Source organism: Hirundo rustica, chromosome 6 (genome assembly GCF_015227805.2).
Source record: "Hirundo rustica isolate bHirRus1 chromosome 6, bHirRus1.pri.v3, whole genome shotgun sequence".
Lineage (NCBI taxonomy): Eukaryota > Metazoa > Chordata > Aves > Passeriformes > Hirundinidae > Hirundo > Hirundo rustica.
This window is the reverse complement of record NC_053455.1, coordinates 43,152,435-43,224,523: the sequence shown is the minus strand read 5'-3', so window position 1 is coordinate 43,224,523 and position 72,089 is coordinate 43,152,435.

Here is a 72,089-nt window from a genome sequence, read left to right as displayed (position 1 = left end):
GCTCCCAAACAAAGTAAATATTCATTAGTAATGGTCCTTAACTGCCAAAAAAAAAAAAAAAAAAAAAAAAAAAGGCATACATAATAAAATTAATATGGGCTTATAATTTAGGGAATGGCACCTAAAATTATCATGGTCAATTATTTTTATACAAGAATTGTAGGCACTTAAAGTCCTTTTAAAATACAGCCTGGCAGAGACAGCACATAGTTAGCCATTAAATGGCACTCTGTAGGGCTGTATAGGATACTGGGAGACTGGTCATCCCAAAATAGTATTCAGTGCCAGTGACTCCTTCCCATCTCTCTCCTGAAGGACCAAGTTTTGGAAGGGCTGAACACCAGGGGGTATTGTCTTTCAGAGAGACAAACTACCACAGAATATTAGCAGGAGAAACTTGTCTCTTTGAAAGGCAGCATTTCTTAAATCTAATTGTGTTTCTGTTGTCATACACAAACCCTGTAATCTGGAAAAGACAAAAGTCCATCTGGTAAGATCTCTATGAAAGGTTTTCAACTCCTGTACTAAGCTAGACACACAGAGAAAATCTTACACACTTAATAACCACTGGACTTTTTTTTTTTTTTTTTAACCACACTATAACATTTATTTTAACAGCAAGAACTGTAATAATTTCGGGTCTACCTCTCATGCAGATTTTTTTTCTGCAGTATTATCTCCAAATATGCCTTAACTGAGTCATATAACAGTGCAATTGAGTGAATTATAACCACCTTGCTATTTCTAAAGTGTTTTCAACATATTAGGGCACTGGATTAATGTATCCTGTATTCCCATCTTCTGCTTATACATACCTACATATGTATTTTAATGGCAGAAAACAAATTTGGTTGTTACATTTTAAATAGTAGGAAAGGGATATATTGGACTAATGAAAATATTTCATTTGTGACTGTGGTTCTTTTGTATCAGTGCTCGTGGTCACAGGGTATATTTTTCCACCACCACCACCTTCTTTTTTTCTGTTGATAATTTTATAATTCTTTCATCATTCTACTCACCTTTTTCTGTGTAATCCACTTCACTGATGTGGTCTGTGATATTCCACGTAACAGAAATTCCTCTTCTTTAACATATTGAATATTCAGTGCATACAGTCTTTTCTTGAACACCTCCAGGGATGATGACACTCCCAGCCACCTGGACAGCGAATCCCAATGCTTAATGACACTTTTCCTGAAGGAACTCTTCCTGATGTCCAATCTAAACTCCTCCTGGTTGCCTGGGAGAAGAGGCCAGCCTGCACCTTGCTACAACCTCCTTTCAGATGGTTTTGAAGGGTGATAAGGAATCCTGAGCCACCTTCTTTCCAGGCTAAACACTCCCATCTCCCTCAGACATCCCTCATATGATTTATTATCTAGATCCTGCAGAAGGTAGGCTCTTATCAAAAATTTGATATTAATTTCTGAGTCTACATATGCCTAGGAAATGTAGCTCCTTAGTTCTACATGTTACTACTTTTTTACATGCATTTGATTATTTCTACTTCCAGACTTCTAAAACTAAAACTAGGACTAAAAGGCTAACCAGCTGCTATGTTTTCCCTTTGTCAATGGAAAATAAAACATATCTGAATATAGAAGATAAGAGAGGGAGATAAGAGAGCGCCTACAGAAGTGCTTCAAACAATGAAGGTCATACTTTGAACAGAATAAATAAAGGGACCAAAATATGTCTGTCTCCTTAATGATATCTTTCCATTTTGCAGAGCATGCCTGCTCAGCTCTCTTGCTCTTTTGAGATGACAAAATCCAGTATGTTTGGTACTTATTTTTCTGAAGAGACTGGAAGCACTTATATTCTTAAACCTTGTTATGAATCCACAGTGATTCGCTGCTCAGGCCTCAGTTCCAATAGATACAAGCTAAAATTATCATTTGCATTGTACGAGAAATTTCACCCTGGAGGACTGTTTCCTGAAATACACAGCCTAGAATTCAATGACTGCTCAATTCAGTGATAATTTAAATACAGTATCAATAATTCTAAAAGCCCATCCTACATATCTGTGTGTGTCTTAATAATAACATACACAGTTGTGCTATTGAAGCAATGTTCTGAACTCCAGTTAAAAATAATGGCAAATGACATGGATATTTGCTTTGAAATATGCATGCATTATCATGTGTTTTTCTGTGATAGCTTCATCTGTATCTAATATAGCTACTATTTTAATATCAGCATTTTCTTTACATAGTTCTGGAGGTGCAACAAGAAGATGTTATAGTATATTCAAACACGTGCACATACCTGACACTCTGGAAAAATTTCATATTAAAAAGCATTTGAAGTGCTAAAATAAAAGTTAAATGTAGATCTCCCACTTCACTGTGGAAATTTTGATTTGTCTTGACTAAGGCCACTTTTATCTTCCTCCAGGTTAAAATTCCTAGGTGTTAATCTCCTTATGTACCTTAATATGCATACCTAATAGCAACTTTAATTTAAATGGATGCATTTTGTGGAGATTAATGTCCCCAACAGCCCAATAACTTCCTAGTGTAAGCCGCTGTTTCTGCAAATAAAGGCTTAAGTCCTACTCAGCACTATGATAAATAACTCATAAAAAGTAGTAGCTTGAAGAGACAACCCACTGATTGCACTTTTTCCTCACTCTTTTGTGGATGACTGCTCATTCTCTTTCAGGGCAAGACATGATTATTCTGACCAAACATTTTTAGGTCTTGGCTTTATGCTGACAAGCTTTCCCAAGCTTCATTAAAGAGTAGCCAAAAGCTTATTAAAGCACGTGGATAACAACAATTAACTTCAATGTGGTTTCAGGCAAGGTTTGAACTGGATTTCAGTTGAAAAGCCATCAAAGCAGCTGAACTGGGAGTTACCTATAATGCACATCAGAAATGTAAATGTGCTTCACAGAGTTCTATGAAATAGCCATATTATTTGTCACATTTAATGCATTTTAAGGTCATAGAAAAATATAGCAGCAATAAAAAGTCATAAAGTGGTGAGATACAGTGCACTCTATATTGCACAGTATACTGTTCAGAACGACTCCAAGAGGCTAGCAATAAGTCATAAGGAGGAATAAGCTAAATGACCCAGAGAAATTAAGTTAGTGGTACCCATCAGCTCAAGTACTTCATTCTCAGAAACAAATGTTAAATCTTCCCAGAAGTCACTCTAAACCAAACTTTTCAAAAAGAATAAATACCAAGTTAATGTATCATCTTTTTTTCTCCCTATCGTCTGAGGTATAATCTTTATTCTGTGATATGATGAGTGCTATGCCATACTCTGAGCTGACAAAATTGAGGTTTTTTTCATGTGTTCCCTGTTCAGATTGATGTCCTTTGGCATTTAATATTCAGAAGGTGGATCTTGAAAGTAAGGATGTCACATTGCAGTAGTTTACGTTCATATTAGTTTAGTAGCCTTTAAATTGCATAACTTATTAAAGAATGAAGAAGAATTAAAGAATGAAAACTTACCTGTATGGTAAGTTTTAAAATAAACTTTTCAATTAAAAAAATAATTAAAGAACCACAGCCTTATAATCGAAATTCCAATCCATGTTATATTTTGCAAAGCATCTAGAAGGAAAAAAAAAAACAAAAAAACCCCTATATTCTGGCAATCATCCATAGTATATTTAGGGTTTTTTAAATCCATCTTCATTTCTTTAACAACCAGAAGATACACTGTTCAGTGACTAAGACAGGGTCAGGTTGCAGCCAGACTGCAGAATCCCTGGGGGCTGGGAGCAGTGGGGGCTCCCCAGGGCAGCTGCACCTTCCAGCACCTGTCCCACTGTCATTCTATAGAGAACAAGGCTCTCCTAGCATAAGAATTCCAATGTGGAATATATATGCCTATAATAAGAATTCAGTATAGCAGACTTGTTGTTAATATTTTAGAGTAATAACGGTGAATTTATTAATCTATTAACTTGTCCTTGATGTTATTTGCAGTTTATGGCAGAATTCTTTGCTGTTATTACCATGAGTACTCCTTTTATTAGCTGTAGTTAGAGGAATTATTTTTAAAATTAATATTAAGAAAACGACAAGCAGAATGGCGTTTTAATTATTTATAATTAATAGCTTGTGTAGTTAATAGTTTATATAGATAATACTTATTAGTTAATTGTTAATAGTTTAGAGTTGGCCACACGGAAAGCGGCAGCCTCAGCAAGGCTGCTGACGCACAAAAGCTGTGTGGTGCGCTCGACACAGTGGAGGGAGGAGATGCCACCTGTGAGGACCTTGGCCAGCTTGAGAAGTGGGCTTGTGCAAAACTCATGGAGTTTATCGAAAACTTTGTAGAGACTAAATACATTTCTGCAATTAACCTAATGACGCTTTATTAAATTTTATTTTCAGGTGCATTTCAGAATTGGGTTTCCATCTCAAAACGGGAGCAATGCGTGTCCTGTGATATTGTGCAGCTCATCACTGATGACTAAATGGCAAGTTACTGAAAATAGCCATCGTTGTACTCCCTTTATATCAAGCCTTTGCTTTGAATACCATCTAACATTCTTAACAGTCACATCCTGTATGTGTTTTGATGTCAGATAGCAGAGCTCAATTGTGCCAAATGACCTTTCGAAAATAATGATTTGCTGCTTATTCATGGTGCGTGTTGCTCTTAAAACTACTGGTAATATTTGTATTGCTATCTCTGAGCCTCCAATATTGCACTGATAAGTGTTCAGAGCTGTACTGAGAAAATTTTTTCCCCGAACTCTGGGGCACCCCAAAATAACAGCATATTATGTAGCAGAGTTAGAAATAATAAAGAGAATGTCAGAATATCACCTTTCTCTTTTCACTTACCTGCCACAACCAAACTTTACATTCCTCTTTTTCCTGAATCAGCTGCCCTTGCACTCAGTTGGAAGATACTTTTCAGAAGAAATAAAAAATTCAATCTCTTTAAAGAAAGCCAAGGAAGAGAGTCATGATATAAATTATCTCAGACAACAGGATGTTTTGGGAAAAAAATAAAGCAAACACTACTAAAGGCCGTTCCCAGTGCATGCAAGTCTGTATTCAAGAAAAAATTGGTCATTGTAACTGAAATGCAACTCCTGATGCCCATCATGCATGTCAGCACTTGTCAAAGATGCAAATTTCTCAATGCAATGATTTTGAAACAAAATATTTGGTTGTTTTTTGTTGTAATTTTCATTCCTATTTATGACATTTTTCTGTTCTTTTTCTTCAGTAGGAAGAATTACATGATTCATTATGCAGATGGTAGGGGGAAGTAGTGCATTAGATTTGTTTGGGATAGGAATGATTCTATTCATTCCCATTTGCATAAAACATTTACCCCAAATACAGGCTTTTTCTTCCCTGGTCAACATTGAAGAGTTGTTTTCTCTTTAAATATGATTATATGCACAAGAAATAAAAACTTACTACATCATGCACATGTTTTGAATGGTTCCATTTACTATGAAGACTTTGAATCTACTGATATGAAGAATAATAATCTACTATGCTATATAATATTATTATTTCTTTATTACCCCAAGAAATTTTGTTATTTATGCCTTTGAATTGGCTGTTGTACAGTATCATACTGCCACTTGTTAAGCTTTTACATAAGACAATATCTAGTAGATACTTCTTGACATGGTGACTACACAAAGCAGCAATAAATTAAACCAAAATTTATATCCAGAACTTTGGGGTTACCTACGTATAAGTTATTGGGTGAAAATCTCTAAAATAACCCCCCCGAAACTAATTATTTCCACTGAATCAGTATTTCATTTTGAGTCTGTCCAGATGAAAAAAGTATTATATAAAGAAAGAAATACATTCAAAAATATCTTGCAATTTGGGTGAATTCTGTGGCCTAATATCCAAATTCATTGCTATTTATTGGGTGATGAATGGCTCTTTGCTTAAATCATCTTTGAGACTCAAGACTAAATTTAAATTGCCGTAAGAAACTACTCACTTTCTATCAATGGGTAATAAAATTTACAAATTTTAAACCTTGATCCAGAAATTTCCCTAAGCGTTCTCTGCTGAATAAGACAATTTACATTACATAAATTTAGGGACAATTTTTACTGTGTGTTGAGAAATACACAGAAAACAAGTTCAAAATAGAAATGTTTTAACCAAGCAATGTTGCTCTTCTGCTGGCTGTAATACTTTAATGTCCCAGCTAAAGGAAGAAAATATGCTTCACCCCAAATTTAGGCCTTTATGAGGTAACAGCACATCTTCCAGAAGCAGACAATAAATTGCAGGTGTTTGCACAGAAGTTTTTGGTCTCTGCAAGATTTCTGGGCACCTTGCCTGGTATACAGGGTCTCCTGGGAACCCTATGAGTATTACAGCTGATAAGGCTAAAAGTAAAGTAATGGTAGCCCCAGCAGCTCCTAATGAGCTCTGTCAGCTGTCCTGGATCAAAGATTTGTTCCAGCTAACCCTGGAAGCATCAAGGACTCATATCCTCTATCAGCGCCAGGCAGTGATCACCTAGTGATTGTCATTTGATTCAGTGTTTGTAAACATGATTCTTCAAAGTTTACTGGAGAAATTAATTGCCAAGCTTTTAACTTTCTTATTGGAGAGATATTTACCCAAAGGCATATTTTAAAGAAGTCAAATTATACACAAAATTTATTTCTACAGAATTTGTCATATTTATGTGATTCATAGCTATAATGTGTCATTAAGGTGGTTTATACTGAAGTTTTGGAATACTGTTAAAACAGAGGGCGCTAGATATTGTGCAGACAGCAAGAAAATTGACATCAAAAATTATGCACACTGTTGATTGATGTATTTTTTAAATGTTTAATTTTAAATGTTTAATTTTGTCTATAGTGTGCTTGTCTGCTTAGGGACTGTTTAGGTCCTGCTTAGGGTCTGTTTAGGTCCTTCTAATATATATTTTTAAGACCCCTTTTTGTCTTCATTTTTGTACAGTCATATATCAAAACTTGATTTCATGTGAAATATAAGTTAAACACCACATATTTCAAGAATGGAGATGGCTGTTTCTTGAAGCATTACCTTATGCCAATAAGAAATTAGAACTTGGGCTTTTGTCTTAAAATTTGGTTTCTCATGTAAATTAAGTACACTTTAACAGAGGTTCTTATTCTCTTTCGATGATCAATGAGACATGCCAACATAGCACATATCCACTCAGGTACTGCCAATATTTTATTCGTGACTCTACAGGTTAGGGAATTGCATCATTTACTGAGTTTACTAGTAACTTAATTATGATTCTGTTTATTTAGTTAGGTGCATAAATGTAGCCCATCTAAGCATGCTTCACCAAGACTAAACCAGAATTTTATTTTTTGTGGACTCCCTACCTCTTGAGCTGCTCAAGACCAGGTTGGATGGGGCTCTGAGCCACCTTGTCTAGAGAAAGGAATCTGTGCACAACAGGGGAGCTGGAACTAGATGATCTTTAAGGTCCCTTCCAGCACAAATCATTGATTCTCTGGTTCTCTGATTTCACATGCTCTTCTGCATGTTAAAATTACATCCGGAATAAAAAGTTAACACAATGCTCCGTAGAGAACAATGGTTCAACTTTCATTTCAAAGTTAAATGTTTCCTCCAGCCTTCTCTCCGTGTTGCACCCAATGATTTGCTGAAAGGTGCCAGCAGAGGTTGTCAGTGCCCTGAAAGCAGGAGAGGAAAATCAGATGGCAGGGCAGAAAGGAAAAGAGGTGTTGTAAATTCTTTTCTTCAAAGACAGTTGACAGAGAACTTTGATCTAGTTTATACATAAATGGAGCTTTGAAGAGCTTAGATATTCCCTACCTAATTGGGTGCCAAAGTTCATTATCATTCTCACAGTCCCTGACTATTCCAAAATTAGATTTTTTTTTTTTTTTTCCTAACATTGATTTTTATCTAAAAAGTGCAACAATGACTTTCCCAGAGGCAAGTTCCACCTTCTGGAGTACAAAGCATTTTTTTATTATTATTTTTTAAAGTTGTAAAATACAGTATGCATTTTCTCTTTGTCATTGTAAGCTTTGGGTTTGTTGTTTTTTAGTTTTTGCATTTTTTTTCTCTAGTGAGATATAATTTGAATTTATGTTTTAAGTCTGAATTGCTAGGGGAACTACTGCAATATGATTGTGTTTGTAATGTGTTTTCCAGCTGAGAAAGTGAAGTGTGGTGGCAAGTTTTAGTTCACAGAGTCTACTGTGCAACTTGGATTTCTGCTCAGCTATAATTGTATTAAATTGGAAATAAAAAAAAGGATAGCTTGTAGTTTTAGGTGTCTCTCATCTGGGGCCTGCAGGGAAATAAAATCTCTGTGTCCTCTTTCACAGGCTGCAGGAGAACCTCTTCCCCCTCCCACTCCTTTGCTGACCTTGGTGTTCACACTGTTTTCTTCTGTTGTTATTTTTTCCTCTCCACTTGGCTTTCTGACATTTTTGCATCTTCTTAAATATGTTCATACAGACAGGCTTTTTCCTCAGCTCCTCTGGGAGTTACTTTTTATTTTTCAGTCTTACAACTACAATTATGTTCCTTGTCTTTGTTATTTCCTGAGGTTGCTTTTTTTTTGTTTTTTGTTTTTTTTTTTTACATCACTCTCTTCTTTACTTATTCTTTGAGCTCCACAATACTGTCCCATCCTGTCCATCAGAATTATTTTTCCCAATCAGTTCTGGCTTTTTCCTCTTTCTTTTGGCCTCATCATTTAAAATCCAAAATATTCACCTTTGGAATCAACCTAACTCCAAGATTATCTGTGCATTTTATTCCATCAGAAATAATGTCTTCCTTTCAAATGTGTTCTCTCTTATCTGTCTGCAAGGGAGAATTTTCTCTGAAATACGCTACTTGCTAAGTCACGTTTAGTGTGTTGTTTCTACATGACACCGTAAAAAAATGGAATGTGCTCCCAGACTGAACGTATGGAGACAGAAGAGGAAGACAGCCTCCAAAGCTGTAATGGTTATTCAGTAAATACTTCTGCATAACACTATGATTATTTACAGATTTGTTAATCTTCCATTTCGAAATGCATTTATCCTTGCCAAATAACAACATTTTGAGAAGGCGTATATAAGTCATTCGCTCAAACTCAGAGATGACTGGAATAATAATCTTTTAAATTTCTTATTTTGAAGCAAGAAAGCTGCTGTTATCTTGAAGAGTAATTAAAAAAAACCCAAAAACCCAAACAAAACAAAACAAAAATTAATTCAGAAAACTTGCTTGTTTCCCTAAAGTAACTATCAATGGTTTTTTAAGAAAACTTCCATTTAGAACAAATGAGTAAACAGTCCCATTTCATAACTACTCATTAGTGGTTGAGATTAATTAGTGTGAGGAATAATGAGGTATCTGAACTAAGAGTACCAATAATTAAATTGATTGCATGAATTCTTGGATTAATAAAATCCAATTATTCTCATATGTAATTGGCATAAATTTTATTTGTACCTCCTTTATAATGTGTTTGCTAATGCCATCAGAAAGTAAACAAAACCAACTAATTGTAAGTTAATATGAAGTTCAATTAAACCTCCAAACCCTGCCAAGCCAGCTTTGTGTACAGATTAGTTCAAAGTCCTTATTTATTCATGACTGCATTCAGAGCTAATGGACACAACAATACTCATTTGTGAGTGCGTGACATGGGGAAATCTGAACAGCATCTTTTACGTCTGTGGAGACAACCAGGTTTCTGGGTTTTTTAATGGTGCACATTTTTCAGATTGTGAGATCATAGAACTTTACTGGCTATATGAGGAATTACAGTTGATTTACTGAGTACATATACTTTGTTCCCAGGAGCTGAAGCCAGTTTACAATATTCCAAGAGAGCAGGGGATATTTTTATTTTGATTTCAAGAAGATTATTAAGTCAATCCTCTTTGTTTCTGCCAACAGATTCTGTTTGGATAATAATTGGTGGAGAATAAGAAAGATCAAGGATTGCTTATAACAAGAACAATCTGACCTAGAATGAAAAAAAAATCTCAACAAATATAGATACGGAAGACAAACAAATAAACAAACAAAAAATCATGCTCAGCTCTCTCACTGTGATGGTAATCAAGAAGGAAGAGGATATCATGGTAAGTTGTATTAAAGAAATATCAGTTCAGGAAAGAGATTAATAAGAAGTTTGGGGTTTTTTTTCTTCTAAACAACACAAAGTAGGACCTGGAAATAATAGGAACATTTAATTATTGAATATCTCTTACCAAATTAATATTCAGATAGCTTGAGATGATCTTGGAAAATCTTGGGATCAGCATTATCATGAGCTGTAGAAAATTATCAAAAGCAGAACTGTTTTATATTAAATTTTGATCAAAGGTGCTAGAGTAACAGTAGTGTTAGAATTCAATAGTGTGTCTGATATTATGGCTAGAAAGAAGTGATAGTGAAATGAAGACAATGGAGAAAAAGTAGATCCCAAAGGCCTGAGGAGACTCATTGTTAGGGACATGGGACACTGTTATAAGGGATAAAGTGTTGCAGCAGACCTGGCAGCCATTGAAAGAAACCATATTAATTCAACAATGGCAAACTGTCCCACATCAGGAGAAAGACAGGGATATCCTAGTAAGAGATCCAAAGGACTGCTTTAGGAAATCTTGAGCTTTCTGAAGCTAAAGATTGAGAAGAGACATTAAAAATGGGAAACAGTATCCAAAGAAGTAATTCAGTCTAATAGGAAGGAAAAACCAAACCAAACCAAACCAAACCAAACCAAACAAAAAAATCCCCACAAAATAAAACACAACCCCAAACCTCCAGCCCTAAGACATGAATTTACATGCAAGAAAAGATTTAAAATACAACAATAAGATGTATAGAAAATAAAGAAAATATGCTTATTCCTAGGTGGGAGGATATAACATTGATGAATAGAAGGGTTAAAACATTCAATTCTTTCTTAACTTTACTGCTGTCAAAATATGGTAATTATAGCCACAAAGTTAATGGAATTAATTTTAGCAGAATAATACAGGATGAAAATGCTTACTGTTTTTCTTACTGTATTTGAAATTCAGGTTTTATTAACCAGTATTACAAAAAAGTAACAATCTGATTACAGAAAGAAAGGCTCTTCCATTTTGCAGTTTTATGACATATTTTATTTCTAAAAAACCCTCATTCTTATTTGTTTCCTAACAGACAAATGCTTATGTCTTATTTGAGGACATCCACTTGTAAAGTACACTATTATAAACTGAATAAGGAGTTACCATTTCTTTACATGTCAGATTAAATGGCTATTATTACATGACTGTTTTGTTCTTATTCAGTATTTGTGTAGGCAGCAAATCATAAGGGGCTCCATTTTACCTTTCTAAACAAGAAATATCTAAACACAGGCCATTCTCTGACTTTTTTTTTTTTTTTTTTTTTTACTTTTAGTTATTTGAGAAGTTCACTGCACTTGTATGGATAAATACATATAAATATAAAAGTTACTGTTAAAAAAAGGAAAAGTGAAGGAAAAAATAAAATCCTACCTTTTTTTGAGATAAAGAATTTAAGGACAAAGTATACAGAAGTAGCTTTTCAGGTATTAGATAACAATGTCCCTTCAGGCTCTTTTGGGGTTTTTAAAGTATTTTAAGTTTGCATGAAATATATATGATTAAAAATAAAAGTATCTGCTCTAAAAACCTGCATGTCCAAAGAGTCTGAGACTGTTCCCTATGAACTGTGGTGAAAATAGCAACCACAGATGTTTTGGTCTGTTCTTGGTTTGTCTGCTGCTTTATTAATTCATAGATATTATGATCATCTTGTTTTGCCACTGCTGCTGTTCAAACAGATTCATACCTTTTTCAGATTTACTTTCTAATATGGTAAAATACCGAGTTTCTAAAGTTGTCACAAGTGCACAAGCCTAATGCCTTCCTGATCACTCTCAGTCCATGGCAAAAAACCCACACTTCTAAACAGAGATTATCTGATACCGTGCTAGAAGATATTACTGCAGCTAAGTTTAATAAAATAAGATTGACTCGCTCTCTTTATCATGACCAAGATCACATTCTTATAACAATCCAAAATGACACACTAAAAACTGCCAGTGAAATGCAGTTGAAATGCCACTGAACTTGGAGACTCAGTCCTCAGTTCAGTGAAAACCCTTCTGCTGAGAGCCATTTTCTCCTCTGCTGCACTCTGAGCAAAAACTCTCTTTTCTGTGTAGTCGAGTTGAAGACACATTTCCAACTCTTTGAAATAGTCCTTAGCATAAATTTAGTGACAGAAAAAGCCCCCTTGGTTTCTTCCAGTCTGACAGTACACCTTCAGTAACTGTGATCTTGTCTCAGTTCTCCAAAGAATCCATAGAAACTGTGCTAAAACTCCTGGAGTTCCTGAAGGAATAATGTGACCAAAAAATTTCCACCGATTCATTAAACCTTACCAAAAAGAAGCAGAGTTTATTAGTTAACTGAAATACATGATACAAAGTCCTGCTCTTTGCAAAATCAAGGCCTACTTTAATTTGGACTCACTTAGCAAAGTGAGTCTGCTTTTCTTGCCCAAAGTATCTTCCTTTCTCTACCCTCATTTCTGTAAAAATTAATAGCTGGACTGTTCACACTTGGATCCTAGGCTTCCAGTTGTTAAAATCATGATGTCCACTCATTGTTCCCCAAGATGGGTGGGCTCCATTCAGAGCAACAGAAGAAATGCTATAACTCAGATTTTCACTTTTCTTGGACCTCTGAAAAAAGGAATGCTCTCCAAGAAAGATTTAAATCATTCAGCTCAGGTGGGTCATTTCACAGGCAGGTAAGTACATACAGTCAAGGATCTCATTCAGAAAAACCTCTCCGTATTGTACATAAGTATTTTAATTTTCCCTACAAAAAGGAAGAAGTAAATAACCTGTTTTAGAGAAAAAAACTCTAAAAATTAGAGTTCTAGAAGTTCAACCATTAAAGGAGCTTCTAAATGTTTAAAGGACAGACTATATTTAGCTTCTTGAAATTTCTTGTAACCTGTAAAATATCTTGGGAAATCAGGGAGATTGATTTTTTTATTTTGTATCATTTTTAGAGAAAGTTGAATTTCTCATATTAATCTTGAGCACAACTTTTAAGCCCATAGAAAGTAAAAATTAGGTTAAAGTCATAAACTGAATGTTGACGAAATTCAGCCATCATTTCTCTCTGTTTTTTCTTATTTTTAAGATTTACTCAGATGAGTCATACAGATGCATTCACATGAAGGTTTATTATCCCGGTGATGTGTTCTTGTGTAGGCACAAAGATATCTCTGCAGCCATCTGTGACCCAAGCAATATTAATGGAACATTTGCCATGAATTTGGCAGATTTTGGTCTCCCATAAAAACAAGGTGAAATCACTCATTAGAGTGTATGATATATAAGCAATTATTCAAAAGCCCAAAATATTTCTTTTTTATTTATCTATTATTTTCCACTTACTAAATGGAAGCTGCCTTATGAATATATAATTTATTAATTTTAAAAACTGTACTGATCATCTATTGTACTCTCTCGTTTGCCACATATGCATAAATGCTTTCTCCCCACGCAGCAACCACCAAACTTCCAGCAGTTCTTTGAAATTGTCATAGTTGTATAAAGCCAAGGTTTATCAGTTATAATTCATGAAGTCTCTTCTAGAGTGCTAAGTTAAGGATGCAGTCTTAAGTAGAAAAATATAAAGAAAACACAGTTTGAGAACAGAATGCTTTTTTTAATAAAGGATACCAAAGATATTATACCAAATATAAGAACATTCTTTTCCTGCGAAAATCCTCTCCTTCCACTTTTCTTATTGCTCTTCTCTTCCCAATCCATGCAGCTTTTCAATGAGTTTTTGTTTAGTCCTGAACTTTGAAAATAACGCTCTAATTGCAGCATGCCGACTATCGGCTCCTCTCCCATTCTAAAATCAGGATCCAAGCTCTTATCTTCAAGATCCCACTAGGACCAGCTCCATTGTGAAAAACTAGGGTTTTAAGCTCTATAATAAACGTGCTTTGTAGTTAGGATTTAACCAAACACTAAGTAGGCTCAATGGTGTTCTGTTGTTGGTTTACTGTCAGAACAATAATACACAACATCATACACATATATAAATTAGTCATTGTGCTGGCTTGAAGGCAAAACCAGCGAGAGACTCCAAGTCAGAAAAAACAATTTAATAGGAGAGGAAAAAAAAGTAAAATAAAATAAAACACATGCAATGGTACAAAAGATCACTGACAGAGTCAGAATACAACCTGAAACCGTGGTGGTGGCAGTCCAGATGAAGTGGTCTTGTTGAAGCAGTGTTCTTGCAGAAAGGTCTGGTAGCTCTTGTCCTCTGGGAATCCAGTGGGTAAGGCTGCCTGTGCTGTCCCAAGGCCCAGATTATATCCAGGTGGGAATGCTTGGCTCCTCCCCCTGGGCGGAGCATCACACAATGGACTGATATAATTTTATCAGTTTTGCAATGGGTCCTTGATTGCCTATTAAACAGAGATAGCTCCTGGGGAGAGTTATCTATGAGTCATGCAGGACGGCATTGATGGGCCATTAACAGAAGATAGTCTGGAGGGAGGGGGCACGGGAAACAGTGGTGCACAACTTAGTTTCAACATTTCATGTAGATGGTGATAGAATACATACTTTGGGCACATTTTACATTGTAACCTAGGACAGCCATTTTGGCTGAATTTTCCACTGATATCCAGAAATAGGAATTGAGGACATATGGTATGGAACCTTTTGTCAGAGTCCTCAAACATCCCATTCTGCCCTGCTTATTGTATCATCATCTGCAGTGAAATGTGAAATGTGACTTTAACTACACTCTATGGCTTAGATCAGCTTTTCACCAAAATCTGAGCAGATAAGCTTTTTTGACATATTATTGAAAGCATAGAAAATAAATAATATTATTTTATATCTTTATACAATATACTTTAAATTAAATGCCAGGAATAACTTTATTCCTTTTGCCTTCCCCTCCACCCCCCACCCCCCGCCGCCCCAGACTACCATTTATTTTTATTTACTAATTTACACATACACGGACTTGATGTTGCACAGAGTAGGGCTCTGCAGGCCTTCCATTTCGAGTTATGTGTCGCTGTAAGTCACTAAAGAAAGACAGAAGACTCCAAGTATATCAGAAGGCAAAGAGTATAGAAGGTTTTATTGTCTAATTCTTACCACCTTTGATAAGGTGTTCTGATACAGACTTAACATGACTGGTAAATACGAACGACACCTCTCTAATTCCATTGGTGAAACTAGAGAAACAGCAAAACACCACCTGGAGAAAGATTGTTTTGAGAAAGGATAGTTGTTTTGCCAAGATTGTTTTGAGAAGAAGCTTTCTTGAGAACTTTTCCCTTGGGAAAGAGTTAGCACTGCTAGCAAGCTAAAATCTCTTCAGACTCAGAAATATCAGGCCCACAGTTATGTGGCATTAAAATATCTGAAAAATTAATGTTTTATTTTCTTCAGTCATTCAAGGAGTTCACAAGGTCGGATGAAAAGCACAAAATATTTGATGTGATGTTTTGATGTTAGACCAAAAAACAGGAGAGGAAAAACACCAGTTTCTAATTAGTACAGTATTAACAGACACAAAATATTTCAGTCACCTTACAGTTACCTGTTCAGGGTACAAACCAATTCATCAAATAATCTCAAAAGACACAAAACACAGACAATGAGCTCCCTAAGACAGATGTTATCCTAATGTCTGAATGAAACCATGGAGGTAGAAGGTTTGAGAAAATTGTGGTGTGCAATGTCTGAGTTATTGTTAAGGGAGGCCAGTATTAGAATTTAGATTAGTGTTATCTTCTTTTGATATCACAGCAGAATGTTTGTCAAGCCATAAACTAGACCCTGATTCTCCTAAAAGAGGTTGTTGATATTCCTGCAGTAGCTCTCACTTAATACCAGTGGAAGGATAACAAGCCAGCTTGTTTTCATGCAGGATGAATTGCTAAAAGGGAGACTTAAACAAAACAAAAGAAAAGCTTTTCTATATTTGAGATGAGATCCACTTTATTCTTCTACATAAAAGTTTCTCTTTTATTCCCACTTGAGCTTACAAAAGTTAGTCATGAGGACTTTCTCTGTAAATATTCTGGTGTGGGAACATTTTCCTAGGACCCATCAGACACCTGTTCTAAACTTTCCTCATTAAGTGCAAACGCAGTGCTTCCCACATGATCACATTTAACTTGCCTTCCCGAAAGGGCTGTTCAGTTAAAATGTAGGCATGCTGGACAATGTACATTCACAGAATCCTAACTTACATTTAGAACTTTCAGACACACAAGGTTATGTAAAGACCCAGTCCCTTAAAGCAATGACTGACTTCCTCAAACCCTCAGCTCTTATCCAAAAATGACATTCTGTCATCATAGAGTTGTTTGTGTTGGAGGGGACCTTAAGTATCATTCAGTTCCAAGCCCTTCCTTGTGAGGGACACTTTCACTAGACCTGGCTGCTGAGCCCCATCCAGCCTGGTCTTGGGCACTGCCAGGGGTGGGGCATCCACAGCTTCTCTGCGCAACATGTGCCAGTGCCTCACCACCCTCACAGCAAAGGCTCATGAAAACAAACATGAAAACTTATCTTGCTTTTATCAGGAAAACAAACATAATGTTTTAGTACATAGAGTGGGTGTACAGAATGTGTGCTGTAACTACGTTGACACGTATTCAGAACATATTCCGTGATTTTATGTTTGTGTCAGTACAGCACACTTGACAACAAGGTATTTCAAATATAGCTGTTAAAACAATTTATGATGAGACAAAAGATAGCAATAAGTTACTAAAATATAGCAATGAAAAGATGAAGACTTTAGCTAGATGATCTGTATAGCACTAAATCTGCAATCCTCAAATCCTCTGTCTGAGATAACAGGTTCTTCTAAATCAACAAGACAGGAAAGCATGCAAACATGATGTGCTTCACAACAGTCATATCCTCTCTGCTAATTTCAAATCTTCTGTAAAAGGAAGGGAGGGAAAGAAAAAAGATCCAGCACAATGCCTGCTTTAATTTTACTTCCAGCCCTTGGAACAGACATTAAAATTAAATCCCTGATGAAACATTGATGTGTTAATGACACTACAAACTGTTCCTTATTAGCAGCATGGTCCTTCTTCACATCCCAATAAGCTTTCCAAATCGATAGATGTCTGTTGCACCCGTGGGAGTTATATTAAAATTTATCTGGTGTGCTTCTTTTACGTACTGTGAAAGAACTCTGTACTGTTTCAACAAAATCCTTTGCCTCTTTTTTGTTGAACAGATATTGGTGTCCTCTACAGAAGGGAAATTTCATATCCATCACAATGCCACAGCAAATTATTGTGGGTTAGTTCACAACTGAATACTTCAGAAGAATTTAAACCTGCCATTTTATGCTGAGTTACACTAAGTATGTTCATCTTAAATAAGTGTAGTACTGAGTAGAAAATAAGCATTTTTTCTCCTCTAGTCCAGTCACAATTTCTCTAGCACAGAGAGACACAACACATAATCTAGCACTAAAAAGTATTCACAAGGTGCATTTACCAACACTTCTCAAAAGTGATATAGTTTCCATTCAGTGTTTAGAGCCCATGAACACATAAATTGGAAGGACAGCACAGGTTATCTTGATATCTGTTGTACACCTATGCACAGTAGATTTCACTGTTCCCTGGAGAGGATGCAGCTGAAGTATTTCATGGCGCCTCAGAGACATAGGGTAAGGATAAGCCATACAATATACCAAGATATTATTTAAATAGAGTAGCCTAAATTACATTACCAATTACACTCTGACAGCATTTGTCTCTGAAGAGATCATATCCTACACTTGTGGCCAAAAAGCCCTTGGACCAGAACAGTTTCAAGGCTAATCTACACCCAGCTCATTAACAAACTGTACCAAGTTTTAGTTAAAACAGCAACTATGACAAGCCTGAGAAATAGCTAGGTATAGTTAAAAGATCAGAAACATGAAGTAACTAGAATCTTTCATTGCTTGTAATGTAAAGTTATCTTAAACTCCTTTGAGTCCCTCTGAAAGGTTTTCATGTATGATCTTCCAGGACCTCTTTCCTGTCCTTGTCTTAATATCTTATATTTTTGTATTATAGCACATAGAAATGTAGCCTAAGTTTATTACAGGATATCCCTTTCCTTTCCTTATTACTGATTTCTTCTTGGTATTCTGCTTTCTATATAATTACTAGAAAAGACGAGTTCCTTTCTAGCCAATATTCAGAAGTTAAAAATTAAGTTTATTGCTTATTGGAATCAGTAACATAAAGAATATTTGTGTTGTGGCATTTTTTTTGCCTATGCAAGGAAAAAGAAATTAGTTCTTCACATGCAAAGTGGAAACCTTTGTCTTAACTACACAAGACTCCACCAAGTAAAGGCCTGACACTGGCTGATCTTTTGTAGGCACTGTTGACTTTTTCACAGAAAGAAATGAGATGGATTCATTTGACATTCTGTTTCAAGAAGAGACTATCAGAACCCAGCCCACATACCAGAAAAATCTCTCAGAAAACACCAAACCTTTCATGGGGAAAGAACAGCATGGATATAAACCAGTGGAAAATTTACTATCTTGCTTCTCTCCTCTGCCATAAATCCCCATTAGCTGCAGCAAGGTAAAGAGTATCTCATTCAAAGTAATGAAGAACATTATAATTTCTTAAGTGTAATCAAATACAATTGTATTTATTGCAGCATGTGGCTTTATAACTCTCTCTTCTGTTTTTAACTCTAAATCTTGGAGCCAAAAAGTCCTTTTTTTTTTTTTTTTTTTTTTTTAATATATGATTGGATTGATAAATTTGAATTGAAAAAATGGAAATAAGAGAGAAAAGATATGTCTGGTGGCTTTGTGTTGCTGTTGCAAGTACATCCAGTTGCAGCTAAAGTATCTAAAGTATTCTCATTGGTATATCCTAGCATAAAATAATATTATTCATATGTATACATAGAATATTATATAATCAATATTGTTATATAATAATATTAATTAATAAATGATACAATTAATTATCATATTAGAATAATGGGTAATTTTTTATATTTGTGTATAAAATATAATATATATATATCCTGGTTATAATATAATATGCAGACAGGGGAAAAAAATTGACCTTAGTGAAAGAGCCCCTGTTTTCAGAGTTTGTGAGTTTCTTTACGCCTTTTGACAATGACTGAAATTCTGATTCCTTGCGAGTCTCTGAGGATCAAAGTTAAGCACAAGAGGGATAACTGATCTTTTACTTGTGTCTTTAACAAAAGTCCTGCTAATTCCAGCAAGAGCAGAATTTGGCTTTCGACCAGCCGGTTTGGTTCATCTGTAAATAGTCCAATTCCTCCTGTTTAATACTTCCAAATAAAAGGTTAGTCATGCTCCAAAAATAATGTAAATGCAACTAAAGGTTAATCTTCCTCTCAGGATTACATTGCCTTAAGGTTACACATGCAATTTCTTTAAAGTTGTGTTCAGGCATACATAACATGACTGTGCTTGGAAAAACATCTGGAAAGAGTGGTCTAAAGTGGGTAATGCATTATTAATTCCAGAGAATAAAATAGAAAAATAAGATAGCTTCCTGACAAATTAAGCTGAGACAAAACTTGTCTTCTGAACTTTGTTTGATTTGAAATCAATTGTCATTTCTTCTTATAGTTCCTCTCCATTCACTGCTGTGTATTCAGGATTGCCTTACACACTGAGTCAAGGACTTTAGAGTGAAGGAGTCTTTTCCTAAATAGCAGAAAAGGTGTCTGAAATATACCATGCAACTTTCTCACAGGGTTTCTGAAAGTTAAAGACTTTTCTAAATATTCTGTGAGTCTTTACATATGGTTTCCTTGGAACTACAGCGCTTCTATAGTCTTATTAAAGCCTTCATTATGTTTTTTTTTTTTTTCCTTGTACATGCTTCTCTGTTATTTAAAACATTTGAGGGGGATTATGAGCACTATGTAAAACAACATCTATCTGTCAGCATCTGCAACATGATAGTTATGTCTGTGTCAACTGCACAGAAAGCATTTTGCAGGTGGCTGTGTGAAATCCTGCTTTCCAAAAGCGAGATGAGTCCTCCCTGGTTTCAGTGTTCTTGCACAGCTGATTTCAGCTACAACATTTTAGCAAGCCTCGCAACATCAGACCATATGTTTGATAACTGAGACATTTGCAGCAGGGCAAAGCCTGGGTGTGTGTTGATCACTTGGCTGCTGGGTTCTACATCTGCTGTAACAAAGACAATGCATGACTAATGCCGCACCTCATCTAAAAGGAAAATTAGTACTTCTGAAGTGGTAATGTCTGACAGATTGCCAGATATTTCAAGGGGTGCTGCCAAAATCTGGTCAGCAGAGGATCTGAAACAAGGATCAGCTCTAATGGGGTTGAAGTTACTTTTTTTACTGAATAGAAAAACAGCCCTGTAAGTCTTCGAGCACACAAAAGTGCTATAATGTTCTTTTGTAAAGAAAGAGGAACTACATGCTAGAGTATAAAAAAAAATAACATAATGCCCATTATAGCAGCTTCCTTATAAGGATTAAAGTATGTTTAGTGATTAATAATGAAATTTCACAATACCCTTCCTGGAGTCAGGTCTTTAAGGAACGGAGGGAGAAGAAAGTAAAAATACTTGCAAAACTGCATCAGGGACAAGACAAACATACTGAATCAGCACTTTCTGAATATGGGAGCTTGTTTTGGTTTTGGTTTTGGTTTGGTTGGTTTTTGCTGACCTTTTTAATTAAAAAAAATCTCATCGCAATGTTTTTACATTTTCATTATTAAAACAATATAAAACAAGTATAATAATAAAGTAAAAGTGTGTTTTGATGCCTAGTTTTATGACTTTCTGTTCATTTTAAAACACATGCTTTCAACAGCTTTATCTGTCTTTTTCTTTCTTTTTTTTTTTTTTTTCCCTTTCCTTTTAAAGTAATTCAGATTTTGTTAATAAGGTAAATGAATATACACTGCATAGTTATGGCTCTTTCTTCTTTCATTTATAACAGACACAATTCCCATATGGACTCACATTTTTGTGATATTCCAGATTCCAAAAGACAAGTTCAAGCCTATTTAATTCACTATTTGCTTTGCATGAGAAATAATATAATCACAAGTGCAGATGTTATAGATAATATAGATAGTATTCTTGTCTAACATGAACACACCCACAGCCATTAAAAAGCTTAAGAACATTAAGCACTTGATATTTTTGAACATCTGCATTATTTTCTCTCTGTAAGTCCCTCTAAGGAAATTGTTAGCTCAAATATGGGTTTTCAGGGAGGAAAGAAATTCCTTTCCTTCTTCAATATTACAAAGTTAGAGCACTAGGCTGGAGCAGAGTTTAGAAGCCTAGATCATATTTTTTTTAACCAAAGACACATTAATTTTTGGGGTTTTGGTAGATATTTGCCTAACAACTCATAAATTATCCAGCCACAGTGTTAGTTTGAGTTCTTTTCAGGAATTTGATTCCTTATTTTAAAATACCAAACAACCACCAAACCATCTATTAAAGATGGTTTACATAGTATAAATCTCATCTTATAGGTGTTGCATGTTCAATGAGAGCACAAGATCCTTCAAGACCTTCAAATCTTTCCTTACTGAAATTTATTTTCTTTGTGTCTGGCATTAGTTGCACTGCTTACCATTTCTGGTGAATATGCAGGCAGTTTTGAATATCTGCATTGCAGGACACCAAGTGAAGGGGCAGTTTGTGATTGACCCAAACTGAACTTTGTTTAGTTACCAGTGGGATGCTATCTGGATCTCTGCCACATTGCTCAGCATAAAGGAATACGAGGGAACTGACAAAGTTTGATGATAAAAAAATTATTCAGAACCACCAAAACTAAAACTGTTAGTCTTGTGCTGATTGACTTGGCAATGAAATGTGAAATGGCAAATGAAATCCAGTGTCATAAGTGAAAAATAAGTCACGTGGGTGAAAACAATCCTGTGGGGTGCACTAGTTTTTTTTGTTTGTGTTTTCTGTTTGTTTTGTTTTGTTGTTTTTGTTTGTTTGTTTTGTGTGGTTTTTCTTAATTTTTTTTTACTTGCTTTAGAAGACGATTTGATGTGTCACTCAGCTGAAAATTCAACAACGTTACAAAAAAAAAAAAAACAAACCCACACAAAAAAACCCACAAAACAAAACAAAACAAAAAAAACCACAAAAAAAACCCATAAAAAAACCCTGAACATCAGCAGTGATTAGCAAAGGAACTGAGAAATGAACAGCAGAAGTACACTTCTGACTGAAGCAAAATCCAAGGTATTGCATGCAGTTCTTTCAAAATAAATAAAATAGAGCTAGAAAGATATGGAAAAAGCCAGTAAAATGCTGAGCTCATGGAAATTCTGATGTATGAGTTAAGAGCTATTTAACAGATGAGGGGAGAGGGAGACTTGTCATGAACATCTTGTAAAAAGCATTAATTTTCCCAAAGCAGGAGCTGCAGGGAGAAAGGTGAAAGCATAAAAGTTTAATGTTTCATTTAGAAATTTAAAGGAGATTATTTTTCCAACAATATGCAACAGTGTTTACTGCAAATCACTGACACAAACATATTGCTCATGGTTACATGAATGGGTTAAAAAACCCAAAATAGAAAATCTTCTTGAAGGAAAGTGAGTAGGGTTTATTACATGCAAGATGCATTGATGGGGATATGATCTCAAATTCTCCAGAATATTTGTCTAATTAACCTTATTTGTCTGAAATGAGTTTAATATATATGCGGGAAAAGAAAACTTGATATATGTTGCCTACTTTTATGGGAGCAGTAGGCGTTTGTAGTGAATGATGGCATGAGACAGAAAAAGAGAAAACTCTTTCTTTAAGTTCTCTCTCCCAAAAGATTGTCTAAATCTGAATCAGGTACCCTGTATAAAGAATTTATAGCCATATTATATACAGATTATGTTAAGCAGAGAGCTGCAGGAGAATCAGAGGGGAAACATGTGTCACAATAATGTGAGGGAAGGGAAGAGATGTGAAGGGATTCAGAACATATTTTGGATTTTTGAGATCTCCAGGTATATTGCCATTGGTACTACTGATATTAAAATTCAACCAAATGCATTTTAAGAAGGACAGTTTAATGCTTATAGGAATTCCTTAGTCTTAATAACAAATCTTATACCAGTTGCAGAAGGTCTCACATTAATGCACAGAAAAAAATTGCTTTGTCCTCTCGATAGCTAACTTTTTCTCTGCTCTAATCACCTTCATATTTAGCACAGAGTACTGGATTCTTTCCATCAGAGCAAGTGAAATATTCCCCAATTACAGCATGCGTTGCCAGGGCCAATAACAATGGTACAACTTCTCTGATGGAGCTGAAGAGTTTTATGGAAATATGCTTGGCCAGCAAGTGCACTCTTGCACTTATAGCTTATAGCTTATTAAGCTCATTATGTAAAGATGCAGAATGATATTAAGCAAAGAAATATAAGACTGAACACTCAGAAAAATTTCTATGATGATGATTCTGTTAACATCCTGAGAGCAATATGAAATACGTACTACTGGACTAGGTAAAAGATTGGTAAATGTGACCCAGGAACATCTGTTCATCTCCCTGGTATTGAAAGATGGTAAGATACCCTGAAGTGTCCTCTTCATCTCTCATTTCTGTGATCACTAGAAACCAATGGAATAATACTCCTGAACAATTGTTCATACATCCTAAGCTATTGCAAATCGCTTGTCTGAATGAAGCCTCCGTGCCCATGTAACCACAGATTAGTCCATAGTTGTGGTAAATGCCAAAGGATATTAAGGCAGTTTGAGGGGAAACAAGACAGGCAGCAATAAGGTTCTGTGTAAACTGGGCCTGCCTGATTTGCTAAGCCCAGCCTGCTCAGGAGAGCTCCTGCAGCTCCCTCTCTGCTCAGGGACAGCAAGGGAAAGAAAGGCTGTATGGTGGTATAAGCACAGCCCGAGTTATAGTGAAAAGAACACGTTATGGTGGAGAATGTCCACATCCTTTTCAGTCATGATTTTGGTAGCTAAGCACTTGGTCAGCAATGAGGGACATTTTGGAGATAGTGGATGAACCCATTGTGCCTGCATACGTGGAAATTCCAGTGGAAGTTACCAGTGGGAGAAGAACACAGGATATGGTGGTTTGGAAAGTTCAGAGGCAGATAAATAAAGGGAAAAGTTTTGGCAAGGAATCTGCAAAGGAGAAGGGGTAAGAAACAGTAGTATGGGTTCCTGTTTTGTGAGGACCACATGGTGTGGAATGGAAAGTGGGTGCTTTCTGTAAGCCCAGATGTCAATGGTAGTGGGCATTACTGTTCCTCCTGTGACCATGAAATTCTTATTGTGGACAAGTAGCCAAGCCAGCTAAGGGATTCAAAACTTCTAGAAAATATTTTCGTTTCAGGCTTAATTGCAAAGTCAGGAGTATATTTAATTTTATCATTGCAATAGACATTGTCTAAGTTTAGAACTGGCAAGGAAGACATTCCCTTTTAGCAAATTTTTGCATCTTCTTTTTCTGAGGATTGGATAGAATTCTGCCACCTCACTCATACATATTAGCATATTCTGGGAAATTAGTCTCATAAAGTCTGCTCTCCCCATTATATTTTTCCATTTCTTTGATGTACTATTTTCCCCCTTTACCCCATGAGTAGTGTCTGCAAGGAAGTCATGGCCTTTTATAATTTTATTTATTTATTTATTTATTTATTTATTTTACTTTCAGTGCCCTATATATAATCAGATCTTAGCTATCTTAAGACATCTTGTTTGCTGTGGCACAGTTTTCTGATGAGTTATAGCTATGTAAATGAGAACACACAACTTGTTTGATCTGACTTGATTTCTTCCTCCCAGATCAGCTTAGAATAATAGAAGTAAGCTGCTCATTTTGCATCTGCTAGGTGCCTCCTGGTAAGCTAACATCAGGACTTTTTAAATTTGAAATTCACCTCTGTGTCAAGTAGAAAGATGTTTTTATTTAACACAGGGGAACAATTGGATGCCTGAGGCACCTGTGTTCCATTTTCCCATCTGTCATTAATTCACTATGTGTCTTAAGCAGTTCACTGAGACCAAGACGTTTGTATTCACTCAGCTAAATATACCCAAATAAACAGCATGATTTTACAATTTTTCAATGTATCAAAAAATTACACTTCACCATTAAGTGCTTTCATGTGAATTTAATTTCTTAACTACTCATAAATTTGGAAAGTTTAGAATGACAATGATTTTTCTGTTGATTTCAACAAATGTTTCATGGAGATTAAATATCCACATTATTGGCTGCTTTAAGAAGTGTTTCATTTTCTAAGGGGATATAAGATCTTCAGATAAAAATTATACCTAGAAATAAAATGCAATAATATTCATGGAGAGGGAAAACAAATAGAGTTTAAGAAAATGTTTGGGATTAGTAAGATATAGCCATGGAGTCCCTGTTCTATCTACCTCCCTCCTACAAAACCAGGAACTCATATCTTGTTTCCTGATCCCTATGATTCTCATTAATGATCAAGCTCACTGATGATTTTCTGCTCAGCAATGTTGAATGTTACATCAGAGCACCATTATCTGGATCAATTTCAGCCAATTCAGTTATTTGCATTTGACCAATCCTATAAACTTACAAATCAGCACAAGCCACACTTTTTTTTAATGAAATCTAAAAATTTCTAGAACATATTTTTGGATCACAGACTAGGCTTTGGACTGGGCTGAGACATTGGGTAATACATTCAGATTCTGCTTGCAACCTTATAGTCTGCATGCATTTGAAAATATTTTCTAGGCTCAGCTATATTTTAAATAAGGAGAGTAAAAGTCAAGAATATCTTTAAAGCTTGGATTCATTCTGCTGATGTTACAAAAATATGAAATAAAAACACCAAACTTGAATTGCACTTGTGTCAAGAGAAGCCAGTTACTAAGTGCTGATCATACAACCTGTGCTCTGGCTACCACAAACAGATGGGATTAAAAAGCCTCTATATATACCCCAAGGAACAGATGGATATGAGTACTCAGATCCCGTTTTCCCTGACCCATCAGCAATTTCTCATCTCCTACCATGAAATTAAACTGACATGACCTTTTGGGTTTGACCCACTCGTCTGCAAGTCACTAGTTGTATGCTGTGTCTTGAAAATGTTTTCTGGCATAGCAACAAGTTTTGCAAAGAAAGAAAAGTGTTTCCACAGGCAAGAATCCTTAAAGCATATCTCTCTATATTACGTAAGGCTTTTTATATTGTTGAATCTCCAGACGGCAAGTTTAAGTAGTCTACCAAACTCTAAAAATTTAAAAAATATTTGTCACTTTTATTTCATTTTTGCATTTGCTCTAGGTTTTGGGGTTTTTTGTTTTTTTTTTCTTTTACTTATTTAAACTAGTTTATCAAGCCTCCTAGTTCATACAAGTCATTTACAAGATTAGACTGTCCAAGACAATACAGATACGGCAGATGTAGCTCCAGTGAAATGACGTGAGAATCTGTTCCACAAAATAAAACATATAATAATATGTAATAAATTATATATTTTCTTCTTAATCAAACCTTGCCTAAAATCCTAACTAGGGAATTTTCATTTTATTTTGTATCTTTTTCGATTGTATCTGTCACTACAGGTTTGACTTCTGTTATAATGAGGAGAGAAAATTTAATCTTATTCTTCCTGTGAACTTTAGAATAGGTGTCTCAAAACCACAGGCTGCATCTTGTCCATTGCCCATAATGTTGATTATTTCATCAGGAATCCCTTCAAGAATAATTCCTGTCCTTTTTCCCAAGAACATGTCTTTTAAGTCATCAGATCCAAGTATTTCTGTTGAATTTTTCTAAAGTCAGCATTTCTCTACTTCTTGGTTTCTCTTTACCTAAGACCTCTTTAGTCTAAATTTGTTAATCCTTCTGGGCCTAGAGTGTTCGAAATATTTTCAAATCCTTCTTAATGCAATGGTATTGTCCACATCTTCATTCATTGTCTCCTGTTTCCAAAAAGCAAATCTCCAAAAATTCCAGGAGCTGTAAAGCTTACTTCATATACTCAAGCCTAATAATTCCTTTGAAAACCAGAATTGATCAATTACCACCCAGCAATTTTAACAAAGATCAAATAAATTAGCATATTTAGCCTTTGAATACTTAATTACATGTAGGCATCTTTGTGGGTTTTGTTAATTTCAGTGTAGACTGAGATAGCAGTTCATGTACTTGTTACACAAATCATTTCTCTTTGAATTGGACAATGAGTCTATTAGTCTGCTTCATTATGCAATCTGAAGAGCAGGGAAAAAAACTTCTGAAAAAACATAAACAAAGAGTAATGATTATACACTTGTGATATGTTCCAATTATGTTATGTCAGATAAAAGGGATTTATGTTCTGATACATGCCAACTGGAGTAGTCTTAGGCTGAGCACATACCATCCTCCCTCTGGATTTTATGACTTCCTTAATGCCCTTCCAATATCAGACGTGTGTAGCCAAGGTAAGCCTTGTTGGCTTTTCATATTTTTGAAATGATCCTTCAAAACCTGTTTTCTTCAAGTACATTCTGTCTTTCATAACAAAGAGAGACTTCTCGTGACCTTTCTTTTTTCCCTACTTCTGATTTATAAGCTGGATGATTGATTCTGATATAACCTTGGCTAACCTTTAGTGTTACCTGTACTCAGCTGGCAACTTACAAGATAACCAGTGAAGAGCTCAAGAGATGTGTGACCTAAACATTCGCATACAACAGAGTTATCAATTTCTGCCTCTTAGTGGGTAAAATTAGAGCTATAACTCTTCTAAAAAACTTAGACAAAGATTTTGGAGGATTTTTTGTCCTTGGCTACAGTCCACTTAAAGTTAGTCCACTCCATCAGTCTTAAGGGGTAGCACAAGGAATTTTATAGTATGCTGACAACATTTGCCAGCTAATTCTAAATGTTTAGACAATTCTATGGTGACTTGCTGTATTTCTGTAACACACTGTTGAAGCTGAGGCAATTTCAGTCCAAACACTGTGTAAAGAAAACATGTTGCCTTCTAACTTTGTGACTAAAGCTCATGGCTCTATGGAAAACCAACCAAAAACTCACAGCATCACTATTAAATGATCTACTGTCCTTCAAAGTTCATATTTTGTGTGTTCATATTTTGAGTGAGTCTGAAATAAAAGCACCATATCTCAATACTGATATCTCAGGTTGGTTGAGACCATCAGGTTTATTTCCTACTTGATAATAAACCTGAAGGACACATTCTGACTGATACTGCATGGAGTCAGATAAGGACAAGACTGAAGTCAGTAGCTAAGCAGCAACAAAGAAACATGAAGTTTCTCTGAAAGTCTTCAGCAAATTTGTATACATTATTTCTGACTTCAACGTCCTTAACCAAGGAAGTTTCACATCTTTACATAAGGGTATTGATAAAAAAGAAGAAAACAAAACAAAACAAAACCAAAAACAAACAAACAAACAAAAAAAAAAAAACAAAAAAAAAACCAAAAAAAAAAAACCAACAAACCACCCCAAGCATAAAACCAAAAATCCCCCCCCAAAATCAAAATAATTTTGCATGTGTTAATAAGGCACTGGAATGATCTCCCATGAGCTGGTGAAAGGCATGATATATATGTATATGTGGGAGGCCTAGGAAGATTCTTGGTGTCTGCTTTATGGTTTTATTTACCATACAACTAGTGTTTTCACTTTAAACTTGGCTTGTTATTCTTCTGCACTGATTAGGTACTGTGTAAACTGCAGGAGGAAATGATCTTTGATAGATGATTGCAATCAGGATGATAATATATAATTTTGATTAACCAAGAGAGTTTGATTAATTTTGATGTTAGAATTAGAATAATCCTATGCTGGAAGAAAGGGCTGCTTGCTGTCATTTAAAAGGAGTAATAACATAGATAGAAGATTGTTTATTTACAACTCATCGAAATACTGAGCTGCAGTACTACTACTGAGCTAAATTTTGTCAGGAAAAGGTAAACAAGACAGTGTTGTAAAGTGAATTCAAGATCAGTGTTGTATTTACAAGAATATACATTGTATGCATTGTCTGTTGCCTGAGATCTCTGGAATAACGTTTATTTATGTGCTTCATTTCTTAAAAGACAACAGTGACTATTATGTTCAGTATCATTCTTTCTGCATTTTTGCCTGTGCTACCTGTGGTGCCATTCCCACAAAAGTCACACTAAGAGGAACACTGTGTTGTCCTCTTTATGGTCTGTTGTATACTGAATATATACAGGAGAGTCAGTTTTAACTGGAAGTCAGTTCTCTGTATTCATTTTTGTAGATTTTTCTTGGAATTCTTGAGGGTCACATTGGTGGGGTTTTTTTGATTTTTTTTTTTTTTCCATAATTCTATAATGTGATCTTTCTACTCCTTTAATAAATAAGACAGCTACATGTAGTATGAAAGACCAGGGGAAACAGTACTGGGCAGTGCACACTGCATTATGATCAAAAAAATTAGGGAAAGGAGCCCAAAAAGTTATGGTGGGCTGCTGGCTATCATTAAAATCAAAACATGAGCTTTGCATTCCTATTAATTGGAAAACAACTAATAGGATAACTGGTTATTCAAATAAAACAAGAGAGGTCCCCAACTTTGGAGCTGACACAGATTGTGGTCGAGCACAGGGCTACAATTTTAATTGCAACATGTGTTAATTTCACGTTACAGATTGCATTTGTTTCTCCTGTATTCTCCTGAATTAATTCTGTGACAATAATTAACTTTATTTAAAAGATCAATATTCCAGTGCCAAGCAGAATCACATCCACTGAGACAGAAAGACACTTATAATGCATTTTATTCTGTTTTATTGATTTAGTTGCTGTTTTCTACTGTAAATTTAAGCAGAACTGCCAGGGTTACAGAGACTAGGGGAAGTGATAAAGATACCTTTCAATCACTTTCTGTGCATGCCTGGATGGATTCAGGACACAGAGCATATGTTCTAAACCAGATAGACACAAAGTCTATTATAAAAACACAACCTAATACTCCCTTCTGGCCTCAGTGTTTGGTCTGGCATATAGACATTCTCATCTCTATTACACAGAGCTGGGAAAAGTGCACTGAAAATCTGTTATGGTAATATCACCATTTGCAATTGCAGCTTATTGGAACACTGCTAAATGTTGTGCTTTAAGGTTAGCACACAGTGATAAATAGAAGCATGTTTTTGCTGCTCTTCCTCCATACGTAGCCAAAGAACACTGAAGGTTAAATACAAGTTGAACCACAGACACAAGATATGAAATGCATTATAAGTTTTATTACTACTGTAATAATGGCGAGGAACATTCCAGTTATAATGGATAAGAAACACTTCCAACAGTTGAGAAGATGCTCCTAGGGATAAATTTTAAATTAATTTGCTCATAGATTTTGGCTGCAGCACATGCATATAAATACAGAGGCTTGCAATGACAACAACAAAAAGAGTTTGCATTAGAAAAAAAATAAAACGTAAGTAGCAAATTGTGGGAAATATTAAAGGTAAGAAGGTTTTTAGAAAGCTGTGAAAGCAGGCCCAAGAAACAGAAACAGCAGAAGAATTTAGAATTAGCTGCAACTGCAAAGCTGAAAGTAGGAAAAATTACAATAGTACAGCAAGCAAGGACATGAAACTATAGTTCGATTTTTAGGCTAGACTCTGAGATTGCAGAAAAATATGCCCAGCAAGATAGTAGAAAGTTTTAAGCTTAATAAGAATATTGTTTATCGTTAATAGAAAGCATACAAGCATTATTTGAAGCAGGTGTACGTGTGCTTTTAGCAATTGGCTAGAACAATTGTCTTTAAGCTTTACCAATATGCTATTGGCTAGAAAGCTTTTAAAATGCCTTGTAACAAAGAAATCTTTGGCTGCTGCTGGCAGATGTCAGCTGTTACCATCTTTCAATTGTCTAAAACCCTGTTCTGAGACTAATGCTGCAATAAAAGCTGGAGGAGCAGTGGCTCTGTCCTGTTTGTGCACAAACCTCAAACACAGCAAATTGTTATGAATTCTTAAGTATACTTTTGAATGCCTCTTTGTGGTTCAGTTTGAGGCTTGCTTACATTCCTGCCTGCCCCTTACAGTTCTGTGAACTCTCAGAAGTACTTTTCAGTACAAAAAAATAACACAGGACTCTGGACTGATGAATACAGCATACAAATAAACCAGAAAACAATTTTCTAATTTAGATGCAAGAAAAAGCATCGCATTTTTGTTCTGGTTTCAAAAAAAACCCAAAAAACTCTACAGTTCATTTTTTTAATGGTTTGTAAAAATTAAAGGTTATTTAGATCAGACTACATTAATTTAAAATGCTAAAATCATGAGCTTAGAGTCTGTGCAAGATAGAACATTTTAAATACTTCTTAAAAGCGAACTAGAATAGTTTAAATGCTTAACAACCCAGAATAGCTATACATAATTTGAAACTGAAAAATCTCTTATCTCCCTTTGAATCAAATCAGTAAAGTTTGTGAGGGATATAAAAGCAATCTTTAAGACAAATATCACTCAATAGTAACTATAGAATGAATTTGAACAACATTTCTCTATAATTTGACCTGTAATAGCAGGAATTTTGAAGGGGGAAAAAAACCCACCCTAAATAAAGTAAAGCAAAACAGGCCTTTTTTTGTTTTCCTTTTTTTTTTTCCTCTCCTTTTTTCCTTTAATTAAAAACCCCAAACAAATAACAAACACATGAACAAAAAATAAACAAAAAGAATCCACAAAGAACCAAAAAGAATAGAGAACACCCATATTGTTATAACTTAAAAAAGAAGTATAATTTTGTTATGATTTAACTCTCAGTACCAAATTGCTAGTTCATATAAACTGCAAACCGCCACAAACCACCATGTTGCCTGCATTTTCTGCATGTTCTGTTATAACTGGAACTGAAGGTTGCTTTGGCAAGAAAATTTTCTCCATGAAGAAGCTTGTACCTTTGAGTTTCTTTTATCTGAACTCTATCAGCATATCATGTCTCTGAGTAGACAAAAAAACCTCACATAAAAGCGTTAAGAGAAGGGATAGTTTGAAGGTTTTTTAATAAAACCCATCTAATCGGATTCAAGTTACGAATTGTCAGGGCTAGAGTATGTTCATTTATTCGCTCTTGCCTGTTCAACAAAGTTCTAAACTTCCATTTTTTCTATTGTGAATTTCACTATTTAAAGGAAAGAAAATAATTTTTATATAATATGGAACAAAAAAGGTCAAAGCTCCCTTTTCTAATGCAGTGAGCTGTCTTGAAATGCACAGAAGTCAATGCAAACATTGACAGAGGCCTCCTAAACTTATAGACTACACACAGAGCATGGAAAGCTTTTTTCCTAAGAATGCCCAAATAAGTTATTAAGGAATACTTCATTTTTATGTTCTCATGGACCATTACATCTTCTTTGAAGAGGTATTATTTTGAATCAGTAAGTTTTGTATGTATGAAAGTGCAGGAAGCTGTAGTTTATACTGAAAAAAGATTTTGTCGTTCAAATATATCTTTTCTTCATCATTCATTCACTGAACAGTATTAACCTTGGCCTTAAAACTGTGGACTAACCTTCCAAAATTTATTCAGGCAAACAGACCTTTCAGGTTTTGGATGCAGTGTTAGACACAAACTATCCATGCGGGCATTCTTATTAGACTCCTGCCATTTAATGTAGTGCTGGTGAACTTTTCCTCTTTTTGCTCCATTTTTTATCACAGTTTCTGAAATGAATATATTGTTGCACTGTCAGGGAGAGACCACAACTGCAAATTCTGTTTTGGGTCTAAGCATTGCAGAAGTAATAATTGCTGTGGAGATAATTTCAATACAGGCTTCCATTTTTTGAGAAAACCATTGTGTTCTTAAATCTGTTACTCTTGGAAGATAACAGTCAGCTACTTCTGGCTTCCAGACCCTGCAGCACTGAGAAATCCGAATCAACTGGTTCCTGCCTACTATTGAAGTCCCAATCAGCAGTAGAACTTCACTTGCATAATTTTGTCACTATGAAAGTTTGCTTCTCTGGCTGAATTCAGGACTAAAAGTGAGCTTTAATGACCAAAATTTTCTTCCTCATATATAGACAAGGTATCTGCAATCATCTGAAATAGCTTCTTGTAGCTTCAAGGCATTATAGTAGTGGCTAAAATATTATGACTTGAGACAGACAAGAAATCTTAGACTCTGAAAACATTCATTTGAGAAAGCACAGGTGAAATAAGTGGTATCATTTCTTACACGTGCTGGGCCAAGGGAAAGAGTTTTAGTTAAAGCCTTGCTCAGAATGACATTTTATGTTGTAAGCTAAAATTTGCACCAGAACTGGGATGTGCAACCAGTACTCTCAAGGTCTCCTTTTGACATTTAAACCTCAAGGATAACCTTTGTTTTATTTTATAGAAGGATTTTATTTACTGGAAGCAGAACCTTAGTCTCCTGTTAAGGCAGCTGCTTCCTTCAGGCAGCTAGTGTGGTTTCACATTACAGAAAAGAAGAGCAGTAGGATTTTTTCATCTGTACAAAAAGGTACACATATTTTCCTTTGAATCCCAGAAATGAAGTGCAGGCTCCTTATGGTATAACACCTCACTTATAGCAGGGGTGTTCTGGAAAGGAATCAGGAGCATAATTTGTGGCGTTGCCTTGGTTGCCAGTTAAACACAGCCAGCAATGAATCAAATGGTCCCTTGCCCATTGCCTTCCCACCCCTCTGCCCTGATTCCCCCCAGCAGGATGAGGAAGAACTGGAAGAGCAAATGTGAGGAAAAAAAAAAAAAAAATTGTGGTTCAAGATAAAGATGTTTTAATAAATAAAGTAACAAAACTCAAGTGATACAAAGGCATCATTCACCACCTTCCACAAGTAGGCCAATGCCCAGCCACCCTCAGTGAAATGGTTACTTTAAAAAGATTAGCCCCTATTTTTCTGCTCTGAATATAAAAAATAGAGGCAAGCTCTGCCACCTTCCTTGGTGCTTTGGGAGTTTTAATATTTTTTATTTTATTTTCTTCTGCCTATCTAATCCTTCTCCAAAGGACTTATATTAATAAAATCTGACATTATAAATTTCTTATTCAGTTTTACAGATCATGAGGTTTGAGTTATTCAGATAATGTCAGCAGTTGTTCGTAATATTTATTTTACCCAGTGTGAACTGACCCTGAACTGCATGTTTGCCAGTAAGAAATAGAGTGTTCTCATGAGCTTATTATTAATTTTTAAAATTTTTCATTTTGAATTTGTTTTCATACACATGCATGAGAATACTTTGCAACACAGTAACTCAGAATGTACAGGAGGCGTCACTTTTTGTTCTGTTAGCTACTGTCATGCTAAATACTGTATTTCAGGTCCTTTTTAAGTACAGGGCGAGTTGTAGCTGAAAGAGATTTTAACTTTTGCCATCTAGTAGTACTTCACCTTGTTAGTTTAGACACTTGACGCAAGGAGCCTGAACATATTTACAGAGATCATAAATTTTAAATAACCATTCTTGGGGGTGTTTAGCGTTCTAGATTACTGACATCTAACTTATCCTGAGTGTTTAAACAAGTCACCCTTTCATTCTTCATTTTCTAAAAGATGGTAAAAAGCCCATATACCTGAATGACTTGAGAGATGTCTACCTCAGGCATATAAGTTTTTATGCTCTAAGGTTTTTATGTTCTAATGCAATTGGTTTTAATTAATTTCCTAAAACAGTTGGGCACATTAGAATTTTCTTGGCCCAAAGCCTGTAATTGTGACAATTTTGCTTTCAAAATGTCAATTATTAGTTTTAAGTCATAAAAATGTAGCCGTCTGTATGGATTGGATTTTAAGACACAAAACAGTTATTTTATGCTTACTGCCCAAAAACTCAGGCAAGAACAGCTATTGTTTTCATAGCTTTACCTTGCAGCTCTCTGTAGGTCTCCCTTTTGTCTCTCAAAATTAGGACGCAAGAGGCTCTCACCAGGAAGCAGCAAAAGTGTCTTCTCTGAGCAGTAAACTGAGGTGGGAGCCAAGGATGAGACAGAAGAGACAGGGCCAATGCCCCCCCCAGGTGAGGAGTGCAGCCCCAGTGTACCTGACAAGACGGGCAGGGCAGATCTGGAGATCAGCCAACACCTCAGTGCTCAGTGAACAAATCTGCACTGATAGAGCAAATCTGAGATCAGGCTCAAAGCTCAGCGCAAACACAGCTTCTGAGAGTCCTTTTGATGGAAGCATCTTCCAAGGTCTCACAGCTGCATCATATCAGATTAAGGCACAGGGGGACAAGAGATTGCAGGCTCTGCTGATGCAGGTAGAACCCCTACAGCTGTGAGGTACAGTGAGTCTTATTTAAACAGTGTAGAAGTGGTGAAGACTTCTCATCTGTTTAGGTAAATTTCAGGCTCACTACAGCATTAGAGTAGATTTGGGTGGCAGAAAATGGAGGAGTGAAAGTTTGAGGTAAGGTAATGTAGCTCACAAGGAGGTAGCAGTAAGATGTTCTTTACTTCTTGCACTCTCTTCAGTTTTTCTGCTATTTTCTTTCAGCCTGGATTTAAATATGCAACTGTGAACAATTGAAGATTTTGTGCATTGAAAATGAGCAGCACCTGGTTATGCTGCATCGTTTAGCAAAGCCATTTCTACACAAAGATTACTTTCAGTTGTAAACACATGAAGAATTCATGGCGGAAGTATTGCAAAAAAAGAAAAATTCTTCATGAAGATGTCATTCTGACAAGGCTCTGCGTGCAATAGCTAGTCCTTGCTTGCTTACATATAAAGTCTAACTTCAAAAAAGCTAAGTTCAGGGGATTTGGAGACTGTTTGCCTTTTGTTTATAAGAATCAAAGAACTACTTTCTAAACAAAACCTTGCAGTACCAAATAAAATGTGAAATGCATTTCGTCTAATACTCTATTTGTAACTTTTTTTTTTTTTTTTTTTTTTTTTTTTTAAATTCACTGGAATGCAGTAGCATTACTGCATCTTCAAATGCACAGTAAGTTCAAAACTCTTGCCTGGACCACAGGTGGCAGTACATGTTTAAATATGAACATATCTAAGCATCTTGTGTCTGTACAGACATTTGATTTTTGCTTGGTCTGGTTCAGCTAAGAGAGATCAAATATTATAATTCTTAGACTGTGTGAAGACAAATCTGAGTTGAAAAGGTTGGAATAAGTGGTAGTAAAGTAACATTGCAGCGCACGAGAATGTCCTAAAGTAACTGTGTTTACAACAAGTGACACTATAGAATAGGAAAAAGTTCTGTATCTTGTCTCTTCTGAGTTCTGATTGGCTTTTTTTAGGCAGATGAATTAGTTTACCAAAGCTAGACATGGATGGATTTATTCGTGGCTGCATTCCTACACATGCCTGTAAGAGCTTGAGCATTTTTCTCATCTGCTTTGGATTTGTTTACATTTTTCCTAGAAATAGATAGTGATGGGTAGCAGCTTTTAATATAACTACTGGAGGCTGACTCAGCTTTCAAGATTCTATTATTCTAAATTAAAGTATGCTAGAAAAACTTAGGGAGCTATTTGTGACCAATAACAAAGCATTATTTTTTGTCATCTGTAATCCTTAATTATCACATCTGCACTAATTAAATGCTTCCATCATTGCAGCACCTTTTACTACAGATGTTTGATACATTCTGAGGTTTAAAGTGGTTAAAATGTTCATAGTGAGATCACAAAACTGAAAAAAGTACTAAGAGAAAAGCTTTATTTTTACATTTGAGATTAAGCTTTCATTAGCAAAGCAGCCCCTAAGCATCCAGGAAGAGTGATCCAAGGCTTTCTTTTACCTGCTAATCTTCCAAAATGGCCAGAGAGCAGTATGGAGGGGAGAGTGTTTGAAAAATGATGTAGTTACTACACCATTATCCCATATTCTTCCAGATATAATGTACTATTTCTTTCTATAATGTCAGAAAATGGGGGAGAAAAAGTTATGTTTGCACATATGAAAATAGCTGTAGGAGAAATTTTTGTCTCTAGAAGGAAAGGATCTTGAATTCAATTTCTGCAAAACACTTAAATATGATTTTATTACAAAAGATTTTTGTCGTGTAAAGAGAGACTGTGTCTTTTCTAGTGTAAAGAAAGTGTCTTTCTCATAGATCTGTTTATAAAATGCCATCATGACATTATTTTCTGACCCCAATGACTAGTTTACTCAAAAACTGAATTTTAAAAGTGTTTATAATAAAGAGGTTTTGTACCTTTGTTATTGAATTAGGAGAGATTTTATTTTCCCCCTGGACAATTATACAAAAAAGTTTAGTCCTCTTCTGTCCTTATTTTGGAAAGTTAAAATAAAATGGGTGAAGTTTTAAATAAACAACTCTCCAAGGACCATATTTAGGAGTCTTTCCTTAACATTCTCTTAATGAATTCTTTTTTCTTAAATATATGCATATATTATGCATTCTTATAAATGAATATACATACATACATATATATATATAATTTGAATACAGTATTACATCAAAACCCCTATTACTTTCTTTGGAAAAAATATCTTACTGGAAAATGCACAGTATATTCTAGGACTACATTTACCTGCTCCACAAAACTTGACGTTCAGCCACAGATTAACTGATATCCTCAGTTTTTTTCTGGCTCTTCCACTTCCAATTCATCATCTCAGAAAAATACTTCAGCTGTAGTGTCTTCAAGCACTGAACTTCAAATGCAGATTTTTAACCTTTGTCCTGCAGTGTCAAGTCACCTCAAAGCTAACTAATTTGGGGGGGGGGGGGGGGGGGGGGGGGGGTGTCATTTTTTGCTAGGTTTGTTTTGTTTTTCAGTAACAAGGCTGCTCCTGTTTTTAATTCTCACATATTACATAAGTACTCCTGGCCTTTATGCAAACACCATTAATGAAAATGTGATTAAAAAAAAAAAAAAAAAAATCTCTCCAGATAGAAAGTCAAGATCTTGTGTAGATGGGGTATTGAGATGTTGCAGACGCTCAGACACACCAAGTAGAAGAGTTGTATCCAATTGTATATAGCCACACTGATATTTTGTACATAACGTCTCCATGAATTCTGATGTGTATACTTCAAGAAGCGTATCATTAAAAACTGTAGGTTTTTTTTTTTTTTCACTGGGAAAGGTTAAAAAAGTTGGAAATAACCAATCCTAGTGTTCTATCTGCAAGTAGTTTTGACCTCTATTTACTGTTTTCCTAATTTTCTCAACAGAATACAAGTTCTGGCAAAGTAATATATAGAACTCTTCCATATGTGTGATAGAGATTTTATTACGGCATAAAGTCACTTTTGCAGTAGAAGATCATCTCTTGTGAACACTATGTATCTATGAAATTATTTTCCTTTTACTCCAAAGTTTTTCTATGCACTAAGGGAATCCACATCTCCACAAATTGCAGGACTTTCACATGTTTATTCATGTAGCATTTTATATCATTAAGCTATCATTAAAAATGTAAGTTGAGGGGTTTTAATGGAAAAGGTGCAACGGGTGTAAAGCATTTGATATCACATTTTAATGGAGAAAAGAATGGAATAGTCTGGCAATTTAAAAATGTATCTGAAGAGTTTCGCCTAATGTTAGGGAGTGTAGTTTACAATACTGAGATTTTGGAACTTCATTAATGCTGCATCCCACTTCAGATGAGATGAGAAAAGAATCAATAGCCTTGAGTAGTATGAAGAGCTCAGATACTTGCCTGTATCTAAGAAACCTGCTTTAGAGGGTTCACTCACATTTAGATTTTATTCATATTGTCACATCATCTAAACCAAAAAAGGAAAACTTTCCATTAGCTTGAACTTATGGTCTGGAGTGTTTGTTGGGTTTTTTTGTGTTTTTTTTGTTGTTGTTGTTGTTTGTTTGTTTGTTTGTTTGTTTGTTTTTGTTTTGTTTTGTTTGGTTTTTTTTTTAATTGTTATTATATTTCTCTTGATTACTGCAAAGACAGGAGGACTGAGAAGCCACTGCAGCCAAACAATTAGCAGTACAACTTGAAGGGAGCTTTGATAAAAAATTTCATAATAAAGGCCCAGTAAAAGAAACTTTTTAATTGCATAGTATCTGCTAATACAGGAAATTGTTTAGTTACTTTTATTTTAAAAATTAAATTCAAATTTAATCAATGTAGGGACAGAATTTACCTCCACATTTTGAAATTGTTGGATGTTCACTCAGTAACAGTACTTTATTGTACTTCATGACTAATATTTCAGATTTCTAATTCTGATTTATCTTCCTTTGGAAAACTAAAATATTTTTTTTTCTTTCATTCATTTTACAACTAAAATATTTCATAAATGCAACACACTAGAATGGTGCACCACAAACCTCTGCGTTCAGAGATGCTAGAAAAGCTCCTTGAGGCACCTACAAATCCACTAACATGAATACCTAAAACTGTCATAATCCCACAGCCTGTGCAGGTGCCTGAAATTTTAGCCTGCTGGAGTCAGAAACTGTCCATTCTTTATCAACCTGAGAGGGCTCTCATGCCATGTAAAGGTGGTTTGAGCACAGCTGATTATGTCCCTGTAGGATTCAGCAGAGCACAAACCTTGCCCTGTAATCGATGCTGTGCTGCAGCCAGAGGAGCTGATCATGGTGATCCTACAGATGCTGCCTTCTGCCCGGGGCCAGGCTGCCCTCCCGAGAGTTTGGCTGCTGCAGGGAGGAGCACATAAACAGTGCTGGCAGCTGGAGTAAACAGCAAAAGGCTTGGAATTATCTTTTAGCTGAAAAGCACCGCTGAAATGTGTAAAAACTGAGATTGCAGTGGTTTCTATTAAAAATGAAATAATAGTATCAGGTATGCTTTTTCTTTCTAGAAATAATTTCTTATTGAAGCTTCTTTGATTGAATTAAGGGCCTTACACATAAGGTTAAGGGCCTAAATCGTTAAAAGGTAAAACTTCTCTCTCTACATTCATAGAGGTACTGTGGATACAGCATAGAAGTTCTGTTATTAAAAAAAAAGTAAAGGAAAAATTGTTGGGCTATTTCACACACAATTTTTTCTTTGTGTGCATGAGTGTTTTGCCCTGCCATACTATTTGTAAGCAATATCATTAATGCCCCATTTCTGAAGCACAAACTTGACAACAATAGTAGGTTTTGAACCAGGAATACAGTTTACTGTACTGTTATTTTTGCAGCCTCTTGTAAAGAGGTAATTGGTAACTGAGCTCAAACATCTTTTACACTTGTAAAAAACAACAAATACAAAGAGAAGACCAATGTCCAACAAAATACTTCAGGGGTCAGTGAATAGGAACTCTTCCCCTGCATGTTTTATAGTTCCCTTCAGGATTCAATGCAAGAGTGAAAAAGATCAGCACAGGGGGGAAATGGAAGACTTGAAAATACAGCATTTTTCTGGTCCTGCTTGGTATTCCTTGCCAACATTTTGGCTTGTTTATGCTTCTTTTGATAGAAGGCACACTTTCTCTGCGGTATCCTATTTTATTAAAACGTGCTGCATTTTAGCTTACTGTTTCCTCTGGTCAAACTTGTTAACTCTCACCCTCCCTATCCTTCAAGTGAGAGACAGTAATTCATTAGTGATAACTGTGATATACTATTGTGTATGCAAAGTAACTTCCCCTGTAAGTGAAATTGCCTTCCATAGAGGTGTTTCCAGGGCAACTTTTTTTTTTTTTTTTTTTTTTTTTTTTGGGGGGGGGGGGGGTGGAGGGGGGTAGATGGGCAGAAGAAGAATACTCAACCAGCTAGAAAAAAATATAGTTAGATTTTGTAGTTTAACGTGCAGTTTCAATATAGTAACAGCTTGCAGAAGGAGTGTTGTTTCCCAAAAGGAATTAGTTTTATCACTTATTAGGGTCTAACTGTACTTTCCTACCTCATGAGATTCAGATGTGGTACCCCACCATATTGTCGTTAATTGTAATTCTTGTTCTGAATCTCAGATATGGAGTGTTATAAATAAGATGGACCAAATTAGATAAATCAAAATTTGGAATTTTATTGAGAGACAAAATGACAGTCTCGGACAGCCACGATTAAAAGGACAGCGTCGAGCCTGGGGTCGCCGCTGGGTGAACACTTGATAACATACTCTGCCAGTCTGTTATCCCCCAAGTTCACATTTTTGGTTTGCAGCAGTCTCTTTTTATACACTGGATCGCGGAGAGAGACTCGGGATTTCGACGGTCCTTCCTCCGAGGCATCTTCATTAAACATGCAGGTCTCAGTTCAGAGAGTCTGAATAGATCGGTGGAGGAGGACAATACTGTTAATGGTTGGGTCCAGATGTGGTGTGGAGATGTTAATTTCTGACGGAGACGATCTAGATATTGATCTGAGGTAATCATCTGGTTCTCCGGGCTATCATCTCCATTTTCCGTCGCCTTTTGTTCCCTTTCAAGGATTCCCGGCAGCGTTATTTTCTCATTCCCCTTTCCGGTAATTCCAATCATGTTTTCCTCGTGTCCCTCCCATGCCTTTTCGGGCTGGAGAAATTCCTGTATTTGGTTGAACCACTTTCCCCTGAGTTAATTCACAATATGCTAGTTTGAACAAAACTTAACTTATAACATGCTAGTTTATACAAAACTTATATTTATATGGCTTGTATTACATTTTATATCCTATTAACACGAATTAACTTTAGAACATATATCATATGGGGCATGGAGAATTTTATGGCTTTTAAGTCATGCCACTTTTGAAAATACTGACTGTGGCAGCTGAACTGCTGTCTTCCTTAGCTCTTCATTCCAGGGCTGGAAGCTGACGCTGAGTACAAGCTGGCTGACGGAGAAACGATCAGAGCTCTCCTCTGTGTCACTGGCACAAAGAGCTGCAGAGCAGCTAGTGGGGCAGTGGAAGTGGCGGCGCGTTCTGTAGCGCCACGCTGGTGAGGCTGCTCAGCTTCAAATCACAGGAAATAGGTCTGATCTCCCCAAAACTACTTTTCATCATTTTTTACCATCAAGAGTCCAGAAAACAACAGGTGTCAGTCTGTATTTAGAATGCCACAATCCCCAGGGCCAGTGAACGGTGTGACAGTGAGGTTCGGGCTGCTGCAACAGGGACACGACTGAACGGCTGAGAACGAGGAACGCAATCCGCTGTCAGCATCCTGCCACCGCGTAGCAGAGAAATACTGCTGTCTCCTGGGGAATTTGTAAGCTGATGTCTCAGCCACTGCATGTAAGGTACTGATTTCACCATACTGCTGAAACAAGAAGGAAGAAAAAGCCTTACCTTTGCCAGATTTTCACGTAGCGCCGCTGCCTCTGGACAGAAAGTAATAGCAACTGTGGTGTCTCAAATTCATACTTCTCTTCCAGGGAAGGACAAATTCTGCTCATCACTGTTTCGAGTGTCACTTAACAGTGAAAACTTTTCAGCGCACTTTGTATGTTTTCACTGCCTTTAAATGATAATCAATGTCAATTGCCAGCTCATTACAAACCTTTTTCATGGATCATCAGAAATGCAGTGCCTGAGGGGATGGCCTTTCTTATTCCACTGAAAACCAATTGTACCTGCTATTTACTTTGCGGTACAGAAATGTAGTCTACAAACTAGCAGACCAAAACAATGACTACATGAGACTCTAATTATTCCTGTTGGGAAATCTTACTTTCTCTATGGGCATAAAATTCTCTAATGATCTTTAGCAAGAAAGAATTTAGCTATGACAGTCTGTCTAAAGGAACATCTTGTTTAGATCTATGGTTTTTTTCTCGTTTTACATCACGAATCTCAAATAAAGGACGAACATTGTCTTGTCTTTCAAACTCATGCCAACCTCAAAAATTACAGCATGAAAATTGGGACACCTGTACTATGAACAATTATCTGCTTAATATATTTTGCATAGTTTGGTGGGTTTCTTGTTTGTGACCGGTGAATTTCTTGTTTGTTTGGAATTTTGTTATTTTTCTAAGGCTCTTATAATTGGTTTATTTATTTGATAACTGTCTTGATGAAAATTGAGGTCAGTTCTTTAGACTGTGCCTTTCAGCAGCCAAGAAGTTCAGGTGAAGTCAGGAAAAGAAACAAAGGTGCCTCTATGAACAGTCTATGTGGTTGTCCCCACATTGTAAATCAAAACAGTTCTATGATTTACTCCAGCTTACACAGTCTAAGCCAATTCACTGTGGAGTTGTCTAGCAATGAAGTGCTCAGTCATAGTTACAAAATACCTGTTCCAGCCTTAGGTATTTTTGAGAGATTTAGATGTTGATAGTTTGAGATTGTTCTGCTAGTTCATTGATATATGAGGAGCTGAAGCTCACTGTGAGAAATTCCCAGGCTGGGGGACCTAAAACTGTTTGGGTTTTTGGGTTTTGTTTTTCTGGTGTAAGAGCAAATCTGTGTCTCAGATACAGTACAAGTTCATTTATCACAGTGGAGGTCTGAGGTTTAGGAAGCCTGGGTTCTGCGAAAGAAAATATTCCTGTTCTATGACAGGCTTGTGAAACAAGCACGTTGTCATGCATTATTACTGAAGTATGCTATAGTTCAACACAAATACCATGACCCAAGCCACTCACTCAAATGTATCAAGGACTAGAGCTGTTTTCTGACTGTGGCTCTCTTTTTGGAAAAATTCCCCCTTGTTACCAAGATTCTGAAGTAGAAAGTAGCTGTGACAATAACTGAAGCAAAATACAAATTAAACAAATAAAAATTCATATATTTCCCTTATTTCTTCTCCCTTCTCCCTTTTATTTATTTTCTCACTCTCTTGAGTCAGGAAGGAAGTGAAGCTGAGTACTATTAAGAAAATGACATAGTGAGTCTTGACTGTCAAAAGGATCAGAATTCAGCCTCTGCTTTAAATATGTGTCATTGCAAGCACCAATCTTTTTTGCCCATTTCACAGAGTAAATTCATCCTTTTAATTACTTACCATATGTTCTTCTGCCAAGACAGATCTATGCTTTTCTTTTTTAAGAAATATATGTGAATACATACATGTCAATTGAAAAATATTAGTAGTGGTGTTTTATGTTCATATTAGTTTTAGTTTTGTTTTTGTGGGGTTTTGTTGTTGTTGTTGTTGTTGTTTGTTTGTTTGTGTTTTTTTGGAGGGGGTGTTGGTGATTTTTGATTATTTTAGTCATTGTTTTATTTGTTCGGGGTTCTTTAAAGAAACAGTCTTAACATTTAAATTTAATAAAAGGATATGGTACTTATGCAGAGTATAGATGTGTACAATAAAAATTTGCTGAAAGCAGTTTGAGTAGAATTGAAATGACAAGATTACAAAATTTCTTAGTTTTTAACCTGTGTAATGAGTAGTAAGTCAACTCATATTTTTAACCTCTAAATTTTGAAGTGTTCTTTCTCTAGACATCTCTTAAGAGTAGTTATGTCCTATAATTCCCTGTGGATTAATAAGGAAAGCTTTATATGGCATCATAAGCCAGAGTTCCAGAAATTACAAAGAGCAGTTAAAAATCTAGAAGGCAAATGTAAGGACAACATGAAATGAGCAGCACATATTAGCACAGTTGTAGTTTTACAAAATTAAAACAAATTTCATGTAATAGCAGTGACTATTCAAAGCCTGTTGCTCAAACTACCAGATAAACTGCAAATCTATAAAACTTCAGTTGAATTGCTGTTTTTAAATGGTACTTTTCAAGGGGACTCTCCTAATGCTTCAAGCCCCATAATAATTTTCTTCACAGTCCTCAACAAATTAGCCTGTTCTTTTGATAAGTAATCAATGGTTCTTGCATCTACTGTACAAACAGAAAAAAAAAAAAATACAGTTTGATTACTGGAAAGATGATGGCTGTTTGGGGGCTTTTTGTTTATTTCCTTCTCCCTCTAGACTTTTAAAAGAAAAAAACTATAATAACAGGGCTCCCTTTATCTTATGAATTCATTTCATGACATTAAATACCTAGAAAAGTGTCAGTTAGTATTCCTTGGGATATTTAACATTGTTCTGTTTTCAGTAGCACTTTTACAGATGTGCAGAACTTTGGTGTAGTCATTAGACTGTGCTGTTTGATAGATCACCCGACCAGGCTGTGCCAAATGAGATATCTCTGGTTGTACCTATCTGTGAATTAGAAAATGCTTGAACACTGAACAGAGGTCCCTGTGAACTCAATGAATGTTTTATCCTTGTTCATACAAAGCATTCATATTGATATATTCTGCATGCAATTGCAGAGAATGCTTGGAAAATGCGTTCTCCTCTGCTTTTTGCTTCCCACTCTCCTAATCTCACTGGCCCTCTATGTGTTTCTCCAATATATTCTTGCTTCCTGGTGACTGCAGTCTTGGCCTCTGTCCTTGGTCAGAACTGCGAAGCCAAGATTGTAGAACTGAATAAAATGCTACAGCCCAAAGGTGGTGGTATTTGCATTGCCAGATTTGATGTGCCTCTTTAGATGTCTCTACCCTGCTTCCATCTCAGTTATTGCTTCTATAGCACTTGTGAGTTAAGGATAATAAAATAAGAAAGTGAATAATATATTCAGGAGACAAGAAAATAGTGTAAATTCTACAAGGTGTTATTGTAGCTTTTTTGTTCTTTATTTTCAATTCTACCATTAATGAGGTTTGATATTCCCTCTAGGCAACAACTTGACATGAATCAAAAGAATTTTAATTACTCCATGAGAGACGATTCATTAGCGCAACTTTTTCATTAATTCCATGTTTGCACATTTAGAATTTAATATATATTTTTTAATTGTAATTACTTAATGTGTAACTGGTTTTAGAGGAAGGCAATGAGAACACTAGAAATCAATATTTGTTTTACATGTATACAGCATACAATCTGTGAGCAGTCCTTTAGCTTCATTTGAAGATTTTTATTAGATAAAATGTATTTAATATTTTTCCATAATTCTTTTTTCTACTTTAAGAGCAATTTGAAAACAAATTTTTGGCTTCAGTGAACCAAATTGCAAAACCTGGGACAAAACCTGAGGCCTCCTTTGCAGGTACTTCCATATGCTACGATGCCTCAGCTAGAGGACAGAACTGTTCCTTATACTTATGAACAGGTAAATGTGCTAAGAAAACAATTTAAAGCACGCACACAGCTACACACACACATACACACACACATATATATATATACAGTAACATCTAATGTCTGCTGCTAAAGCTAGATCATTGTGAGTGAGGTTTGGAAACCTCTGTAAAGAACTCACTGTGGCAGGATTCTGAAATGTTCTAACTGTAAATTACTTTTAAGATAATATATTGGAGGTTTTTCTTAAACTTAGTATTTTGTTAAGGAAATATAGTGAACATTGATCCAGAACCACAAAGAATGTTTAATTTATGGGGATATTGAATTGGAATTTAAGAGTTTTAGGCTTTGACTTTGGGCTTCTTAATGTAAATTTTGTTCTTTGTTCTGTGCTAGAACCAGTAGTTGCATTCATCAATACAGACAGTACTGAAGAAGGCGTTGAGCCATTTTCTACTTTATATTTAGCTCTGAAAAAAACCTTATATTTTTGATGTGCCTAATTCCCATGCTGTAATGATTTAACTTAATTACAAACATGACTAATGAAACCCAGGAATGTGTATTTCATATTTATAGACAACTATCAGTTCAAATGAAAGAGTTTTTCTATTTACTTTCAAATTATATATGAGAAGATTTATTCATCTAATAGTATTTGAGACAATTTTTAAAAAGTAATATTTTTCTCCAGGCAACATCAGTCATGTGATTTTTTCAACAGTCAATTGGGTCAAAAAATTTTTACCTGAGTTGTAGTTGGGGAAAAAAAAACCTCAAAGGAGAAGCAGTGGATGGATCATTATTTTGGCAGATATCAATAAAAAATGAAAATTTATAAGGGGGGAAAAAAACCTCACCATACATCAGTATCAACACTAGGATGGAAGTCCATAGTTCATGGGGAATGGTGTAGAAAACAAGGTCAGCTTTGCGAGTGACAGATTGCATCTGTCCTCAGAAACTGCATTTACAAGTAAACACCATTGGCAATTCATGCTGAAGTCACATTGACTCCAAATTAATTAATCTTGATTAATGTTGAATATGATGAATATCAAAGACATTAAAAATGATTAACCTATTTATTGCAGCATCTTGCAACCTGGAATAATGTTTTGTAGAACTGGCACTAGCGTCATGCATCTGTCTTTGCTATTTATGTAGACCTAGATGCAGAATAATTTATAGGACAATTGTTATAGCTCTACAAATGTAGGCTTCATGAGCCTGGCTGTTTCCATGCCTGATTGCAAATTCACTGGCACATGCCAACAGGCTTAGTGAATACCAGATGTGTTTCTGTTTCTTTGTTTTGTAAGCTTATAGTGCTATATATCAATATATTCTTATTCCTGACTGCTCAAAAGTGATGGGCTTGACTTACATGCTCTAGGTGTCTTTTCCAAGGGTCAAGGGTCATATAGTAAAAAAGAAGAAGGAAAAAAAAAACAAAAAAAACAAAAAAAAAACCACCAAAAAACATGCAAACCAAGAATTCTTTTACTCTCATTCTTCACCATTGGTCCTCAAAAGATACTTTAACCTCTTTGAAGTTGTTTAACCCACTCAATAGGATGACTAGATACAGAAAAAATAAGATATACATACAACTCTACAAGGTTGAAACCCTAAGGTACTATTTTATATAATGTCAAAAGTTTAATTATTTCTCAAAACATACACTTGGAAGAAAAAAATGTAGGGTTGGTTTTCAATTGAAATAATACCTAGGAGCAAGTGATTTTTTCTCCTTTTTGGTGATCATACAAATATGAAGGACTTACATCCATGAACATATTTCGAATAGAAGTTAGTTCAGGAAACATGATTTTGTCAAAATAATTGGAAGTGAAGAACAAAATATTTTTCTCTCTGTTCTTTTTTAAAAATAGCTTGTAAGAATTTGACATAGAAACAACAAACCTTATTCATGAATAAAAGAGTCATTCAGAAAAAAGCTAAAAAATTATCACAAAGTAGATGAACTAATAATCACAATGACATTGTTTCTGCTGGACATCAGGAAGAACATGACATATTTTGGTTTACCATTTCTATAATTAAATGTGTTTCAGAGGTGAGGAAGTAGTGCCATACAACAGAGAAATAAGTAGAAATGTGCTCTAGACAACTGTGAAAGTTGAAGGGCGGGGAGGTTAATTCGTTTCTTAATACAGGATGCTGTATTTGGGAAATGTTAAAGAAAAGGATTACTTATTTTCTTCAGCTTTAGCTCAAGCACAAAATAGCGTGTTAGAGACAATGTATGTTCAATTAAAAAAATTACATTGCTTTACAGTGGAAGTAATTTTATATTTACATGCGCAATTTTAAGGATTTAATCTGCTAGGGCCTGATGTTTTAAATCTGTAGTCTAAATTATTTAGGAAAACAAATTCCTGAAAGACTGTAGAGCTCATTAGTGTCCTTGGGTGTCTCCTTGCTGTATTAGGTGAATAATCCCTTCGCACTACTCCTACAAACCAGCCAACACTGGATATGAGGAAACACAGAAGATGCTGAAATTTCTTTCTGTTATGACATTATTACGCTACTGAAAGAAGCATGAGGATAATCCATGTCTCACTGGTGTTTCAAAGCATTACTGTTCCTGTAGTTGCTCTAGAGTTCAGTCAGCCTCAATGTTTTAGGGGAGGCTTTTTTTAACAACTTAGCAGTAGATATTTATTTATTTCCTTTTTTGGGGGGGAGGGGTAGCGGGTGGGACACAACAATGGAACAACTTAATAATGTGAAATGACAGGGTTCCCTGACCCACCTCAGGATCAGCAGTGCCATAGGCACTGCGTACATGTTCAACAGCAAAAACTTGAAGTGAAAAATAAATAAGAAACATGAAGGTTCTTCTCATTCATTTATTTCATTCACTAGATTGCCGTTTGGTAATTCTCACATTGAGGAGAGGCCTATAATCCACATTTCCCATTTCACTGATGCTTATCTGTACTGTATCAGGGAAGGGGAGGCACTGTGAGGAGAAGTGAGAGATGGTACAGGGTTGTCTGCAGATTTCAGTAAGAGCAGCCTGGCAACAAATGCTTTCATAAAATGACTATTTTAATAAAAATAAAAATAAAATAATAATTAGAAGAGTAATAAAGATAGTGAGCAAATGCTGCATTACACCAAAGGATAGGCATGTCCCATTTGTGCACCATCAGGCAAATCCTGGACGGATTTTCCCATGGTATGCTGCAGAAAGTGGAAGCTGTCCATGGAGAAAAGCTGTCCCTTGTGGTTACATGAGCTATTATACAATTACCATACAAGAAATCTATTCCTAAATTATGTTCTTACGAGAACCTCTTGTTGCCCTTTAAGATAAAGGTAAGGCCATGGCTGGTACCAGCTGGGAATTGCCTCCTGGCTCCTTTCTTACCATGAGCTGACTGAGGTTACTCTGCTGCCAAGTTATCTGTGCAGGCCTGAAAGCCACCCTGCATGTGCAGCCCAGCGCAGACTGCCCTTGCTTGGGTTAGATTTTATGTGGGTCACCAGCTCAACAGTCTTCCAGTCAGGATCTATAATATATTAAGGGAGTAAAACTTTGTCAATATTGTATAAACAGAAAGGTGAAAATATGTGGGGTTTGGGTAACTCTAAAGTTGTGCACATGTGCTGGGAAAATCTGTAGTTCTCATAGGACCTGGTCTCATTCTGAATAGGCCTATAGTCCTGTATAGACATAGATGGACAAAGCTGGAGAACAATTGTGATAACTGAATGTGTTCTGGAGTGCCTGGAGGTGCAGAAGAATAAAATGAAAGTTTACTTTTCTGAGAGCAATTTTTTCTGCCTTCAAAAAAAGAGCTGTAAAACCTAGTAGAAAAGAAATTCACTTAGTTGATATTATATTTGTGCCACTGGACTTTGACACCTTTCATTGAGAGCTTCTCCTATTAAATCTTTTTCTAGTTTGTCTAACGTGCTTTTTGGCAAGATCTTCATCACAAAAACCTGTAAACCAAAAGGTGCTTTGTGAGATAGATGTAGCGGGTGCAGAACTGAGGTGCAGACCTCGTTTCTGTTTGCACAGTCCAGGGTTGTTTTCTTTTCAGTCATTACTGCTGAAGGTAGAGATGGATACAAAGGCACAAGGTGAGATTCTTGGGGATGTCCTCTGCAGGGCCAGCAGTTAGACTTCAGTGATCCTTGTGGATCCCTTCCAACTCAGAATATTTTATCATTCCATGATACAGTTGTTTACTGTGAGAATATGAGCATCTCAGGAAAACAAGCGATTACATAGAGCTTTTGCTAGGATATTAATAAAGATACGCACTACTTCAGAACTTGTTTCAGTTTTAAATCCCTTAACCAATGGAGAGGTGCCCTATGCAAAGCAATACACTTTATTTTCTTGTTTATTTTTGTTTCATCTTTTGATGAATCTGAATGGATTCCTGTTTGAACTGGAGTTTCTTCTGAAAACAATATTGAATAAAAATACACAATTACAAGAAATTCGCCATAACAGCCAGTTTTTCTAATAGCTAATTTGCAGTTTAAACAAGGGGTGTTTTGATCTAGTCTGTGTTAATCAATTTACACTAAATTATAACCACTGTTGAATAAAGATAACCTGGTTGATGGTTACCAGATCCTGAAACCCTCTCTTACTTTTAATTTCCAAATTTATTTTCTTTTTAGGATGCTGAAGTAGCTCCTTGAGCTTCTTTTATTGCAAGCTTCTCTTCAGTTATCAACATTTGCTCTGATTTATTAACAACATTGTTACAGTAGTAGTCAACAAATGTCAAATGAGAGATTATATGTTCCCCTTAATCTTACTCGGTGTTCTCCTTTTTGCCTATTCAAGGATTCAATTTTTTATTTTTGGCACAGCATAGCACTGAGGGTTTATTTATCATTTTCTGCAGGTTCTTTTTAGAATCATTGTTTCTCATAGCAAATTTTACCATGGCAGGTTTTGTGATTATGAACTTTTTTTTAATTTCTGTTACATGACCTTAAATATGGATGTGTTAAAACTTTCATTTATTAGTACGTTATGTTTAGCTTTCCAAGAGAATCTGGAGAAAAGCCCTGAGAACCAATATCCTCTAATCTAATACCAATATTGATATTAATACTGATACTAATACTCTCAATAAACAAGAAGTTTTCTCCCATATTTCTCAGGCACCATCCCAGAAACCTGTTTTGACCTCAGCCAAACTTGATACCTGGAGCTTCAGTGTAACATTGATAGAAGAGATAGAATCTGTTAACCTATTTCTGGCAATAACCTATAACCATATATATAATATATATATAACCATAACCATATAATAACCATATATTTAAAAATCTAATCAGCATGGCCAATAACGAATAGATTTGTAAGAATAAAATGGGTGGTTATAAGGACCTGGCATCCACAAGGCGAGTCCTTGGGTGCAATCTATTTCAGGTCTGCTTTAATTACTTGCAATAAATGAAGCTGATATTTTTGATGTACCATGTGACTGATGAAGACATGTTATTTAAGAAGAAAAGAAAAAAGTTCTACATTTTTCTATGTTTTCAGTAACCTGCGGATAATCATAACTATTAAAGATTTAACATTATAATAATGCAAATCTTCCCAAGAACTATTGATAATATAGACTAGAATATATTCTTATAAATAGGGCATTCCAAAGCCTTCTATCATCTTTAGGTTAATAAGTGGACCATCATTTTCCTCATACATCTTTCTTCTGGTTCTTATATAATGTACATTAAATTAAGTTTAAGCATTTTATCTGAATACTTGGAGCTATTTACTTAATGTGCTTGATTCTCATATGCTGTGGACTGAGTAATTGATTTTCTAGGTGAATATTTTCACTGGTGTCTATTCCATTTGAACAAGTCAAATTGTAAAAATGTCTGCAGTTTCTGTAATGAAAGATTCCAATGGCTGGATATCTTCTGTGTGTTATAGTCTCCCCATCCTAATGCCACTTTCACATCTCTCAGAGTGCTGGAAATTACTGACTGACAGGCAATCTCCATTTCTATGTGACCTTTCGGGTATTTTCATTTTTCCTTGAATCACAAGTACTAATGTTCCTCAAGCTACTCAGAGGTTTCAAGGACTGGAGTGGATCAATAGAGTTATTGCTGCAATCAATCTGTGTATTATCAAATTCATCTCCCTCTGATAAAGTTTAGCCCTCCCACTCTCCTGCCCACTGACTGGCAGAGCCACACCTGGGGTAACTTTCCATCCTGAGTGTGTATTTGAGCTAGGAAGAGTCTTTCAGCACTGAAGTTTGGGTCTCACCAGAGGTCAACACAGGTTTGCTGTTGTTATGAGGGAGTGTACCATGGGCATCTGACAGACACTGGTATTTGCATGTACAGCAGTTTTTCAGTCTAATTCTCCAAACATCTATGTAACAGAAATGCCAGGAAATCACAACGTGACTTAAAAAGAGAAATGTGGGAATACATTCGTTCCTCATAAAAAATTAAATATCAAAGTGCCCAAGGCAGTGTTTCATTTGCAGCTTTTTTCATGTTCTCTGAGGGTGAATTTTTTCCAAGAGATCCAAGGTGCTTTTATCTTACCTTTCAAGTATTTAAAGCAACACCTACATCATCTTGCATATGCTCTTCTATAGTCTTATATGGTATATGGCTATTTCTTCCCTAAATCTTATCTGTGTAAATTCTTCTTCTGGGCAAACTAATAACTAGATTACCTAAACCAAAATATTTCTCTAGCTGCATCCATATATGGCAAAGATACATCACCTTCTTACAACTCCGCTGTTTGATGATGTGGCTTCATACCTCATTTCTTCTATTTCTTGCACTTTTAAGGGATGTAAATGGCATATGTCAATGACAACATGAAACAGGGGAGGTGGACAGAGGAAGAGGGCAGCATTGTGCCAGTCTAAGACACAAAAGCTTGCTAATGCAGTGTTCTGATTTACTGAATTATGCAGATAGGATTAACATGTTATTGCGTGTCTGGTTGGTGGTTGTCTTTCTCAGATCATCATTTCTACTTTTAATTGTACTACTGAACCATCATAGGCTTTGGGGAAAATTAACATTCAACAATATCATTATATTTTGTTACTTTCTGTAAAAGAAATTGTGCTAGCCAATTTTGAAATCTCAGTGTAGGAATTCAGCTTTCCTGTTCATGTGTGCTACAAAACATAGTTCAACTTTTGAATATTTGCAGGTTTAAAAGTGTATTGTTCAAAAATAAACTAAATTTTTATACCTTTTCCATGGTCAGAGGAGAGATCTCTACTGATCTTAAATATTTGGAATGAGCTTTCCAGTAGAGTTACCCATTTCACATCATCAATTAGAAAGGGAGCTGAAGCAAAGAGCTGTGTCATTAATCCAACTAACTTTCAGATATCTAATATCCATTTTTACTGCAAAAGGATTTGGGCTTTTTTTTTTTTTTTTTTTTTTTTCCCCTTCTGGAAAGCTAAATACATCATGACCTACATCAGCTCTTTTGGAGGTACATCTGGATAAGTCAGAGGATTGTGGTTTGTCAGTGTTAGAGATGCTGATTTTCCTATTGAGTTTATAAGTAATTTTGATTTCCTTAATTACTGTTTAACATATAATTTGTTTGTTGGTTTTTTTTTTTTCACCTGAAGACAACAGTGTTTTGAAACCCCCCAAATCTTTCTGGTGGCTCTCTAGAGGACGGCTTCTCCTCCTCTGATATGGTTGGTGATTTAATCGTGTCTGTCTCCAATAGTCACAGTGTATTCGCTATGATGTACCCCTTGGTTGCTGTGCAGAATTCACATAAGCACAATGTGCAGAAGTAAAGTGCTGGTGACTCCCTCTTAAAACATTCAGATATCATATGTGATATCAAATAATTGACTTAGACAAATATTTGGCATCACACATACTTTATCCTGACTAGTCCTGCTGTGTTTTCAGAACAATGATTAAAAATTATTTTGAAAACAATTAAATCTTGAGGCTTAATTTCAGTATTGACTATTTTCAGAGAGAAAGACAAAACTTTTCACTTTGCAGTTTCTGATAAAACCAGGATGTTGTTTCATGCTGGATGCTATTTACAATTAAATTTTAACACCTTTGCTGAATCTTGGTTAACTTATGATTGGAAATGAGGAAAAAGTAATTTCTTCTTTCTTTAAGACATGTTCCTTATCACCATTTTACTATTTTTATTGGTGTTAAACCCAGTCTTTGTGCGAAGCTCCATAAATCCGATTATTGCACATGCCCAACATCAGTTATCAATAATTGAAGTCCGTGTTTGTTTATCTTTGACCTTTTCTATATGAGATGTTTGCAGTGAATATGACAAGGCACAAACTTCCAAAATCAGATCAATTCTTTTCACCTTTTCTAGAATTGCAGCCTAGTCTGTGCAGTCTGATTCACTAGATTTGAACCTTTTTCAGCTCTTTAATATCCTCTTCTTTTAGCCAGGTATTAAGGGCATAGCCTTTGAGATCTTTGAACATTTCAGAACATTTGGGAGTTCTGTTTTGATAATAAACGAAAATTCATCTTCCTAAGTTAACCCAAGTGCTGAATAACCAGTGCAATGGACTTTCTATTGCCCATTTTACTTGCTAATTGACTTTGGGGTCCATTAGCATTGCTTGGCAGACCTGCATAATGGTGTATTAATAGATAATACATAATAGTATATTAACTAATTGTAAAGTAGGTGTGTTGAAGCACATTTAGAATGGCTTGAGATCAGCATTTGAATGATTTTGGAAGTCTAGTCTTCACAGCTGTTGAATATATACTGATTTTTTTTAAGTTTTAAAAAATATATCTAAGCACCTCAAATGTGTTTTCAACTAAAGTCATCAATTATTCTAATTTTAGAAGAGCCTAAAAATGCAGATAAAATGATTTTTATAAAATTGTAGTCACTGTGAAGGCAAATGAATTAGGCTTTTAGTTAAATTCCAGACTTTCGGTATCTCTGATAAGAGCTATGAATAGAAGTCAAGAAACCCTTTTCCTACATGATGAAATAATTAGTACTTCTGAAATAATTATGTCATAATACTGCTGCTGCCGAACATGGTCTGCCAAATCTTTCTTTTTTTTCTGAAGCTTTGGAATGAATGGTTTGTCTCAAACAAACAAATAAACAAACAAAAAAGTTTTTAATTCCACAGGCTATAAGAAACAGCTGTGATTAAATATCTTCTGCAGCTCCCAATAGCTGCATATAACATTCCAAGGAAAGGCCGAAAAAAACCTTAATGCCTGAGGTCCTGTTGAAAACAAGGTCCTTTGAGGGGATCAAGTGAGCTTGATAATAACTGAGGAAAGCTCTTTCTGACTGGAGTGGAAGAAGCAACAATGGAGAGTGCAAAGTTGACAGAAGGAATATTACTGACTTTCATACTTCTTTTATTCCCTTTATGTCTGACCTCCAATTCTAAGTTTGCACCTCTTTCTCTTTGCATATACGTGTGTGTGATGGGGGACATGTGATGGACTTTTTTCATCTTTTTAAGATCAGTAGGTTTTTATTTTCTTGCAATGTATTTTTGGCCAGCTTGATGCACCAACTGGTAAAGGCCAAGTGTGAACTTGCTTGCCAACAGAGCTTATGTATTTCTGTCAATTTTTGTCTGCTGAAAACACTCCTTTCCGCAGCAGCCAGCAACAGCGAGAACAGAAGCCAAGAATCAATGATCAGATCCTTCTTTCAAAATTGTATCATGTTGCACAGTCAGAACCTGGAGGGGAGGCAGATTATGTATCTCCATTTTTAAAAGACACTGAGACTTATTGGAATTATTTTAGCTTTAATTCTGATTATTTGAAAATTTCTAAGCAGAAGGCAAATTTCATTGTTATGAACATGATGGCAAACAAATCTCAATTTGAACATACTGAAGAATATGATTTTCTTTGGCTCCCAGTAAACCACCGATATTAGATTTAAAGTTTTGAAATGTCAGCTTTGCAAAGTTAGTAAATATTCTCATCTATCACAGAGTGGATTGAGGTATGTCCTACCTAAATGTAAAAACAATTGATGAAGTTCTGAATTTGAATGAAGCAGTTTGAAAATATACACTTATGAAAAAAGACATATCTATATCCACAGAAATATTTGCAGAGATTTCTGTGGATCAGGAGCTCTGTATCTGGCGTCTTCAAGAAGCCATTTTATGTCATAATGCAACACTTGTTATAGATGTTGCTCCTTAGAAAAATGGTCTTCTAAATCTTAGATGAAGAATAAATATATATTATTTAATACTGATGGCAAGAAAGTTGTTAATTTTTCTCTTTAGTCTGGAAAGTGGGATTTTTTTTGACCTTCAATAAAACACCAACCAGGTTGGGTCAAACCCCATTAAATCAGTTATGTTTTCATTTTGTTCAGAGTATATCAATTTAGATTCTAATAGAATAGATTCTAAATGAACTTAAACAAAAGATAGAGTAGTAGCAGAAAGTGATGAATCATTTGATTTTGAAGAAAATTGTCCTAAGAATTGCTCAGATAGTATAAAATATGGGTTTATCTTCCTTTTTTTTATCTGAGATGGCTTAGAACAGTCTTCCTTCCAGAGAATAAGTGATATGAGATGAAGCTGTTTTCCATCCCTCCTGTTTAAACTGTGCTACTGGACAGTTGGGATCACAGGATTCCTGGGTGTGCTCATGGGAACTGAGGTTCACGGTCAGTTTGACACTCTCCTTTCTTTTTCTCTTCCCAGTTTTATGTGTTTTACCTAATAACGATTTAATGCAAACACATAATTGAGACTCTAGAATTTAGTGTGATCAAATGAGATTTTTACAGTTAAGTTTTATAGCTCTCCATGAAAAAACAAGCTACAGTCTAGTGTTTCCCCTGGGCCCAATTAATCTTGGTTTCCTTTTTAGCAAGTGAACAACTCCAACAAGGGAGGTGCATATAGGTTGTTTGTAATGGTCCTCTCAAGGGAGGTAGGAGATGCAGGTTCAGCTCTCCTGAGCAAGAAAGAAAGCAACCTAAAAGTCTGCTACATCCTACACATACCTGAACTGACGAAGAGCTACAAAAAGGTCAAAACCATCACAAAAAATTTCCTTCTTGAAGAACCTAAGTAGCAATTGCCTGGCTTTATGATCTTGCTAATGATTACCTACAAGTTTAGAACTAAGATAATTAGCCAAGTCAAAACTACTGCAGTTAGAAGCAAGATGGAAGCATAATTCTGGGTGGTAAATCTTAATACTTACCTTAAAAAGGTATTTCTGCATTTTTATTTTATTTTTAAAATTCCATGCAGGTCCTATTCTTGGCTAATCTGTATGTTTAAATCTACTGTTAATAAAAAAGAAATTATGAAATGAAGTTATGATTTAACCAGCTGCACTCATTTTAAATCAATGCACTTTAACACATTTAAATCTTCAGAAAACATAATGTTCCTTAACCTGTACACTACAATGCATATGGGTGTGGAGGTTCTAAGAAAGTTATGCAGTAATTTTTTTATTCTATAAGGAAAAAAAAAAAAAAAAAAAAAAAAAAAAAAAAAAAAAAAAAAAAAAAGGGTCTCCTCAGTCCCAATATCAAATACTGCAAAGGTCAATGTTGAATATTTGCATGTAAATCAAAATTTGGTCACTTTTTCCCTTCTCAAAGGGTGCATAAGTCTAAATGATTCATTAACATGATTCACTTATTAAGATTTGTTCGCTACTAGGGAAAACACTTCTGCACCATTACTAACTGGAGGGCCACCTTTGAGATTAGATGTATGTGGGATAATAATCAATAGTGCTCACTTGTTTAGGAGTTTAAAACAGCATGCATACATAAGTGACAGATACAGGAGAGCTAAAACATGAGTTATGAGCAAAACCAGAGTACATGCAAATGCTGTAATTTTCATAAAGAGCAGATTAATAAAAATATTTTAACTGTCACTGCTCTAAAACCAAACAAAAATACTGCTAAACATTTGAAGTAAACAATTTGTAGATAAATTAACTTTCCAACTAATAGATATTATTGCTTTCTAATTTTTATTGCCAACTGTTTAGCAGCATGTTGTTTATTGTTTATCATAAATAACAATATTTTACTAATAGCTTTTTAATGAGCAATAAATAATTGCTCTATTAATACAAAGTGCTATAATTTGTTCTATTCTTGGATTCATTCCTCTCCTGCTTGCTATGCAAATACTTTTTTTTAAAGTGATGTTTGTATTACTTTAAAAATGCAAGCAATTCTGAGATAACTATCTGTTAGATACCTGCTGACAGACTGATACTTTAAGGACATAAAGACAATGCAAGTTTATGACTTTGCTTTATCAAATTGCTTACTTTTTTATTATCATTATTTTTCATTGTATTTGTATTTTATTTGCCACATTCATTTGGATAGAAATTAAAAAATGGAGGTTGAAATATTTACTTATTAGGTCAATTCTCAATGGATGCCTCACTTGCATAAAAACTGCCATTCCATGAAAATTATTAACTGTTTGGGAAGAAATCACAGATCAAAATCCATAAAATTCTGAGGTAATTACCTAGTAGTTAAAATATCTGGAAATAAATTCAAGTTAAAATTACTGCTATCATAATGAAAATCACATAAAATACGTTGAGTTTATTCCTACTTTCGCCCCTCCATTTTGTCCCTCTCCATTTTCAATCAGTCCTCACTCCGAAGTAGGGCCCAATCACTTTCCATTTTATGCAGAATTCCACTAATTCTTCCTCCAGAATATGAGCACATTTAGGAAGATTTCATGTCCTTTAACTGCAGCTAAGATACTGGCTGAATGAAAGCTAAGAATAAATGAAATAAATAATTCAGGTTCCAGTTCATGAATAGGATTTTCACTCTAAAGTAGAGGAGAATCTGGGTGCATATTTTAGGTGAGATTAAACTTGAAATTTCAGTGGTCGTAACTGGTAGAAGTTTTTTGACTAAGCTTTATGCAGAGATAAAACTCTTCCTTATGGGAATATATATTTAAGGTATACTTAAGATGTAGGTATAGAATTCCCTTCAGTTTTAAACTCTGAAAACATCATATAAGATGCACATATGTGCTGTAGTTATATTAGTATTGTCTTGTTAAATTGGTAGCTGTCCTTAGTGCTACAGCATAGTGACATGCAAAATTTTGTGTGTATTCTTCTTGCTTTCTGATGAGATACCATGTCTCCTATGGGACTTAATTTTCCAGTGTTTTTATGCCTATAGAATTCTCCTGTCTCTAGATAAGTTCTCCTTGTGACACGAAATGCAAATTTAGGAATGAATGTATGCCTATGATGATAATTCTGGTTTTGTTTAGGGACCTTCTGTGCATGTTTTTTCTCCCTGCTCATTTGTGGGTTTTTTGGTTGCTGTTGTGTTAAAATAATATACTATTTTCTTTTTGTTTCTAATAGGATGTCCTTGATCCCACCATAAATTACATTGTAGAAATCGAACTTATTTCTTCTGCTGACTGAAATATTCTGGTCTGTATTGACACAAGTCTATATATCTAAAAGTACCCTCTGGGGTGCACAGGCATTTTGACAGATTTACTGAATGAAGGCCCTGATTCTGCCAGCTGTTTTGTACCTTGCTTTAGCTAAATAAAAACAAAATCCAGTGGACGACCACAGAGGGGACTAAGAGACTAAAGTATCTCTCTAAGGATGGGAGGAGAGACTGCAGGAGCTGGCCTGTTTAGTCCAGAGAAGACTTGAGGGGGGATCTAATTAATTCAATTAATATAAATATCTCAAAATCAGGTGCCAAGGGGATGGCATATCCAGTTTTTGTGGTTTCAAAATCTCAGTGATGCAAACACTGACAAAGAAAGCATGCTTTATATATCAACAAATGTTATGCATTAAGAAATTTGCATGCTTTATTTGAAATATGGCAGTGTGTGAAGAGAGATGCTCAAGGCTTAAAATATCCACTCCAGGAATAAGGAGATCTGCAAATCCCATGTAGTTGAACCATGGTTTCTTTTATTTTAGGTAAGTAGCCTGAAACCATTAGATATTTGTGTTGAAGTATATCCTATCAATCCTTCTTCAGCAAAAATTCTGTCCAGTATATAAAATAAAGTCATGCAGCCCACAAAAAACAAGGCAATCCTTAACATCCTAAAAATATTTAGCGATCAGAAAATTATTTTCTGTGTGTTTTCCTATGAATCTTCTTATTATTGCCCCAAGAGATGCCTTAAAAGAGTGCTGCTTTGGAACACGGAACTGGAATTCTCTGTGCACATTGGCAAGGCTTTGTGGTCACCGAGGCACAGTCACAGGTGGGCAGAACGCCAGACTGCAGCGCTGGGAGCAGAGGAGTCCCTGTGAGGCCAAAGAGTAAGACTTAGAAAGTTCAGGATATTTACTGAATCGACACCCTCTTTTCAGTGTCTCTAACCATAAAATGCATAGCACTTGGAGGGAAAAAGAGCTTAAGTGAATTTATCAGTGTTTCTCCTGACATCAAGAAGCGGTGTTTTATTTATTTAAATTTTCACACAATCTCTTTTCCAATTATTTAGTTTAGATTGCTGGTGTCAATGAGTAAAATATGAGAAACTGGAGCACTATTATGTCGCTATCAGATTAATTTAGATGTTTAATGATAAATATTCAATTATATTACATCTTCACTTTCCCCCTCTTCCAATTTAATCTTGTCTCTAAGAGTAGATAAAGTAAAGTTTATTGGCATCTCACTTCTGAGAGTACTCCGCAAACATAATTTCCCTCAATACAGAGTGAAATTAGATCACCCACATGCTTCACTGGGTATTTGATTGAGATAATTTGATTTTAGATTGTTACTTTTAATATAGAATATCTTGTTTTCTATTAAAATTATATTATTAATAAATTGTAGCACACAGAATAGTGGAAACAATTCCTGGATCTTATATGTGAAAGTGCATAATTTCAACACCTGGCATGCAGAATTCAGATCATCTTTTCCAAAATCTTTCTCGTGACTTTTTCAGGCATTCAAAAAAAGAGCATCTTAGCTCTTTAACCAAGATACCATGCATTCTACATATATTATATTTGTTCAACAATAACTGTGTTAAAATTCCAGGCATGCAAGATTCTTTAATCATCATCTCAAACCTTCTTAATTAGAATATTCTAATTAAAATAATTAGTCCCTCTCCTGAAGGGCTAATCCATTGATCTGTATTAGTTCTATGTAAAGCCTTGAACTAATGCTCTTACCAAGATGAAGACCTATCAATAATAAAAGACTAAAAATTAAATGCTGATTAAAGAGGTTTCTAATTCTGCATGTAATTTTATTAGCAGGTGTTTGTATTAATAACATTCTGCTATTATTTTACCTTCCATACCCACAACCTTCTCTGTGCCTGTGTCTACCTAATGGTTCATGACATGTCTGCTTTATTTGATGCACAGAAGTGTGTCATAATGTGGAAATCTCTCATTTTCTTTCTCCTCCTCCTCTTTCTGCCAAAACAAAATCCCACTAGCCTGAAGGAGAATTTCCAAAATGGAAAAGTGTAAGGAGAAAATTTCAGACTGAACAATTATTGTTTGGGAACTGAAAACTATACAGCTAATGTTAAGCAAATTTAATTAAAGGCAGACCATGCCCTTCAGCATTTGTGTACTGTGGGCTGAGCCACCATCTGTAGAAGGTTACATTTCAACTCACTGCACATATATTAAATCAAGTAATAATGAATAAAACAGCTGTAATATTGGGGGTGGGTTGGTTTCTCTCTGCTTCTCCAAAAGTAGTCGGACATGAAATTGTTCAAAAAAATAAAGGAAAAAAAAAAAAAAAAGAGAATATTCAAACCTGCTCATCTCTTCTCACTGTTTTTATAGCATCTGAACATTAGAGAATGCTGATCTCTGCAGGCTTAGCACGCTTCTAACAGCATACTTATAAATGTCTTTGTCTAAATGTCAACACCAATTTCAGTGAAACATTATTTTGATTTTTAAGTCTTAACCCTGGGAGTCTGGTATATTGTGTCTGTTTTTGGTTTTTTGCAGACTTGCTTGCTGGTTTGTGCTCACTCTTTTGAACAAAATATTTAGAAACTTCATCTATATTCCTAAATTCAAGGGTAAGCAAGACACTGTAGAATTTCAAAAAAAATCTTACAGACCTGAACCTTCTCTAATGAACTTGGAAAATATTCTACAATGTATTCAAGTGTCAGCACTTATAAAGGGAAAAGAGTAAATTTTCTTTTCTGTTTTTCCAGGATATCACAGGACATTCTAGTTTACTAAGGAAGGCAAAGATGTTTTTATCTTTCTTGACATACAACTCATTGCGCAGTCCTTTTTTTCTAATTATCAGTACACCTGAAGCAGATGTGCTTTTCTCCAACTTAAAATTATTTTAAAACAGAATATTTTTATGCTAAGAAATATACTCTTTTCTTAAATTCAATACAGTAGTATTACAAACAATAATTTCTATCAATAAGAGCAACCAGTACAAGAGGACCCCACTACAATAAAGCAACAATTATGGAATTTGTCTTTAAAATCTAAATAATAATTCTGCCGTTTGAAAAGGAACACTGCCACCCTCTGTACACATATTAGCTAGAGAATACAAGATTAAAAAATGCCAGTGTATCTTTCCCATGCACAATGAGAAGCACACAGTAGAGGAAAAGCTGCAGAATAAAAGCCAGGTCAGAGAATGAGTGAATATGAAGAGAATGTAGGAAAATATTAATCAGAGGGCTTTTTTACAGCAAATTCCACCAAATGCAAGAAAATTTTGGCTTCTGTCTTTCATTCTGAATCTACTCTGCTCGTCCTTGTCTAATGATGCAAATAATGTAATGTAGGTTTGCCTTTCAAAATGATGCAGAAGATTCCATGTAAATCTGCAAGAGAATTCAACAGAGAAATTCAGATTCTCTTCACTTACAGCTACAGGTGGTAGGATTCTTTCCAGAGCCCAGGAATCATCAGTGTTTTAAATGGTATGGTAGCAGATGAAACAAATTTCTTCAACTTTATTGAATTCTATTTTTTCAAATGACATTACTGTTTACTGTTCCTTGTGTTGGGAAAGGAGGAAAACATCCAGAGTGCTTTTGAAATTAATGCAAATTGCAGGCTGTGCAGAGGGACTGTCACGCTGGTGATACCTGGGTAATTAGTGAACAACTATCTTAAATGCACTGAGTCCAATTATATGCTTCTGATTAGAAGTGAACAAAACAAACTCATATTTTTAATTCTGTAACAAAGTGTTAACAAGCCTCTGAAACATTTAGGAGCCTAAACTTCAACTGACATGGTTAATACCTGTATTATTCTTCGAATATTTGTATCTATACAATTTAGAAGAAAAATAAAAGTTACTGATAATAGTTACCGTACACACCTTGTCACAGTCATAAACAACCACTTGTTCTCTGATATCCCAGAATCATTATTATGCTGCAAATATTTAGAAGGAAGCGTCTTTAGAAATTCCTTTCCTTATGTTTTCATTCACAGTTTGGCAGTAGCCTTGCAGAAGGAAAAAGAAATCAGAATATCTTACATAAGAGCAAACCTACGAACGAAAGAATAAAATATTACATGTGGGAATATTTGCATATGTAGGATATTATTAAAGTCAAAACTGAAGGACATAGAACTGTAATTCAAAATTTCTATAGACTTGAATGGGAAAACCACAAATTCATAGGATCAATATTTTCTGGTGAAGTAATTTTAAAAATTTCTTTCATTATTTATTCTATGTACTGGTTTGATGTGTCTGGACTTTACTTTTAGAGTTATATTGTGGTAATATTTAATTTAGAAACAAAAGTTGTTTTGAAATGAGAACTCAAAAGAGTTGATTCCAAGAGGAAAACACAATATATTAGTGGAGATTTTTTCCTCGGTTAAGAATCTAATGTTACTCTTATTAGAACTTTAAAATTCTTAAAATGAAAGTTTGGTAGAGCAAAATTAGGCTTTATTAAACATTTTATGGAACAAAAGTTTCTTTGCTGTCATGATGGAATTGTTAAAGAAACTCTTGTGGACCTTTAAGACAATTTTTCATAGAGTACACCTAGAAAAAGATGTGCTAAATTGAATTCTTGTCTCATGTGAAAATAGAATTTCTCAAAGGGAAAGAATTCTATGTAGTACATGACATTTTTTACAAGAATGAGCTGAAATCCCCTGCCATTATGAGAACAAGACTTACACAGAACCACTTCTGCTTCAGACAGTCCAATTTTGCAAAATTTCAGAAAATACACAGATAACTGCAGAGCAATAGTGTAACTTGTAGCAGCATAAAATCTAGGGCAAATATGCCTTCAATGAGAATAAAGGTGGCATTTAGGATTATCTCTGGAGTTATGCTACACAGAAATCTGTGTAGTCACAGCTAGAGTTCTCTTCTGGCAGGGGTACAGGCAGTGTTCTCTTATATCCTCTCAGCTGGAAACTGGGACCCATGAAGAAAGAGATGAACGGAATGACTAAATGCTGGCTGTGTGCATGATGCCACACTCAGGGCTTTGGATTCTGTGATCGGGGACACACCTTGGATAGACCAGACGCATTGACATTGGGCAGGCCATGCCTGACCAAGTGAGATAGGGCTGTTCTAGGTAGCAGTCTGGCTGGGTTTATTAGTAGGACTTTAAACTAGATTTGGTGAGGGAAAAGGATGTTCTGAGTATCAGAGAGGAATCAGGAACCAGGAATCAACCTGTAAATTGTCCTAAAGGAGTTAACAGGGGGCTCCTCCCATAAGATGAAGAGGTTGATATTCCAGGTGAAGTGCCTCAGACCAGCGCACACAGAGGGTGAAGTCCCTGCCCTGGGGGGCTCAGGGGGGTAGGAACTAGATCTTACAGGTCTCTTCCAACCCACACCATGATCCTCACAATCTCACACTGTTGTAATCCTGTCTTTTTGCATCCATGTCCATTTATTATATAAGTCCATATCCATATATTTATGTCCATTTATATCACTATTTCTGCAGGGTTTTTCTTTTGAACTATGACAAATATTAGAAGATCCTCAAGCCACAGCTTTGCAACTGGAAAGTTGCAGTGCATTAATAACTGAATACTGTTTAGCGATGACACTGCTGTCACTATACAGGGAAATTGTGGCTCATGGTTGTCCATGGCTTGGCATCTGTTCCAGCAGCACTTTCCCCAGTGTGGTAGCTCATCTCGCCTGTCCGTGTGCTGCCAGTTTGTTACCGCTTCAGCCTGATGAAAGCTACAAAAGACATGACGAGACACCCTTTGTGCATCTGGGAGCAATACTATATAGCAATAATTCTGTTAATAGAACATCTTTTCTGTTAATTTGTTTTCATTTTTAACACATGTAACTATATTAAAAAATGACAGCAATAAAAGAGGGAGAAGAGTAATTTAATATGGGTAAAAGTGCAGCTTAGTCAGAAATGAAAATCATCACACTGAAATCACAGGTGGATAAAAGCAGCGCTTATTGCTTCCTTTATTCTAGTTTAAATAATTTATCAGCTCTGTATCCTATTTATCGATTCTCTGAGCACGCCAAAGGAAAAGGAATTGAAAATATTTGATGCACTTTTCTCCATTTTTATCAGATTCATGATATATAATTGATTCATTATTTCAAATACTAGAAGCAAATGATGTTCGCTCCTTCTCTCTACTGGAAATACTGCAAAGTACATCAATACATTTCTTTAGGAAGCGTGGCATTTTTCAGAAAATAATTAATTTTTCAGATAAGACATGGAATTTGTACCAACCTTTAGCCTAGATTGAATCTTCAGAAACATGGTGATTATGTTCTGCCACAGTAGGCATGATATTGCAGTTCCAAATCAGAGTTTTTTCTATACTGCAAAATAGAAGTATTATATCTCTTTTCTTTCCTTGAGTTACCTCATTATCATTTGCTAAACCTGCAAATACAATAATGTGGGACAAAGCATTAAAAAAACTCAACAAAAATCCACAAAAATTATTCCCACACTTCCTATCTCTTCTAATCTTTTTAGGCTGTTTGAATCTTTTTTAGCTTTTCCTAAGAGGGTGTTTATCATACTCTTCCCTAACAGAGGACATGCCTAAGATAGTGGTGCACAGGAGATGAGATGGATCTTATTATTCTCTATTTCCTCAGCAGTGCCTTAAAGAGAATCACAGCCAATTTATCAGGCAGCTGTTTGCAAGAATTGGACTTTAACCTAACTACCTTCCTCAAAATTACATTTCAGTTTTTATAAGATCTCTGCTTGCTTGTAAGTATCTTTTCTGTCTTACTGAACACGGGCCTTCTGCTCCCACAAAACTACATAGAGCAGTGATAGAAGAATTCCCATGCAAACAAAGAAAACCCCTCAGATTTAGGGACAAATGAAAAACAATTGCATATTAGTTTGGTGTCTTTACAAGATTTGAATATTGACATGACAGAAGAAAATATTCTTATGGTATTCACCCTTGCTAAAGTAAAAGTTTTCAGTTGGGAACTGAATTCTTGGATATTATCAACAATTATATTGATTGTAAAGGAACTACTGTGACTTACACTAGCTGAAGGTGTTATCCCAATGATTGCAACAGAAATGGGATAGGTCATCATCACCACCCACTAGCAATTTTTCTGTTTGGGTCACAGTTTACCAAAGTAGAAGCAAAATAATGCTGGCCACCTTACAGATACAGGGAGAAGAGTCCTAGTTACATTTTGCAGAACTTCTAGCAGCCTTGAGTGCATTATGCATGTATCACCATCACCATAACAACTGAAACAAATGAGGGTAGGTAGCAATATGGCACTTTTCTCTGTCTGAAGGAAACACAAGGCACATTTCAGAGGATAAAGTCTTGGTAGTCAAAAAAAAAAAAAAATTCTACATCTATTCAGAGCTTACTTTAACCAACCGAAAGACTCAGTTATTAGCTGAGACAAGTTTACACTTGGAAGACCTGAAGAGGAAAAATGGCTTACTTTTAAGCCACTTTGTTGGTCTCCCAATACTGCAAATTGCAGCACTGTGCATGGAGTGCCAATTTAGCTTCAAAGAAACCAGGTATCACATCAAAAGCACTGTAGTCATAGCAGCACAGCAATTGGCACAGAAAAAATAAAATCCTGGTAAGTAGCTTATTTCAAGGTAAGAAGAGCACAAAGGAGTCTTTCTGTGCTGCTGTGCTGTACTCTAAGGAGATGCCTCTTGGTTTGGGTTAATACTGTCACTGAGAGTGCTTTCTTGGTATTGCGTGTCTGGGGGTCTGTAACCTTTTTGTGACACCTGCTCATTCCCTTCACATACTTGACATGCTCTGTGTAAGAAGTTAGAATTTGAGTATTTGCATTTTAAGAAGTAACATTTCATTTCCTGGAACACCTTGGTACAGAGAAAAAAATCTTCTTTTAAAATCTATTTCCTCTAGTGTTTGTTATCCTGCAGTTTTAGTGTTTAAGACTCCTTACAGTTTTAACTCAGATTTTCCATCAATAAACACCAAATAACATACGTTGGAATAATACAAGCTTTTTCTCACCCCTAGATTCTTTTGAAATGAAACCTTTCAGATATCCTCTCAGGGCAAATTTGTTTCTTTTATCTCTAAACAGTGCCAAGCAGCTGGAGTACGGACCAACAACTAAGTATAAGCATGTTTCTTATTGCATTGTCTAAACAATGTATAAAACTTAGACATTCACTTGTCATGTAAATAGATATGTGTTATTTGATGTTCCCACTTAGGCATATTGCATAAAGATTTTCTCCAGTTACACTGAAATATAAGATTTCAAGGCCCATACACAAACTCTGCATGCTGTAGAATACTATAGATCATATTGACTCCCTATGGGAAGCTATGCAAAAAAAGTTCATTCAGGTAGAAGAATTTTTGTTGTTATTTTATAGTTTAGAAGTTTTTTCTGTATTTTTTTCGACTAGTTCCATCAATTCAAATTTAGATTTTCCCACGAGAAATCATAAATCTAAACTAAGGAAAACTTTTCTGATATATCCTTTTAGCATGTCAAATGTCAAGAAAGAAAATAAATTTGTATGGCCTTAATTTTAGTGAGGTTAAACTAAGTCAGTAGTATACCATCAATAAATACTCAAATTATACATCAGATGATTTAAACATACAGATGGCAAGTCCAGCTGGAATTTTCTGTTTTATTAAGAAAAATCAAGAACCCAACACCCCCCCCCCAACAAAAACAAAAACAAGTAAAAAAGTATATATTTTTTCATTCTGATTACTCATTTGCAAGGAGAAACAAAGAACCCCCCCTTTCTTTACCTCCCCATACATCTCTACCATTGTGGAACTGAAAAAAAGGAAAACCAATAAGAATAAAAGTAAACCAAATAAAAACTACATCTATTGCTTCTCAGAGATTTCGAAGTCAGTGTAAGAGTTACAGACTGAACAGAATAGTAAAGGTTAATTTCAACTTTCAACTTCCCTCTCCTGCATTTTTTTCCCATATACTTCGTATACCTGAAAAAGAGGTTGAGAGAGAAACCACAACTGTGTCTTTTATTAGGGGCAAGACACTTTTATTCAATTTGTATGGAAAGAGAAGTAAAATCTTCATGTCACCCAAATAATTTCACTAGCCAAACTACACGCTCATAAAAGTTTCCTCCTGATGAAATTTTTAAAACACCTTTTCATTTTGTTTAATATAATTTGTATTTTATAGAGCCTTACAGCTATAAAAAGTACAGGCAGTTTTTATTATTGAATCTTAGTGATTTTTTTAAGTTAATAAATTCTTACAGCACTAGCCTCTTCACAAGACTGGAATTTTTCCTTGGTGTCAGTATGTGTTTCTTTTCTGCTTGCTTATACAGTGAATTATCAACGAATAATATTCAAGGAGCTTTTCTTGTTGATTAAATTAAATTGGTACATGACTATTAATTTCTTTGAATAAGGATGATAAGGATGTTCCTTTGACAAGGATGATTTTTTCAGATGACAAACTTTTGTTAGGTGATAACATTTTGAGCAGCACAAACCTTCAAACTTACTTCTTCATTAATAACTGAGAAAGCAGAAATGGTGTGCAAGTTTGTTAGATTTGACATCTTCAACTTGCTGATTGGTCTTGAGCAGGATTTATAGTGTGTTCCAGGAAACCTTCATCACTTGAGTATTTTTTTACTCAAAACTTGATGTATTAGAAGTATCCCTTTTATGAACTGGATTACAACTGGCCCAAGTGCATTTGAGAAACAAACAGGATCCATTGCATGAGTTGAACTAATTGGATCTTTGTGTCATAGTTAAGATTGGATGGCTTCTGTACTTTATTTGCCCCTCAGGGATTAAAGCTGTTAGAAGAATGAGGAGAGATGGATCTATTACTTCTGACAGACAAATCACTGAAATTAGCTGTGCTTTGAAAATTATTGTTAATTTTTTTGTGTGGCAGAGGGTTCCAGAGGAAGTTAGTTCCTAGCTTACAATTTGAGGATCATACCTCAAGTTGCTGAATCTCAGCTATTTGCACAGAGAGAAGGTGTGCAATTAGTTATTTAATAAATACATTTAAAACACTTTGAAAACCTCAAATGAGAGATGATTCCGTTATCTTGGGTAGACAAAAATGCAATTCTCTTCATTGCTTCACTTTCTTTTTCTAACTGCGTTATTTATTGTGTGGGCCATAACATTTTTAAACATCTGGCAAATCACAGTTCGTGATTACAATATGCTACATACACATAATTCAGCTCAAAATGTTATCAATACATCTTGCCCCGTATGGGCCTTAACCTGCCAAAAAGGTTAATGCTTGTTCCATAGTTACAGGTAAGTAATTTTACCTCATGGAAAAGGAATGAGACCTAAACTGGAAGTGTTCAGGGTGCAATGAAATCTCGGTCAGTCCAATGAATGGAGTGAATTTGAGTGTTAGATACATCTCTGTGCTGGTACCGATGTGAGACAAATGAGAAATGCATTTGCTACCCAGGGTAATTTATGAATACAGGATCAGGTTCTTGGTGATGAACACCTCAGAACGTAAGCCTTCTTCTCAGCCCCATGATGGCTGCAGCAAGGACTTTAAACTGGGACAACTGGGTCACAGAACTCCAATGATCTCATGGCCCTCGTTATCTCAGTATGGATTTTCCTCACACAAACTTCAATCTGTCTCTTGCTTATTCTAAAATGTGTGCTATCTGCATATTTTTTGTTGGAGCCTACAAAGTCTGAGAACACAAATGTTTTTTCTTGGAATTAATCTCTAAATTACTACACCGAAAAAAATCTCAAGTTACTACACAGAATAGACGAAGACCTTTTGACTCTTTCCCTTTATCTTTCTTAGGCATTTGGATTTAGACATTCAATCTTTACCCACTTCAGTAGGCCTTTGTTGACAGGTAATGTGCAAATATGGCTTAGAATAAGGTCTGACATTCAAATGAAGCTGATCAAAATACTTTGAGACATGAGTAATAGTAAATTCTCGTCATTGTGTTTCTTCATGGTTGGTTCTATAGGTCCAAAATAGCATGGTGACATTGTGGCAAGTAAAACATAATGGACATTATTTTGCATTAAAAGAGTTGATGGATTTTATTTTTCTCTCTGCTAACTAATCATGGGTAAATCACGACTGTTAACTAAGTTCTTAGTTACAATACAGATTCTTGCTTTGAACAGGAAATTAAATGCATTGGGTACTTGGAACAAAGAGGACATTAAATTAAGAGTTATGCAACCTTTAGAAAAAAGGTATCTCTTTAGTCAGACATAAAAGTGCTTACGCCAGCTCAGTGCCTCCTTGAGAGGTTTATAGATTCCCATGCAGCAGCATTTCTGATTGTGTGCATGACCAGCATAGTTTAGTTTCAAGGTTCCAGGTTGTAGTTGAAACACTCCTAAGTTTCCTGTGCAGCATTGGAATGGGAATTTTAGATATTTAGAGTGTGGTCTTCTGGTGGTTTGATGTTGCCTGGGTGTCAGGTGCCCACAAAAGCCACTTTGTCCCATTCCTCTTCAGCTGCACCAGGTAGAGAAAATATATGTTCTAGAAACCAAAAGAGGAGGAATGTTGTAGGTAAAAGCACAATAATGTTAATAATATTATCATCTATCCTGTAAATGCTTCAGCAGTGCTAATCCTCTGTGTGTAAGAATATTATTTCTCTTATTCCGAATAATATGTATCTAAAGAACATGTCAAAAACTAATTTTTTGAATGGAAAACATTTCCCATTCAGAAGTACTTCAAAAGTAATTCCATTGTAATTAGCCAAAGCTTTTCTCTTCTCTGTGAAATCTACAACTAATAAAAGCCTAGAAAACAGGGAAAAAGATATTTTGCTTTTGAAAGACAAAATAGTGTTAAACGGACACACTGAAATAGTATGAAATGGATTCTCAGGTTTTCAGACTTCACACTGTGTGCTTTCTTGCAATTTGCAAATGACCACTAACCCTTAGTGGCACCTCTTCAATGAGTACCTGACAATTTGAGTTTGAAGTCCCTAAACTGAATAAACAGCTATTGGATTTTAGAAAGTATTAGAAAGTGAAAGCTGAGATTATTTTTTCTTTTTATGTGAACATGCACATGTTTGTGTTTATTAGAGATTATGAACTTTTTTCTGACTCAGGGAAATCTTGTGTTGAAATTGGAAAAAAAAAAAAAGAGAAATCAAGAGTGGCTGGAGAACTATTTTTCAGCCCATATTAAGTTTTTAGAAAGACTATCTTCCTTAGACATCAATCAGGTTTAACAGTTTCAGCCTGTATTTTGAAAATAAAGAGCTTTTCTGGAGCAAATAAAGTTTAAACTATACAAGCAAGGTTAGAGTAATGCATCCAGAGCTAACACATGCATTTTAATGGCAGAATTTATCACAGAAACAAAACCAGAATCCTTTGGAAAATAGGAAATAAAGTCACTACTGTAGCTGTGAAGTCTCCTTGGAGTTGAACATATTTTGGCCCTCTATATACTCTTCTTGGCTCTTAGGCCTGGAAAAAGCTGGAGATTGAAACTGTCAATCAATTGAAACTGTCCCTTTAGCTATAGCTAAAGGGAAAAAAAGTTTGACATC